At 39.4% G+C, this 72,089-nt stretch overlaps 2 protein-coding genes across 2 annotated transcripts in view; both read left to right on the top strand.

Annotated features, from left to right (window-relative positions):
- GAB1 (GRB2 associated binding protein 1) overlaps window positions 1–6,520 on the top strand; it is a 112,955-nt gene extending 106,435 nt beyond the window's left edge. Inside the window, 2 exon segments of the mRNA XM_079772077.1 lie at window positions 1,504–1,626; window positions 3,784–6,520. Of these exon segments, the coding sequence (XP_079628203.1) occupies window positions 1,504–1,626; window positions 3,784–3,942 (282 nt within the window). The 3' untranslated portion in view covers window positions 3,943–6,520.
- Window positions 6,521–21,586: 15,066 nt separating this feature from the next.
- Window positions 21,587–61,206, top strand: SMARCA5 (SNF2 related chromatin remodeling ATPase 5). The gene is made up of 24 exons (XM_079770712.1): window positions 21,587–22,229; window positions 26,729–26,803; window positions 29,537–29,703; window positions 31,490–31,590; window positions 35,790–35,890; window positions 36,624–36,803; window positions 37,931–38,086; window positions 38,174–38,305; window positions 39,176–39,244; window positions 40,935–41,044; window positions 43,294–43,520; window positions 45,086–45,207; window positions 45,288–45,440; window positions 46,771–46,903; window positions 50,128–50,276; window positions 50,483–50,602; window positions 51,135–51,245; window positions 51,794–51,907; window positions 53,081–53,203; window positions 55,301–55,433; window positions 56,013–56,131; window positions 56,521–56,733; window positions 58,773–58,880; window positions 59,966–61,206. Exons 1-24 carry the CDS (start codon window positions 22,041–22,043, stop codon window positions 60,029–60,031), a joined length of 3,171 nt encoding a protein of 1,056 aa, XP_079626838.1. The 5' UTR covers window positions 21,587–22,040; the 3' UTR covers window positions 60,032–61,206.
- The last annotated feature ends 10,883 nt before the right edge of the window (window positions 61,207–72,089 follow it).

The raw sequence follows: 72,089 nt of genomic DNA, 5'->3' as shown, positions 1-72,089 counted from the left end.
AACTTACTGAGATTAAACGTGTACATCAGATGAACTCATGGGTTCCTTTCATAGCCTTGTGATACTGTGAATTCTAGGTGTTTCCAATTAGGGAAATTCCAGGTACAGGTTCTTCCACTGGTCACATTTGAATACAAAAATATTTTCACACATACACACTCCTGCTTGATTTTTTATGTTAGAATGAAATACCACCTCATTTAGAGGGAAAAAATCAGTTTCTTTATGAATTAGGGGGAAAAGGCAGGAGGAAAATGGCTCTTTGTACTGAGTACCAAAACTTGCTTGTTTTTTGTCCGCTGCATGTTACTGTCAATATTGTATTAGGAATAGTTGACAAATTTGGTTTAAAAATCTGTTTCTACTAACAGAGCCATCACATTCGGTGGTGCAGATTGGTTACTGCATAATCACCCTGCCTACCATGTGTAGTATGTACAACAGGCCGCACTCACGAGCTATCGAGCAACCCAGACTATGTCCCGTTCACCCGCAGCAGGGCCCTGCACAGAGCCGTGACACCCGAGAGGAAGGAGGGCATCTTTTTCTAATTCACAGAAACATTGCACACGGCCTGGCAGCGGCCCTGCTTGCAAATGAGGGATAAACTGTTTTCCTAGCAGTTGTCTTTGCCCTAACTCACAGCTTACTCTGTTTAACCTGAGCAAAAATTGCTGTCCACTTTCTCCCTTCTTTATCTTTTTTTTTTAGAGACTAGACCTACTATTGTACAAATCCTATTAGGGTGGAAGGGATAAGACCAAGAGAAGACAGGAAATGAAGTGGTAAAAATTCCAGATGGTTGGAATAAAATACCGTTTGCCAATAGGGTCATTATTCTAGAAGCTTTAATTAACATACTTGTTCTAAAACTAATTTCAGTGTGAAAGCCTTTAAATAAAATACAGAACTTTTAAAAAAAAATTAATTTGAAGGCAAGGTGCATAAGGATCCTGTAGTTTAAAAATATAATTGGGTCAGTGAATAGAGCGTTACCCTGAGGACTGAAGCGTCCTGGGTTCGATTCCAGTCAAGGGCAAATGCCTGGGTTACAGGCTCGATCCCCAGTAGGGGGCATTCAGGAGACAGCCAATCGATGATTCTCATTCATTGTTGATGTTTCTATCTCTCTCTCCCTCTTCCTCCCTGCCTAAAATCAATACAAATATATTTAAAAATAAATATGTAATTGAATACATATATCATTTTAATAATATTCAGGTTGAGCTATCAAAACTTATAGTAGCTTGACATCCCAGTCTTGGTTTGAACCAAGTTTGACATTTGATACTACTTTTAGCTTATTCTAAAGTAAGTTTTGATCAGTTTTTTAGACATTACTTATTTTCCCCCAATCCTAAAAAGTTATTTAATTTTCTAAGCAGACATTTCTCAAGCTGTGTCCTCTTGAAATAAATATTTAGGCTTTAGTAGATGGCAAGTGAGAAAAGCAATATGTCTCATGAGTGTTTGGCAGTTGATTTTGTTGTATTGTCCTTTCAGAACCTTTTTGGCAGTAGCAGTCTTGATGGAGGAAGCAGCCCTATGATCAAGCCCAAAGGAGACAAACAAGTGGAATACCTCGATCTGGATTTAGATTCTGGAAAGTCCACACCACCACGTAAAGTAAGTGAAAGCTCATTCTGTAAATACAGGGTTGGGGGAAATCGGTTACGGTTGTCAATACGTGAAACCTAGAGTTTATTCTTGTATTATTATTTATCAGTTACTGTATTATTTTCCATATGAAAAGCTATACCAATTCTCTTCTTTGAGGTTTCTGATTAGACATTAGTTAGAACTTCTCATTCTAACTTTTGTACCTCTTATCAATCTTTCATATTTTCTCTTTATTCTTTAAACTTCTTTGAGCATTTTACATATATATGTTTTATAATGTTTATGCAATAATTTCAATATCTGAAGTTCTTGGAGGTCTGAATCTGTGCTTATTGTTTTTGCTAACTCGCACTCCTGATGGCCTGTTCCCTTGTGTGTTTTATTTTTATTTATTTATTTTTTTAATCCTCACTAGAGGATGTTTTTTCATTGCTTTTTAGAGAGTGGAAGAGTGAGGGAAAGACTGAGAGAAACATGGATGTGAGAGAAACACATCGATTGTTTGCCTCCTTCACGAGCCCTGGCCAGGGCCCAGGCCTGGGAGGAGCCTGCAACTAAGGCAGGTGCCCTTAACCGGAATCGAACCTGGGACCCTTCGGTCCACAAGCCGATGCTCTATCCACTGAGCCAAACCGGCCAGGGCCCCTTGTATGTTTTACACATTGTTACTGTGAATTTATTTTGCCGAGGCCGTCTGTGGGAACCTCGCATCGGCCTCTGCTAGGGAAGCAGTGGTGCTCCCATGCTAGGACCAAGTCAGTTCCCTTCAAGGCTCCTGAGCTTAACAGAGTAGACCTGGTTCAGCATGCCCTCCCACCCAGCGCCTCCTAACCTTGCTGAGATGGACATTCATCCTAAAGACAGCACTGCCTTTACCATTTAGCAGATCGCTGCTGCCTCTGCTTCCCTCACACCTTGGGGATTTTCCTTATTGTCTAGCAAGCCCAACAATGCATTAATAATTATTTTTGGCCCTAACTGGTTTGGCTCAGTGGATAGACCATCAGCCTATGGACTGAAGGGTCCCGGGTTCGATTCCAGTCAAGGGCCCATGCCTAGGTTGCAGGCTCTGTCCCCAGTGAGGGGCATGCAGGAGGCAGCCCATCAATGATTCTCACTCAACATTGATGTTTCTATCTCTTTCTCTCACTCTCCCTTCCTCTCTGAAATCAATAAAAATATATAATATTATTATTTTTGTTTTAAGTTAGCCAATATTTAGTTGTATTTTAGGAGTAAGAGGGCCAACCCATCTGCCTGTGTAATTTGTCATTCTTGAAAATACTGCTTTTCAAAAAAACTGTTCTTCAACTCTGAAAGTAAGCACTGACACATGTTCTCAGGACTTGAAAAAGTTAAGCTTAAGGTAAAGGCTAAAGGTTCTAGAAGCAAGTTGTGTGTCTTAAGATGAACTAGGTGTCTGCTATCCCTACTTTATAAGAATTTCATCTGTGATGGGGAGCATTAGTTTGAATTCTTATTATATACTAGAGGCCCGATTCACGAAATTTGTGCAAGAGTAGGCCATCCTTCCCCTGGTTGCCAGCTTCCCTCAGGCACCTGGGACCCGGGCTTCCCTCTCAGCCCTGGCTTCGTCCAGAAGGTCGTCCGGAAGGACATCCAGTCTAATTAGCATATTATGCTTTAATTATTATAGATGATAATTTTAAATGTAAGGAAAAACAGTGTACAGTAAAGAGAGAGACAACATTGTTAAATTGAGGTGATGTTATTTTTATGTGTGTGACCAAATAGAATTTCAAGAGTTATGTATTCTGCATGTTTATCTGAGTTTAAAGACTGAATTTTTGGTTATTGTTGTTAATCCTCACCTGAGGATATCTTTCCATTGATTTTTAGAGAAAGTGGAAGGGAGGGAGGAAGGGAGAGAGAGACAGAGAGAGAGAGAGATTTCGATGTGACAGAGACACATTGATTGACTGCCTCCAACACACACCCAGACTGAGGCCGGGGATTGAACCTACAGCAGAGGTATGTGCCCTTGACTGGGAATGGAACCCACAACCTTTCAGTGCACAAGTCGACGCTCTAACCACTGAGCTCACCAGCCAGGGGGTAAGACCAAATTTCACTCAGAAGCACTCCTTTCTATGTGGAAATTTATGAGGTTTTTTTTTTTTTTTTTAATTTGCATTTTTCTAGCAAAAGATCAGCGGCTCAGGAAGCGGTGTAGCAGATGAGAGAGTAGATTATGTTGTGGTTGACCAACAGAAGACCCTAGCTCTGAAGAGCACCCGAGAAGCCTGGACAGACGGGAGACAGTCCACAGAATCCGAAACACCAACCAAGAGTGTGAAATGAACATATTGCTCTGCTGTGTCTGAACAAAAGAGAACAGAATTGCAAAGATAAATCCTGTTTGACTGAAGAAGACTTGACACTTAAACTCCAGGTAGATCCTGGAGTACACTCTAATTGAAGACAAAGGACCTTTCAGACATAATCAAGCAATTTACACTGTTACTGGTGCTTTATGGTATCTGAACAGTTCATGACCTGTAAAAACAAAAAAAAAACAAAAAAAACGTAGGGAAATAGTATTGTTTAGCTCCCAGGAAAAAATTGGTTCCGTAGTTAACACACTTGTAGTATTACTGTATTTATGCACTTTTTCATTTAAAACATTGGTTGGGGTATTCGCAAATGTACCTTACCATAATTCCTTTGGGAAGTGTTTGTTTTTCCTCACACTACTCTAGATAGCAATACTAAGTTAACTAAGCTACTTTTAGGTTTGTAAATTTCTCTTTCAACTTCAGTGTAACGTTAAGATGAGAAAGTAGATTCACAATTTACCGTTCTACCTGAAACTGCAGGTGGAAGTCATTCAACTACAGAGTACAGTTGGACTCATCATTCATTGCTTTCTCAAATGCTAAGAATAATATGTATACTGGTATTAGGACCTAGTTCTCTGGTTCATGTACAGTTAGTTCTCAGTGAAGAACTTTATTATATTTTGTTAATTACAGTGTTCTTAGTTCACTGAGTGAAGATTCTGCCGGGTGGGATCTTGTACCTCGGAAAGACTGAATAATTACACTACCAAGTAAGCCTACAGATCACTGATGGCATGAGGTGATGATGTGCTCTCACACGTGTTAACATGTATTAAACTTTATGTTATTTGCAAATCGTAGTTTATGTAAATAATCAGGTACGTACCAGGCACTGATGTGCTACTACACCAATCAGGTTTAGACAGTGAGCTTTAGTTTGTTCTTGTTAGTCCTGATTTCCAATTTGGAACTAATGACACAGTTGACATTCACTGTTAGTTATAGCAACATACTGTGATTTTTTTAATTAGACAGTAATTCAGATTTATTACTCTAAGAATGAAATTCTATCTTTTGACACCATAGTGCCCTTTCTATGATTTTTTAACTTTACTTAATATTCTTCTTAGCCTTATATTTAAATTCCTATGCAATTAATATTTTATACCTGCATTTAAAAAAAAGATGTTATCTAAGTGATTCTCATATGTAGCACCTATTGCTTTTCCAGTAAAAAAAATAAATAAATAAGGATTTTGTACTGTGATTTATATTCACTGTCCCAGTTCAGGAAATATTGGAGTCTTGCTCTAATGTGAAATCTTATAGTCATGGACCTCTTTCAACCAGATTTGTGAAACCACCACCAGAGGAATCATATAATTCTGTCTCACCTATAACATGATATCAAGACCACAAATTATAGTGAAGCTACAATTATATGTATCTGTCTTGGCTTTGCTATGTAATTTAGAAAGCAGATAGAAGTGTTTGTTTGTTTTTTAACTAAATGACATACAGTCTCTTACGTATTGATTTGAGATACACTAACAGTTGTTAGAGGGGGCATAGAGATCGCAGTGCCCATGGCTGAGGCAGGACCCCCTCCGTTCAGACCTCTGTTGCCTGAGTACACAGATGTGCCCTGATTCCTGGCCTCTGGCCATAGTTCTGTGCCTAATCAATGTAATGGGTTTGTTTCCCCGATCTCCAAACTAAAAATGTTCATAACAAGATGATGAATTGTAGATTAGTAACAGTTGATGCTTTTAAATGTTTGCTTCTTTTTCAAACAAAGGCTAAAACCCAGAAGTGAATTTTGAGGTGGATTTTTAAATAAAAAGATTGTTTGAGTTTGGCGTGCACAAGCTGTTTTCATAATGAAACCACGAAATAAAATCTAAAATCATTGAACTGTGCCTGAACACGATGCAGTTTGGTGTGTGATGATAGGAAATTGTGTTACGTGGAGGAGAGCCATATTTTGAGATTAAAACACAACACACATATTAATTCAAAAGTAGAAATCTCGTTTAAAGCTGCCTATCAAAAGAGTCGAAGCAACTATGAATTTTTTAGTGTAATTTCTTTATTACAAGTTACCGTTTTTGAAGGTCTGCAACGCTCTGATTTGTAGAAATGTTCCCATTGTGCAGAAGCATTTAAGAATTGAAATGTCTTAAGTTTGTCTCAGACGTTGAACGTTGTATTAACAAATCAAATTAAAAGGCAGTTTCTTGTAGAGCACTCTTTTCCAAACATTTTTAGCCTAGAACCTTTTTTAAATAAAATTTTGTGTACCCCCCAATACCAAAAGCCTGAAAAGTTTATTTCATCAGTATAAATGCGTTTGAAGTTCACATTTATGTTCATTTATTTTAGTCCATTTCTGAATAACACTGATATGAAATTGGGGTTATCGATAGCTGGTGAAAAGCTTCAGCTGTTTCTATCCCTTGTTTTATTTGCATGCTGTCAAGTAAATTTTGATTCACACAAATGTATGTAAGTGCAAATAACAACAGGTTTTAAGCACACATATCTGGATGTTCTTAAAGGTGTATTCCAAGGTTGATACCAAAATAAATTATCCTGGAAGGGGAAGTTAATACATAAGCAGTCTCCAGTAGGGTATGTAACAGATTAGGATGTACATTTTTATTACATTTTAAATATATATATATATATATATATATATATATATATATATATATATACCATATTTTCTGGCATATAAGATGACTTTTTAACCCAGGAAAATCTCCTCAAAAGTCGGGGGTCGTCTTATACGCCAGTGTCATCTTATAGGGTGGATATATCCCAAACTCTATATTTTAACTGGAAAAGTTTGGGGTCGTCTTATACGCCCAGTTGTGTTATACGACGGAAAATACGGTGTATATATAAAAGGCTTATATGCAAAGTGTCCCCTTGGGAGTTCAACTGGGAGTCCGATCGCTCACTATGATGTGTGCTGACCACCAGGGGTGGCATGGAACAAAGGAAGGCCCCAGCTAGCAGCTGGAAGGCCCTGATTGACCCTGATCACTGGCCAGGCCTAGGAACCCTACCCGTGCACAAATTTCATACACTGGGCCTCTAGTGTACTTATAAAAACAAAATTTGAGTCAAACCCTTTTAATACCCCTGATCACCTCCAGGAAGCTGAGTTTGGGCCAGGCCTTCGTTGAAAACCACTAGTTTAATCATGTGACAGTTGTAAGTCAGACGTCTTTTATCTCTTACATGTTTGATGTTGTCTACCTTTTATTTCTTATTTTGAAAAACTAAAATTTCATACAGATTTGAATACCAAAACAGTTCTGTTTTCAAAAATCAAAATTCAAACTTCAATACTGTAAGCTATTTAACCCACAGAGTGTATTGCTTAGTAAGCTATAAAAGATGGTTTTGGTCTACATTCTGGTTTATACATCTTCATCTTTATTTCTATCAGTACCATATAAGCTACTGTGAGCATTTTAGAGAATTCCATAAAGGTACTAGGAGTGTGTGTGTGTGTGTGTGTGTGTGTGTGTGTGAATATAGAGCATTGTATTTAATCATTGACTAAATTTAATTAGATATAAAAATACTTTTATACTTGTGCATTAAGATCATAAGTCAGAATTTGTTCTAGGTGCTTCATATTTAATTAATGGAAGTCACAATCTTCATAGATGCATTTAAACTGGACCACTAACCCTAGCTGGTTTGGCTCAGTGGATTGAGCGTCGGCCTGCGGACTGAAGGGTCCCAAGTTTGATTCTGGTCAAGGGCACATGCCCAGGTTGCAGGCTTGATCCCCAGTGGGGGGCATGCCACTGGAACATGAATTTTTTTTTCTACTAGTGGGAAGCTTTTGATTTCCCATTTAGTGAAATCTGTATTTTATTAAAATGCTCCCATTTTAAAAGAGGCACTTTTAGTGCCTCTTTATTTGGCCCATTAAAAGTACTGGTATTAGTATTTTGAATCTTTAGAATTTTAGAAACAGTGAGGTGGGCCCTCCTTCATATTCCTCCTATCTTTGGGTCATTCTGATAGGTCTTATCCTCCATTGTCAGATAAGCAATCAGGTCCATGACAGAGATGTACATCTGACCAAATCAAGTGGATACATAGACATATATACCAGGAGAAGAATTACTGTCTATAGCATCTGATATACGTAAATCTGCATATAATTTGAAATGCTGAAAGCTATGAGATGAAAAACCATGGTATAAGTGAATATGGTAGACATCATAGCCTTGATAGTATGAAAACTCAATTGTCAGGGTGTAGAGATAATTGGTTTTAGTCTGACTAAATATCCTATCTAACAAAAGAGTAATATGCAAATTGACCATACCTCTGACACATCCACAAAGCCACGCCCACCAGCCAATCAGGAGTGGGTATGCAAATTAACCCAACCAAGATGGCTGCGGCCACGAAGCTACAGGAGGCTTGGGTTTCCCCAGCAATGGAGGAAGCTAAGCTTCCCTGCTGCCCTGGCCGGCCCAGGCCTATACTCAAGGCTACAAAGTTTCAATTATAGAAGATAAATAAATCCCAACAAAAACGGCAGCAGGAGGCTTGGCTCCGCTCAAGGCTATAAAGTTTCAATTATAGAAGATAAATAAATCCCAGATACCAGGGCCTCCACTTGGGTTGCCGGAGGGCATGGCCAGCCTGCAAACCACCCAGGCCGCCCCACGCCCCAAGGGAACCCCCACCCTGATCTGGGACACCCTTCAGGGCAAACCAGCCGGCCCCCACCCGTGCACCAGGCCTCTATCCTATCTAATCCTATCTAATAAAAGAATAATGTGCAAATTGACCGTCACTCCAACACACAAGATGGCTGCCCCCATGTGGTCAAAGATGACTGCCCCTATGTGGACACAAGATGGCCGCCACAAGATGGCTGGCAGGGGAGGGCAGTTGGGAGGGACCAGGTCTACAAGGGAGGGCAGTTGTGGGTGATCAGGCCAGCAGGGGAGGGCAGTTGGGGGGACCAGGTCTGCAAGGGAGGGCAGTTGTGGGTGATCAGGCCAGCAAGGGAGGGCAGTTGGGAGGGACCAGGCCTGCAAGGGAAGGCAGTTGGGGGCGATCAAGCCTGCAGGGGAGGGCAGTTAAGGGTGACCAGGCCGGCAGAGGAGGGAAGTTGGGGGCGACCTGGCCTGCAGGGAAGGACAGTTTGGGGGGACCCAGGCCTGCAGGGGAGAGCAGTTGGGGGGGACCAGGCCTTCAGGGGAGGGCAGTTAGGGGCAAACAAGCTGAAAGAGGAGCAGTTAGGCATCAATCAGGCTGGCAGGGGAGTCGTTAGGGGGTGATCAGGCTGGCAGGCAGGTGAGCAGTTGGGAGCCAGCAGTCCTGGATTGTGAGGGGGATCCCAGATTGGAGAGGGTACAGGCTGGGCTGAGGGACACACACACACACACACACACACACACACACACACACACCCCGTGCATGAATTTCGTGCACCAGGCCTCTAGTAAATAAATAAGAGAACATTGACTTCTAGCTCACATCATAAACAAATGTCAATTCCCTGTAACTTGTAGACATTGTGGAAGGCAAAGAACACAACTAATATAGGATAATTTTATCATGATTTGGAGTAAGGGGAGATTTCTTAAAGAGTACCAAAAAAAGAATGAGTCAAAAAAGAAATGATTGATAGATTTGATTGGATTATATAGAATTAAGAATATCTATTCATCAATAGACACCATTAAGAGAGTCAAATCGAAACATGCTGGGTTATATTTGCAACCCATTTAACTGACAAAGGCCTATTGTAACATAAATATATCTAGAACTACTATAGATCAATTTTTTAAATGCAGTAATTCAAAAAGGAAAAGAGGAGACAGAAATGAACAGAATTTTCACCAAAAATCCATTTAAAAGGCTCCTATATGAAATGATTCCATATTCCTTATAATAGTGAAATGCAAATTAAAATCAATACTGTACATCCACCAAAGTGATTAAAATTAAAAAGAGTGCCAATACAAGCGTTGACAACAGGTATTTTCATATGATGCTAGTGGGAGTTCAAACTGATACAACTACTTTGACTAATTTTTTATGAAAGTTGCACATATGCATACCCTATGGTCCAATAATTATATTCCTGTATATTGGCCCAGCTGATATGCATGCTTATGTGTACAAAGAGACATACACAGAATGTCCATGGTAACACTGTTTATAAAAACCAAACATGCAAAGCCCAGCTGGCGTGTCTCAGTGGTTGAGCGTCAACCCATGAACAAGGAGGTCACGGTTCGATTCCCAGTCAGGGCACATGCCCGGGTTGCAGACTTGATTCCCAGTAGGGGGTATGTAGGAGGCAGCCGATTGATGATTCTCTCTCATCATTGATGTTTCTCTCTCTCCCTCTCCCTTTCTCTCTGAAATCAATAATAATAATAATAATAATAATAATACATGGGGAAGTCCTTGAGCTCATTAGAATGTTTTTAAAAAAACTAATATTATGCATTGGTAACCATTTTTGAATAATCTCTTTATATTTTGTATATGTTCTCCACATCCCTCTTATCAATTTTATATTAGTCTAAGCACAAAATAAATTTCATTATAAGGTGTGTTTTTTCTACATAACATTTTGAATAAATACAATCACATTTCTCAAAACATAAAAAGCATAAAATATTACATAACAAAAAGTATCCCTCTCATCCATGCCCATGTCATCTGTCCTTCCAGATCTTGTGCATTCATAAGCAAAATCATATATATAGATTTGTAAATGTCAATTTCGTGTGTGTGTGTGTGTGTGTGTGTGTGTTTTAATCCTCACCTGAGGATATTTCCCCATTGATTTTTAGAGAGAGTGGAAAGGAGAGGGAAAGAGAAACATCTATGTACATCGAATGGTTGCCTCCTCCAGGGCCCAGGCAGGGGAGGAGCCTGCAGCAGAGGTACATGACCAGAATCAAACCTGGGAACCTTTCGTCCTCAGGCTGACGCTCTATCCACTGAGCCAAACAGGCTAGGGCAATGTCAATTGTTCTTTACACTTCCCCCCCTGAGGTTATATTTGCATATTTCCAGCAGCTATGAACAAATTTGTTATTTGGTGGACATCGCCCTCTTGTGTATAAAACTGAATCTGCAAGTTTGTAAATCCTGGCAAAAAAAAAGTGGGATAAATTTATATGAATATTCTTTTTTTTAAATATATTTTATTGATTTTTTACAGAGAGGAAGAGAGAGGGATAGAGAGTTAGAAACATCGATCAGCTGCCTCCTGCACACCCCCTACTCGGGATGTGCCCGCAAGCAAGGTACATGCCCTTGACCGGAATAGAACCTGGGACCCTTGAGTCCGCAGGCTGATGCTCTATCCACTGAGCCAAACCGGTTTCGGCTATATGAATATTCTTTCATGAAATTACAGTCTACGTTTGTCTCTATAGATTTCCCTTTTCTAGAAATTTAATATAAATGGAATCATATAATATGAGGTTTTATCGTTTGTGACTCTTCTTTTCACTTAGCTTAATGTGTGCAGATTCATTTGTGTTGTAGCATGTTTCAGTATTTCATTCTTTTTTATAATTGAACTGGAGATCCAGTGCACGACATTCGTGCACTGAGGGTGGGGGGTCCCTCAGCCCAGTCTGCACCCTCTCCCAGTCCGGGACCCCTCCGGGGATGTCCCACTGCTGCGGAGGTAGGAGATGCTCCCGCCACCACTGCTGTGCTTGCCAGCCATGAGCCCGGCTTCCTGTGGGAGCACACTGACCACCAGGGGGCAGCTCCTGCATTGAACATCTGCCCCCTGGTGATCAGTGCGCATCATAGCGACTGGTCATTCCGCCATTAGGTCTATTTGCATATTAGGGTTTTATTATATAAGATAATATTCCACTGTAGGGATGCACCACATTTTGTCAGTTGGTAGACATTTCCACTCTTGGTATTATAAATAACACTGCCATAAACATGCAATTGTTTTCCTTTTACAGTTGCAAAGAGAGAAGCCTTCTGAACTGAATAACTCAAAGGCTCATAACAGGAGGTAGGAATTGTCCTACTCAGGATGTCACTTTGCCCATCACCAACAACACTGCAAACACAGTGGCAGCCACTGCACCTGAGGGCTCCTCACATCCCCAGTCACCCCAACCTTCACCTGAAGTCCTGTCATCTACCACTCCAGTTCACCAACTCCAAAAATGACCGTCCTGTCAGCTGCCAGTCTCCCACCCCTTTGCCTTTCCCAAACCTTTCTTCTGGTTCTCTGCACACTTTATTTTGACTTTATGCCAAATTTGCCTTGATGGAATGTGGGCTCCCCTGAGGATACCACTTCCCCAATTCTTTCATGTGGAGCCATTTCCTGTCACACTCCAGGCCCTGGGAGGAGGAAGTGAATCCCCTTCTTCTGCAACACTGCTTCAAATGAGTTCTCCTTTCTCCTCCCCAAACCCTGGGGATTTGGGAGCTTCAGGCACCACCCTTCTTGTCACTATAATCCAGTCACTCCTGGTCACTTGTTCTCATTCAGTGGTCACTCCCTCTCACTCCCCCACAGCTCACCATCCCTCGTCACCTCTTCTCCATTCCTTCCAACAGTCTGGATGATGTTAATTTCCTTTCTGACTTTTATACCCTCCTGAGCAGTTCTGACAGCACACTAGCTTCTCTCAGTTTCTGAATTCCACTTGCTCTAGCCATCCCCCACCAAGTGTCCACCTAGATCTTGCAGAATCAGGTCAATTCACAAAACAAAACAAAACAAAACAAAAACAATTGGCAGAATTTACTTAATTCTTGTTACTATTAATAAAATTAAGAATTCTCTTGCCGAAACCGGTTTGGCTCAGTGGATAGAGCGTCGGCCTGCGGACTGAAAGGTCCCAGGTTCGATTCTGGTCAAGGGCATGTACCTTGGTTGTGGGTACGTCCCTAGTGGGGGGTGTGCAGGAGGCAGCTGATCGATGTTTCTAGCTCTCTATCCCTCTACCTTCCTCTCTGTAAAAAATCAATAAAATATATATTTTTAAAAATAAATAAAAAGAATTATCTTCCCACCGGAAAGAAGAATAGTTCCTTATATCTGGACTGGAGATTTATTGTGTTGTTGTCTTTATGCTTGCTTGACCTGTGACTGAAATTTTAAAATTGAAACTATAAGTGTTCTCTATGTATGTAATGCAGAAAGACCTTTACTATTCACTGTGTCAGTGTATAAGGTGTTTCCATTTCAGGATGTGATTGATAGATTATACAGGGATTTTTTTAAATTTGTTTTTATTGTTGAGAGTATTACAAATGTCCCCTACTTTCTCCCCATTTGCTGCACTCCACCCGGTTCCCACCTCACCCCAGGCCTTCACCTCACTATTGTCTGTGCCCATGGACTATGCATATATGCATATACATCCTTTAGTTAATCTCTCCCCACCCACCCCTTAACCCCCATCCCTCTGAAATACATCAGTGTGTTTCATGCTTCCATGTCCATGGACCGATTTTGTTTGTCAGTTCATTTTGTTCCACGTGTGAGATTATGTGCTATTTGCCTTTCTCTGACTGGTTTATATCACTTAACATAATAATCTCCTGGTCCATCATGATGTCTCAAAGGGTAAAAGATCCTTCTCTTTTTTTACAACTGCAGAGTATTCCATTGCATAAATGTACCACAGCTTTCTTTAATCCACCCATCTACTGATGGGCACTTGGCTGTTTCCAGATCTTAGCTATTATAAATAATGCTGCTATGAACAGAGGGGTGCATACATTCTTTCTGATTGGTGTCTCGGGTTTCTTTGGATATATACCCAGAAGTAGGATCACTGAGTCAAGGGCAATTCCATTTTCAATTTTTTGAAGAAATTCCATACTGTTCTCCACAGTGGCTGCACCAATCTGCATTCCCACCAGCGGTGTACTGCTAGGGTTCCCTTTTCTCCACAGCCTCGCCAGCACTTGTAGGTTTATTGATTTGTTGATGGTAACCATTCTGGCAGGTATGAGGTGATTGATACCTCATTGTAGTTTTAATTTGCATCTGTCTGATTAATGACCTTAAGCATTTTTTCTTATGTCCCTTGGCCAGCTAAAAGTCCTCTGCAAAGGAACCCATTGCATGGGAGAACATATTCCTCAGTGATAATCTGATAATGGGTTAATTTCTAAAATATATAAAGAACTCATATAACTCATCAAGAGGAAGACAAACAATCCAATTTAAAAATGGACAAAGGACCTGAAAAGACACTTCTCCATAGTATATAGTTTTAAAGGATCCTGTTCTGATTGGCTGATAGGGGTAAATAAGCACCTGCCTGGGTTGGAAGTTCCTAAAATTCCCAGAAATGAACAAACTTGTAAAACTTCAAGTGTGCTAGAATCTAAAGGGAAATAAAAGCATTCTTAACAAAATTAACAAGTAATGTTTTAAGAAGCCAAGTTCACAAAATTTAGTGAATCTTTGGCAAACACGAATAGATTAATATTTGTTTTAATAAAACTATGTCTTCTCTGGCTTATCAGTTTTAACGTTAATGCAAGCCTATATTCTATTCTAGTTGGGAATGTTCTTCATAAATTTATATTGGTTTATTGATCAAATAAGCTAATATTACTGCCAGTTAATGTTTAAGATTATAAAAAATATAAATTAGTATTTATTTATTTATTTATTTATTTATTTATTTATTTATTTTTGTTAATCCTCACCTGAGGATATTTTCCCACTGATTTTTAGGGAGAGTGGAAGAGAGAGGGAAAGACAGAGAGAACCATAAACACATTGACTGGTTGCCTCCTGCATGAGCCCGGGCTGAGGAAGAGCCTGCAACCAAGGTACATGCCCTGGACCAGAATCGATCCCAGGACCGTTTGGTCTGCAGGCCGACACTCATCCACTGAACCAAACGAGCGAGGGCATAAATTAGTGTTTAGATAAATTGAATCATTATTCTGATTTTCAATAGTAGTTACATTTTATGACATGTGCTAACTTGATAATTTCTTTAGGTAATTTTGGACTTACATTATATTAATTCCCAGAAAGTCAGTGCATGCCTAAGTCATTTCTAAGTAAGAAATGACACTGAAACATTGATTAATAAATATAATTTTCAGTTTATATGCTTTTGTTTTGTATTCTAAATGCTACAAAGAGGCTATTTCTTTGGGTCTGTTAGTGAATGTGCTTAATTTGCCACTTTGAGACACCTTATTAAGGATGTGTACAGCTGTAGAAATTATGTGTATTCATGAGCTTTGCTAATCTGAAAAATGCCAGTGCATGACAGTTCATAATTATCCACCCTCTAGTGTTCTGTGAAATCAAGTTCCTTTGGTTAAAAGTTACTATTAATACAAATGATTGAGACCATACTTAGGAGCAACAGTTTCAGAAAAATACAACTCTGTGTGTGCTTTTGCTTTTCAGGAAGAATACTATTTTTTCCCCTAAAGCAGCCATTCTCAGGGTTTTGTGTTTTGTGTTTTTTTTAAATATATTTTTTATTGATTTCAGAGAGGAAGGGAGAAGAGGAGAGAGAGAGAGAGAGAGAGAGAGAGAGAGAGAGAGAGAGAGAAATATCAATGATGAGAAAGAATCATTGATTAGCTGCCTCCCCACACTGTGGATTGAGCCACAACCCTGGCATGTGCCCTTGACCAGAATCAAACCCGGGACCGTTCAGTCCCCAGGCTGACGCTCCATCCACTGTGCCAAACCAGCTAGGACTCTCAGGGTTTTTTGGTATACAAATTCCTTTGCACCACATCTCCATTAGCAATGTATGAGTGATTTAGTTTCTCTGTATCCTCACCAGCATTTGGTGTTGTCATTATTTTCTATTTTAGTCATTCTGTTAGGTATAAAGTGATATATCTCATTGTGGTTTTAATTTGCATTTCTTTTATGACTAATGAAGTTACACATTTTTTCATGTGTTATTTTCTGTCTACACTAATAAAAGAGAAACATGCAAATTCACCATCCCTCCGCTACCCCCACCAGCCAATCAGGAGCAAGCATGCAAATTAACCCAACAAAGATGGTGGTTATTTTGCATACACAGGCGCAGAGGGAAGATGGAAGACAGTGTAGCAGGAAGCCAAGCGCTGCAGAAGGGAGAGAAGCGGCGGAATAGGGAGCAGATTAGCAAAGCTCATGAATACAAATAATTTCTACAGCTGTACATATCCTTAATAAGGTGTCTCAAAGTGGCAAAATAAGCACATTCACTAACAGACCCTTCTCTGCTTTGCTCAGGCTGCAGGAAGCCCTATTCTTGCAGGAATAGGCCCGAGGAAGCCCTATTCTTTCAGGAATCTTCCTGCAACAGGCCTCTAGTCTGTATTTATTCTTCAGTGAAATGTCTATTTTTTTCCCCACATTCTAAGTAGACTGTTTTTCCTGTTGAATTTTTTATGTTCTAGATACTCATCCTTTCTCTGATATTTTGTAAGCATTTTCTCCCACTCTATAGTTTGTCTCTTTGCCTTCTTTACAGTCTCTCACAGAGAAAATAATTTTAATTTTGTGATATTGTTTACCAATTTTTTCCGTAATCATGTTTTTTATGTGTCAAAGGTCAATTCTATTATCTCGCCCTAGATCCTTAGCATTGTATCTCTTTTTTCTTCTAAAAGTTTTATAGTTTTCTGTTTTACATTAAATCTATTATTAATTTTGAGTTGCTTTTTGTACAAAGCATGAGACTTAGCAAGATTTTTGTTTGTTTGTTTACACATATGTTTCTCCAGGACCACTTGTTGAAAAGCCTATTTTTCATTGGATCCGCATGTTTATTGCTAGTTTTAAGAAATACAGTTGATTTTTCAATGTTTATCTTGTATATCCTGAAACCTTGCAGAACTCAGTTACAAGACCAAAGAGATTTCTTGGAATTTTCTACGTAAATAAGCATGCCATCTACAAATGAGTTTTTTCTTTCTGCACTGTGTTGAATATCAGTGGTGTGAGCAGAATCCTTGCCTGTTTCTGACCTTAGGGAAAAAGTAGTCTCATTAAGAATAATGTAGGACACCTGGCTGGTGTGGCTGTGGTTAAGCATCCACCTATGAACCAGGAGGTCACAGTTCGATTCCCAGCCAGGGCATATGTCCAGTTTGCAGGCTTGATCCCCAGTAGGGGGTGGGCAAGAGGCAGCTGATCAATAATTCTCTCTCATCATTGATGTTTCTAGCTCTCTCTTCCTCTCTGAAATCAATAATAATATATTTAAAATTGTTTTTTACCAAATACTTCTTCTACATCGATTAATAAAATCATGTGTTTTCTTCTCTAACCTGTTAACATGGCAAGTAAAGTTGATTTTCAAATATTGAATCAGTCTTGCATCTCTGGAATAAATCCTATTTGATCAAGATGCATAATTATTTTCACATACTGTGTAGTTGTATTTGATAATACTTTAAGAATTTTGCATCTATATTTTTCAAGAATATTGATCTGCCAATTTTTATAGTATCTTTGTTTGGTTTGATATCAGGATTATAGTAGCTTTATAAAATGAATTGGGAATAGTAACCTCTTCTATTTTCTAGAGGAGATTGTATATAATTGATGTAGAATTGTGCAGAGATAACTGGTAGAATTCTCCTGTGAAACCACCTGGGCCTAGGGATTTTTTTGGGGGGAGTTTTTAAGTGATGAATTTAACTTCCTAAGTAGTTATAGAGCTATTAAAATGATCTATATTACATTGTTTGAGTTATGGTGGTTTGTATTTTTCAAGGAAATGGTCTATTTCATTTGTCAAATTATTGTTTGTAGTATTCCTTTATCCTTTCAATATTTTGAGGTTCTGTAGTGATAGATCTGTTTCATTTTAATATTGGTGATTTGTGTCTTTTCTTTGTCAGTTTTCCCAGAAATTTGTCAATTTTATCTTTTCAAAGAGCTAGTTCTCTATTTTATTTTATTTTTTTCTATGTTCATTTGTTTTCAATTTCATTGATCTCAACTCTTACCTTTATTATTTCCTTCCTTCTGCTTACTTTAGGTTTATTGTTCTTCTTTTTCTAGGCTTCTGAGATGAAAGCTTAGATTGGAGATGATTCCTCCACCCCTTTTTTAAAATGTAAGTATTTTGTGCTATAATTTCCCTCTGAGCACTGTTTTAGTTTTGTTTCATACATTTTAATATATTGCATTTCCATTGAGTTCAATGTACTTTTGTCTTGAAACCTCCTCTTTGACCCACAGATTATTTAGAAGTGTCTTATTTAGTTTTAAGACATTCCTTGCAACTTTTAGTTATTAATTTCTAGTTTGATTCAACTGTGGTTGAAGGACACACTGTATTATTTTAATTCCTTTGTATTTGTCTAGGTTTGTTTTATGGTCTATCTTGGTATATTTTTGGTGGATTCTTCAAAAGAACATATATTCTTCTATTGTTTTGTGGAGTGTTCTATAAATGCCAATTAGATTCTGTTGGTTGGTGATGGTTGGTGAGTTCTTATACATCCTTGCTGAATTTCTGCCTAGTTATTCTACCAATTACTGAGAGATGCTGTAGTTTTCACCTATAATTGTAGATTTGTTGTTTCCTATTTCAGTCTGTCAGGTTTTTTAAAATATATTTTTACTGATTTCATAGAAGAAGGAAGAGGGAGAGATAGAAACATCAATGATGAGTGAGAATCATTGATCAGCTGCCTCCTGCGCACCTCACACTGGGGACTGAGTCCACAACCCAGGCATGTGCCCTGCCTGGAAATGGAACCAAGACCTCCTGGTTCCTAGGTCGAGGCTCAATCACTGAGCAACACCAGCTGGGCTGCCAGTTTTTGCTTCACATATTTTGCAACTCTGTTTTTTGGTGCATACACATTTTGAAATTTTATGTTTTCTGGGTGGATTGACACTTTCATCATTATAGAATGTTTCTCTTTTTAATTTTCTTTGCTCTGAAGTCTACTTTATCTGATAATGATGTAGCCACTCCTGCTTTCTTTTGAATAAGGTTTGAGGTATATCTTTTGCATCTTCTTAATTTCAATCAGTTGAACAAAGGCAAACCCAAATTTCTTAATCATAGCTTTGGCTATGGTTAGTTCTTTTGAAAATATTTCAGAGTTGGTGATAGTTAAAATTTAACTTTGGATCATATTTGGGTTCCTAGGAGTAGTTAGTCTAAGAACCAAAGAAGAAAATGTTTTTAAAAAGCAGGAAGGAAATGCACAGAGAACTTGAACTTTTAGGTTATAAAGAGTAAGGAAAGGCAACACTAAGTGTATACACACACACACACACACACACACACACACACACACACATTCAACAGATACTAACTCATCCACTGATGTCAGTTGGTGACCAATTATGAAGGGAATGTATTTAAGCCTTACTTATTTATTAAGAAAATGATGTTTTTCTTTAATTGAAATCCCCTTACATGGCAAATAACCTACCTAGAAGAATTCTGAAAAAGATACATAGATGTGATCATCGCTATCCAGGTTTGGACATTCCCATTCTTAGATGCAAATCAACACTGTTTTATTGTTGCAATGTAATAGCCAACCTTTATTTTCCTAGGCTTTCACAAAATAAAATAAGCATGCAATGAAGAGAGGCCCAGCATTCCTACTCTGTCCTTGATTAACTTCACTCCTTTCTGTTACCATTCAAGGACAAAATGCTGAGACAGTCCTGGCTCTTTGGCATCTTTTGTCCTCTGGCAATATCTCTTCCCCTCTCCCCATTTGTACTTATTCAGTACAGCACATGCTGTTTGTTCTAGCACACTAAATCTAACAAAAGGAATTCTAGGTATAAACATAAGTATTTGCATATTTGAGATAAAACACTAACATGGTTTTACATTGTAACATTCTATTTCTGAGATCATGCTTAAAACACTAATCCCTGGTAGTGTTGTCTTGACACTATTCCCCTTTACCCTTCCTCCTTATTAAAAAACCATTAGATTCCCCTTCCTCCAACTACTCTCTAACCTTTATGCTTATGATTCTTCATGACAAGAATATTTAACACTAGAATCCAGAGCTCACTATGTGTTGGGTGCCATAGTAAACACCCTACATGTACTATCTTATTTAATTCTTATGACATTATTATAATAATATTATCCAACATAAAGTTGGGATAATATACAGGCATATGTTTATTGCACTTCACTTTATTGTGCTTTACAGATACTGCAGGGTTTTTATTTTTAATTAAGAGTTTGTGGCAAGCCTGTGTGGAGCAAGTTTTTCAGTGCCATTTTTTCCAACACTTACTCACTTCAGGCCTCTGTGTCACAGTTTGGTATTTCTCACAGTATTTCACTTTTCACTATTATTACATTTATAATAATGAATATTACATGACTATTTCATAAACTTAGTTGATAAAACAGCAGCAGGGTTTGAGAAGATGGAAAGTTCTTTGAAAAAAGTTCTACTGTGGGTAAAATGTTATCAAAAAGCACCACATGCAATCATTCCTGAAAGGAAGAGTCAGTTGATGGGCAAACTTCATTGATGGCTTATTTTAAGAAATTACCAGAGCCACCCCAACCTTCAGTGTCACCCCTCCGACCAGTTAACAGCCATCACCATTGAGGCTAGACCCTCTGCTGGTAAAAAGATTATGACTTGCTTAAGGCTCAGACGATGGTTAGCATTTTTTTTTTTAACAAAAAAGTACTTCACAATTAAGGCATGTAAATTATTATTTAGACATAGTATTATTGCAGACTTAATAGACTACAGTACACTGTAAACATAACTTTTATATGCACTGGGAAAACCAAAAATTTGTGTGACTCATTTTATTGCAATAATCAATCTATGGTGGCTCTCTGGACCACCACAATATATTTGAGGTATGCTTGTAATAATAAAAGATGAGAAAACTGATTTCAAATAAGTTATATAACATCTGCATTCACACAGGTAATAAGTTCTGAAGTCTGCACTGGAATCTAGGATGCACAAGGTCCTTAGACTGTGTTGAAGGCGCCTAAGACTGTGCAAATAATTAATGCTGATTATCTGTTAACACTTCTTGAGAACAATGTAAATTTTTATTTAATATTTGATGGTTGAGGAAAAGATACAACCCATGGCCTCTCTTCCTTACCTATTGGTTATTCACGCACTTAAGGTAGCCTGCACTTAATTTGCTTACTTTTAGCTTATCAATTAAGAGGAAATATCATCTAAGTGTGTATCTAGGGGAAATAGAATGTATTTAGATATGACTGACATAAATAAGGTGAAAACTAAAAATAAAAAAATCACACTAATGGGTACTTTTTCCTCCACAACAAAAAACTGAACCGTCACTTGGGATAACCATAATGTCGTCACGCCGTGACGTCACACGGGTAGGAGGAGACAGTATAAGGGTGAAGGCCAGCGCAGTCATCCAAGTTTCATTAGGCGGCTCAAAAGCTGGGCAAGTTCTCAGCGAGCGCCGCGGGGACAAGAAGACACCGCGGCGGAAGACACTGGGCGGTTAAGAACCCGTGTGAGCCTGCGCTCGCGTCCAGTCCACGGATCCAGCACACAACCCTAAACCTAAGCCACCACGCTCCGCATCGAGGCCCCGCCCACTCACCCCGGAGGGGGCGGGGCCACGAGGAAGGCGTGGAGAACGCGCATGCGCATTCGAAACCCAGTCACTTCGCCAACTATCAATCTCGCGAGGGTTGAAAGTCAGTGGCGTAGGTAAGTGTTCTGGATCCCGGCGAGATCGATGATATCGACCAAAGGAGACGAAGCGGCGAGTCTGTTTCCTCGCCTCGGTCTTTCTTTGGCTTTCTTTTCCCTTTTCCTCAACTCCCCACCCTCCCGTAAACCAGCCCGCCTTTCCTGACCTCAGTGACCCGGTGGCCCCGCCCACACCCGTCGACGTGATTCCCGCCGTGAGGTAAGCAGCGGCCGAACCTCAGCCCGGCGGAAGCGGAGGACGGCGAGAGTGGTGCTCGGCTCGGGTTCCCCGCGGCTCCCGACGCACGGGGCATTCGGGTAGCCTGCTTGTCCCTCCCGGCAGTCCTTGGCGACGTCGCCACCCAGGCCTAGGCCTCCTCACCCCTGCGGCGCCTGGCCCCCAGCGGCTGCGGGTGACGCAGACGGAACATCATGTCGTCCGCGGCCGAGCCTCCGCCACCCCCGCCTCCCGAGAGCGCGCCTTCCAAGCCCGCAGCTTCGGCCGCTAGCAGCGGGAGCGGTAACAGCAACAAAGGCGGCCCCGAGGGCAACGCGGCCCCGGCGGCTCCCTCCGCGGCCGGCGCCGGCCCCGGCCCCGGCCCCGCGGACTCGGAGATGGAGGTGAGTGTGTGTGGCCCGGGGAGGGGGCGCCGTGGGAAAGAAGGAGCAGTGATCGGGACCCCTCTGCACCCAAACTCGGCCTCAGGCCTTTGGACCTGAAAGGATGCTTTCACCTCCTGTGCTTAACCTGCCGGGTTGACTGTGGCTTTTTTGGCACTTCACATTTTTTTTTTTTTTTTTTTTGGCGAACCTTACCAAATCTTCGAAGACTCTTGTGAAACAGATGTTCTTGGTTACTGAGGCGGAGAGGGACCTTCCCGTTTGTTGGCCCCAGACTCCCACAGTTCCCTCCCCACCTCGGAATCGAGGCTTTAGTTTCACTAAACTTGGGGGGAAGGGCGAGAGAGCGTCCCCTTCGAAGTGAGGGATAGAGGGGTGTGGGTGGGGGGAGCGGTGCCTTTAAACGCTGCGCATCGTCGGATTTGGGCCTCCTTCTCCTAATCCCGGTTCTTGCGGGGGCGGGATCTGTTCTGGGGAGAAAACAATGGCGAGAGCTGGAGGGCCGGGTGCGCCGTGGGGATGAGCGAGGCGCAGCTGCCCTGGTGGAGGGACTGGTGGCCCCTCCCAGGCACTGTTCCCTGAGGGAGGGAACCGACCCAGCAGTGGCAGCTGTCTTGGACCCCCCCCCCCCCCAGTCTAATGTGAGGGGGGAGTGGATGGGTGGGGGAATGAATTAGTAGGTCAGGGTCGGTTGGTTGGCTCTCAATCCAGCTCAGTTCCTCCTTTGGGGCCTTTAGCCTTTTTTTGGGCGGGTTGGGGGTGGGGTGGGGGGCGAGGGATTGGTACAGCTTGCTGAGCCTGTCTTCAGGGTTGGTGTTGGCCCGGGGATGGGGAGAGTCCTCCGGGGGAGGGGGAGGGTTGGGGGAGAGGGCTGGAAAGATTAGGGAGCGCCAGGCGGGTCTCTTGGGTGTGCTCCAAGGTTTTGCGATGTCTGGGAACAAAGTGCTTCTTCCAAATTTTATTCTTGGCCTTCTATGTGTTTAGGCTTTAAGCCCAAAGATTTCTGGGATTTTTCCATCCTGGGATAGACAGAAGGAAGGTAATGCTGCTCTTAAAATGGACCTTGCTGCAGAGTTGACACAGTAAGGAACCGGTAGCGCGATTTACCATTGAAGCATTTGGCGCAATAGTTCATTTGGTCACCAACGGCCCAGTTTGGGGTGAAGGAACATTGTGTTACTAGTTTTTGTTTGTTTTGTTAATCCTCACCCAGGATATTTTTTCTTTGATTTTTAGAGAGAGAGGAAGAGAAACACATCGATTGGTTGTCTCCTGCACGCGCCCTGACCGGGGCCCAGGCCAGGGCAGAGCCTGCAACCGAGTTGCGTGCCCTAAGCAAACCCCAACCCTTTGGTCCACAGGCGGACGCTCTATCCACTAAGTCAGACTGGCTAGGGCTGTGTTACTTTAAAAAGAACTTTTAGTGGTTTGGTAAGTTTTAGTGGAATAGGACACCTGATATTCTGCAGTTTTCAGTGATTTGAGATTTGCCTTTTTCCCCCCTTAAGGTTTTTAAATGGTTCTTTTGGATTACCAGGCCTGTTTAATCTGCTCCATGGCTTAAGGGGGGTTGAAAATCTGTGACCCTAAAATAGTGTCTGTCTAAATGAGCAATTCTTTACAAAGTGATGTTCATAGTCTTCATTAGCTTCTCAAGAGGATCTGTCATTCAAATTTTGGAATAACCAATGTCTCACTAGAGACCTTATTTAAACATCAGAAATAGTAATTTAAAGCCTAAACTAAATATTTTGTTCAGTTGCTGTTTTTAAAGTTGAGTTAAAGTTAGTATGAATATTGACCCGATAACAACTACCATATAAAGTCAGTGTTTTTTTTCTTTGCCCAATGGGAAAGTAGAACCTGTCATAAAACCTTGGTCTGGCTCTGAAACTAAACCTTTTCCAACATGTGTCCTGTCATATTCTTTTAATAAAGATAGTTAATTTTATTTACCGAAGAATGACTTAGTTATTTCTAACTTCTCAGTATAGGAATATTACTAATTTTATCTTTTGTTAGTCTTTCACTAATTGTTTTTTTCATAGTATAGTGTGATTTTTGTGTGTGTGTGTGTCTTTTAAAATAAATGTACCTTCAGTATTTTTTTTTTAACTGAATTTAGAAATCATTGAGGTTTACTGGTAAAAAACAGGTTTGAGCATAACTTTGTTATAATTCCTGACAATAATGTTTCACAGTTGAAAAAAAATTTAATGCCCTTTTCATTTTTGAATGTAGAATATAAAGCAGGTTGTTGTTGTTTTTTTCTGACAAAGCTGACTTTCCCAGAAATATATATTTTTTTATTTTTAAATATGCTTTTATTGAGTTTTAGAGAGAGAGGGGAGGGAGAACATCTATGAGAAACATCACATCTATCGACTGCCTATTGCACGGCGCCTGCTGGGGATTGAGCCCACAACTGGGGCTTGTGCTCTGACCCGGAATTCAGTTGTGGTTCATAGGTGGATGCTCAACCATTGAGCAACACGGGCTGGGCCTTGTGTTGTTGTTGTGTGTTTTTTAAATATATTTTATTGATTTTTTACAGAGAGGAAAGGAGAGGGATAGAGAGAAACATCGATGAGAGAGAAACATCGATCAAGTGCCTCCTGCACACTCCTTACTGGGGATGTGCCCGCAACCAAGGTACATGCCCTTGACCGGAATCGAACCTGGGACCCTTCAGTCCGCAGGCCAACGCTCTACCCACTGAGCCAAACCGGTTTGGGCTTGTGTTGTTTTTTAACCTTTTGCACTCGGATGTCGAGTGTCACTCGACACGGTTAGCATTAGAATAAAGGAATCGAGAAAAAAGCAAGTGAGTGCAAAGGGTTAAATAGATGATTGGAACTTTGCAGTGTAGAAGTTACTACTGTATTGTTTTTTATGTGGTTTGTGGCATTTTTAATATCAGGATGAATACATTTACAAGAGGAGCACATTTATTACCAATTTAGGAATCAGACTGTATTCAACTTAGGCAGTATGAAAATTTTTTTGCAATATTTTGAAAGATGGAGATCAGGGTGACTAAATAATAGCACTTCCTAGGTGTACATTTGTATAGTAGCATTGCTGATACTGCAATTTTGTGATTACAGTGGAACCTTGTTTCTTGGACTTAATTCGTTTCAGAAGGGTGTTCGAAAACAAGCATTTTTCCCCCATCTATCTATATAATAGAGGAATATGCAAATTAGCTGGGATGCTGTAACATCACCACCAAACAGCAGGGACCTGAGGCTGCATGGCGCTTGGCCAGGGCGAGAGATCTCAGGCCGTGCTCCCCACCCTGTGGGGCTTGACAGGGGACCTCAGACCATGCCCCTTTCCCGGTGGGGCTTGATGGGGACCTCAGGCCATGCCCCTCACCCCGGCGCCAGGCCAGGGGACCTCAGGCCACACCCCCGCCCGGCGGGACTTGATGGGGGACCTGAGACTGCGCCCCCTGCCCAGTGCCGGGTTGGGGACCTGAGGTTGTGCTCCTCACCCAGAGGGGCTTGACGGGGTGGGGCCAGCCGGGTCTTGGTCTCACCCAATTGCGGGGGCTGGCCAGGTCTGGGTCTCCTGTGTTTTCGAAGAGTGTGCAGGTAGTGGGCAGGGACTTGACTCTAGGTTCCATGGAGCACCCCAGACTCTGACAGGAGGGAGGTTTTCATATACATTTTACTAATTTTCTTTCATCTCTGACACTTCTATTATAGAGAAAGGGCGTTCTCTAATTAAGTCCTTTTTAATGTGTGTGAATTTCGTGCACCGGGCCACTAGTTAGAAATAATGTAAATTGAATTAATCCATTCCAGACCCCCAAATAATTCTCTTTTGTAACCTTTCTTATGTACAGCACATGTCTACTGTACTGTTTGATCTATAAATAACACTTTAAAACAAAAAGGACATGAAATGTAATTGAAAATTTAACAAAAGAAATATACAGTTAAAATGAAAATTTAATAAGCAGCAACAAAAGCAAAAAAACCACAAAAATATTCACAGCAATAAACTGACACATACTTGCGAATTCTCTTCTCTCTTTTTTTTTTTGCCTGAGAGATGTGTGACTGGTCATTCAGGTATAAGCATGAAAGGGTTGGCAAGTTGAGAAGGAATTGTTCAGGATGGGAGATGTTTGAGAATTGTAAAAGGAAACATTTTCTTCACTTTTTATACTGTTTAATTTGATTTCATAACTTTTTATTAGAAAAAGAAACATTTGCTGAAGATAATTTTGTTCTAGAATGTTGTCGATAATAATCTTTGTTTTATTTTTGTCAGTAGCCATGCTGTTTACATTTGTGGGTTAATATATAGGTTGTATCATTTTGGTGTTTCATCTTATCAAGGTTTCCTATAAGGGAAGTGATAGCCATTTAATTATCTAGGAAGTTTGGACAAGAATATATTACTTAAAATGTGTTTCAGGCAAAAATCAGTCTAATAATGGTGTGTTGACTATTCTTGAAAAACAATCCATGATTTTCTCCTCTTACCAGGAAGTATTTGATGATGCATCTCCTGGAAAGCAAAAAGAAATCCAAGAACCAGATCCAACCTATGAAGAAAAAATGGTATGTTCTAGGTTATATGAATGGAGTCTATAATAATAACTTTTTATTAGGTGATTAACTATACCCAACTTCTGTTCTATTTTTATAATTTAGGCATAGATAGCCAATTGAAATGTATAACGTGGGATTCTGTAACTTGTATCTTATTTGCCTATATAGAGCAAATACAGAAGTCTTACATGAATTCACATAATACTATATAATTATATGGATTGTGTTAAAACCCCTTTATTTTAAAATTTAGCATCAGTGACATGAGTTAAAGACCAGAGAAATTGTTATTAAATAGAATAATATAAGCTCCTTGCTCATAGTATTCAGTATGCATGGGATCTTTACAAAAGAGGACATGATGTTATAATTGAATCCTTGAAAGACCCAGCTCACATTTCATATTCTCTAGGAAACTTTTATTATATGTCACTTAATCAGTACTTACAAAAAGCTTTAAATTTAAATGTGTGTATACTTGTATCTGTCCCATCTCCTTTATTTGTTGTCAAACTTATTTAAAGAAAAAGAGATAGTTGCCAGCTCTACTTTTTCCATTCATTCCTTTAACTGTCACAATTTAGATTCTGCTATTAACGCCGTGTTAGTGATTCTAATTGCCAATTCTGTAGCTTAATTTTAGTTTCATTCTCCCTGATCTCACTTGACTTTGACATTATTGACCATGCCTCAGAAATTTTTACTTGCCTTGAGAGACCCTTTTTTCTTTGCTGCTATCCTATTTACTTGACTTTTCTTCATTACTTTCTGAACATTTCTTTCTAGACATTTTTGATTCTTATCATTGGTTTTCATCTGCCGTATTTATTTGTAGCCCAAATGCGTCCAACCATTTTACCTCTGAGCATTTAATACCTTCTGATAGTGTTAACATAATTTACCTTTTATGTTTGGTTTTGATATTAGACTATAATGAAAACTTAATAAAGAGACAAAGTACCTTTTCTGATAGACACACAAAAGTATTTGTTGAATTGAACAGCTACTTAAGATGATATGCGAAAGAAGTGAAGAATCTTATTAAGTGATTTGAATAATATAGAATAGTTTTTACCTTAAAATGGCTAGGTTTTAACCTATCTAAATTTATTTCCAGAGCATATTTCTCTTGATTCCAAACAATTGCAATAATTGAATAGTCTTTTTTTTAGACCCAGTATCTTCTAGTTGCATGTTCTTGGCTTTTCTTCGATTGTATATGAATTAAGAAGACTGTCATTTTTTGACTTAACGAAACATTCTCACCATGTGCCTTGCTGATAGGAAATTGGCCTTCAGTTTTTATATTGGTGTGATTTTTTAAAAATTACATAGCTTTTACAACGCAGTGGTATATGGATGCCTCTGGTGTTTGCTTGCTAGGTAAAATGTCTTTGTAATTCATTGTAAAACTGATATAAAAAAAAACTGGTTTCTCTATTTGTTGCTCTTGTTTCCCCTTTTTATTTATTTTTATTTTTAAAAAATGTGTTTTTATTGATTTCAGAGAAGGAAGGGAGAGGGAGATATATAGAAAGATCAGTGATAAGAGAGAATCATTGATCAGCTGCCTCCTGCATGCCCCCCAATGGGGATCGAGCCCACAACCTGGCCATGTGCCCTTGACAGGAATTGAACCCGGGACCCTTCAGTCCACAGGCGGACTCTACATCCACTGAGCCAAACCTGCTAGGGCTCTTGTATCTTATTTGCCTATATTCCCTTTTTAAAACCAGAATACTAGTGTGTCTATAAAGGGTCTGTTGCCTACTGACTCCAGATTTCATTGTTTATTTTTATAAAAACTTGATTTCAAGGATCTTAAATTTTTCTGTTCAAATTCTTTCATTCTCGGTGTGACACTAGGGACTGTTGAAAGTGACAGATGTTAGATATGAAAGGAAGAAATAGTATTAAGAACTGCATTGGGTTAATGAATAATTAATTAACTTAATAGGTGTTTTCCATGCTTGATACCTTTTTAACACTTTAAGTGCCCAGCCTGTTTTGTCTTCTGACAGAAAGTATAGTGTCAGTTACTGGTGACTGGGCACTTAACGTGTTAAAATTGACACAGCCTAACTCACTGATGGGCAACCTTTTGAGCTTGGTGTGTCAAACTTCGCCAAAAAACTGAGCATAACTCGGGTAGTGTGTCACTTTGAGGAAAAAAACATTATTTCGCGATATTTATAGTTTAAATAACATAAATGTTTCATCCTCCGCGTGTCATAGGTTCGCCATCACTGGAACTGATGAATGATGAATGCCTTTTTCTCCACGTCTGAATAAATTCACTTACATTATGTTATGTCTTTTAATTTTGCATTTGCTATTTTTGGTCAGCTCTGTTGAAGTATAATTTTACACAACAATTTTAAGTTCTTAATTCAGTAAGTTTTGGCACACATTTGTAGTCATTTAACCACTACTACAATTACGATGTAAAACAGTTCCATCATCTCAAAAAGGTTTGCTCCTGCTCTCTTCCCCTTGCTACTTCAGATCTTCGTTCTATCATTAGTTAGAATTTTATAAAAGTAGAGTCATACAGTATGTATAGTCATATGTGATTGGTTTCTTTTATATAGCATAAAGCTTCTGAAATGAATCTATGTTGTTGCATGTATCAGTAGTTTGTTCCTTTTTATTGCTGTGTTCATTGTATGGAGACATGTTAAAACTTTGATTTCTGAAGTTATATTAATATTCTGACAAAATGGGTCTTAACATTTTTTTCAGCAAACTGACAGAGCAAATAGATTTGAGTATTTATTAAAGCAGACAGAGCTGTTTGCACATTTCATTCAGCCTGCTGCTCAGAAGACTCCAACCTCACCTTTGAAGATGAAACCAGGGCGCCCACGAATAAAAAAGGATGAGAAACAGAATTTGCTATCAGTTGGCGAGTGAGTAATGGTTTATACTTCATAGTTAGACTCAGACTTTATTTTTTATAATCTTTATTAGAAGCTTAAAATCATTTCATTTAAAAAATTGTTATAGTTCTGTTATTTATTTGGCCCCCATTGGTTTGGGCAGGATGTAGTCATACATGTATAAATAAATAAAAATACCTTTATAATGCCTTATTTTTTATAGCATTATATAGTTTGAGGATTGCAACAACTATATTGAGTAGGGAATTCAAATTTTATGCCATTCTTTGGTGAGGAAACAAATGCAGAGGTTAAGTTTCTGCCAGTCTGTGGAATATTATGATTTTTGCCACAGCAATTTGTTTAAAATTTTTGTTACATGCTTAGTTGTCTTTACATAATTGATGTGTCAAGGTATTGTTCAAAGTGTGAAATAACGCTTTTATGTTGAATTTAATAATTCCGCTTTAGAATTTTTGTGCTAGTTGGATAACTAAGATGTTTAATTAGTAATAATTAATAGATATAGGGCAGTCTCAGCTCTCGAGATGGTTGTATGAAAAATGAAATGTGATAAGTAAGGAATGAAAATACTCAAGATTATCTAAAAGAGGAAATTACAAACTGTTATCAACCATCTTAAACTTACTACACAATTTACAGAAACATGGGAAGTATGATCTCTGTTTTGAAGGGATTATCATCAGAAACCATAAGCATAAGACCTAATTTTATCTGGATTTTCCACTCATCCAATATATTTTGTTCCTTATCCATTGTAAATAACCAGAATGCTATTGTTTTAATACTTCTAAAACTTCATAAGAGAGAACTTTATACTTCAGATGTGTTTAAATTGTTTCAGACTTAAGTTTGCAACTGGTTAAATGGCATCGGTCTCATCCTCTAGAAATATGAACTATAGTGGATATGTAATAGGGTAGTCAATATGGTGTCATGAAAAACACTTATATTAAGATGAGATCTAGATATTCTGTAGTAAATATAAAATTATTTACCTTGGTCTACTTGTTAGGGTTATTAGGGAAAAGGCACTTCAGTTAATAGATTTCTTCTCTTCCCTTGGTAGAAATTAAGCTATAAACTAGATTTAGAGGTCATAATAGTGGCATAATCTGCTATTTTTTAATTTAAGTGAAAACATTTGGAAGTATAAAGGTGTAAAATTGTATGCTTCAGAATTGGGGAATAACTAGTTTTGCTAACCTAAAATTTACTTAATTTCTTAAGCCCTAAAAGGAATTTGGCAATATTATGACTTAAGAAAATTAGTTTGAAAAGGGATGTATCTGACTCTTGGGATATTGAATCTGGGATTGTGCATTCAAAAAGCTTTGAGTAATTCTGATGAATCTGTGGTTAAGAGTCATTGCTTAAGCTTCTATGTGTCTATTCTGCATATTCTACAGCTTTTGGTGAAAATTATAGTTTTAAAAATGTGATTTCTGGAACTATTTTTTTCTGACAAAAATACATAAAAAGGTAACTTTGAAATACAAATTATGAGGTTTAACTGACTGCATATTTTCTTGAAAATAAATTATTACATTTAAGTTTATCGGTTCTGGTTAACTCAAGGTACTACTTTGTTTGAACAGTTCCATATTTTAGAAAACAGTGTAAAACATTTACAGTTTAAATTTACTAAATATTTCTATTGTTCACTTAAATACTATTCTTAATTACTGTTATGGGGTCTTGGTCAGCCAACTTAATTGTTAACGTTGAAATAGTTGCAACTAGTTAAAATTACAGCCAAAACTCATAACACTTGGTTTTATTTTAAACTTAACAGCTATCGACACCGTAGAACCGAGCAAGAGGAGGATGAAGAACTATTAACAGAAAGCTCCAAAGCAACTAATGTTTGTACTCGATTTGAAGACTCTCCTTCATGTATGTATCACGAACTTAATTATTTGATTTTTAGGACCCCCCCCCTTTTTTTTTTGTTTTGTTAATTCTCACCCCAGAATATTTTTCCATTGATTTTTAGAGAGAGTGGAAAGGAGGGGGAAGAGAGAGAGAAAGATCGATGTGAGAGACACATAGATTATGTTGCCTACTGCATGTGCCCTGGCCAGGGCCAAGGTACATACCCTTGACCTGATTCAAACCTAGGACCCTTTAGTCCTCTGGCCAATGCTCTATCCACAGAGCCAATCTGGCTAGGGCGAAAAAACCCCTTTTGAGACATTCTTTGGTTAATGTTTTGGATTTGTCTTGGCTATCCTACATAATAAAATGGTAATATGTAAATTACCATCACTCCGCTACGCCCACGATTGGGCCAGCAGGAGGCGCAGGGGGCGGGACTCAGGGTGGCCGGGGTAGCTGATTGGGCCAGCAGGATGCTGAGCTCGCGGCGCCAGTGGCGCCGCGAGCTCAGCGTCTGTGTCATGGCTGCGTCGGAGGCTTTCGGAAGGCCTGGGGCACCGGCGGACAGACAGACAGCCGGCTCCCCCGCGATCAAAAGCCAAAGCGGGGAAGCTGTCTGTCTGTCTGCGCCGGCGCAAGGCCTTTCGAAAGCCTCCGCCGCGCTGGAGGCTTTCGGAAGGCCTGGGGCACCGGCGGACAGACAGACAGCCGGCTCCCCCGCGATCAAAAGCCAAAGCGGGGGAGCTGTCTGTCTGTCTGCGCCGGCGCAAGGCCTTTCGAAAGCCTCCGCCGCGCTGGAGGCTTTCGGAAGGCCTGGGGCACCGGCGGACAGACAGCCAGCTGGTGCACCAGGTGCATGATTAAATCATGCACTGGGCCTCTAGTAATTAATAAAGGGAATGTTTAGTAGTCTTTTGAAATTTATCCGTGAAATAAACTTCAGATTTTTTTTTAATGGAAATGACAGTATATTGTAGTAGAGGTGCTAATATCAAAGGGTCATAAAATGCCATTGTGTTAATTGTTGCCTGAATGAATATGTAACACTAGAAATAGTTTTTGCCTTATAATTGTCCCAGATAAGAAAACTAACATGTAAAAGAAGGCACTTGAAGACCTTTGCTTATTCGTCTTTTGGTTTTGTATTGATTTGTTTTAAATTTTTTTCTTAAATAAGTTATTAATGGTTTTCCAAAAGAAAACACGGTTAACCAGCTTTTAAATTTTACTGGTTTATAATCTTGATTTGTTCAGTGGTGTAGAAACTTCAATTTGCCTAGTATTCTCCCCTCCCCCCCGCCTTCCTTTGTCTTGTTTGTATGATCACAGTAGTTGTAGCAAAAAAATAATAATTTTATAAGTATCCTACCTAATAATACCTAATAATAGACAAATATGCAAATTGACCATACCTCCAACACACCCAAAGCCACACCCACCATCCAATCAGAGCGAGCATGCAAATTAACCCAAACCAAGATGGCTACAGCCACAGAGAGCAAGGTTTCCTAGGTAACAGAGGAAGCCAAGCTTTCCGCCTGCCCTTGCCAGGCCTAAGCCTCCACTCAAGCTACAAAGTTTCAATTATAGAAGGTAAACAAATTCAAACAAATGGCGGCAGAATGGAGCTTGAGAGAGCAGTCCAGGGGTGCCGCTGGCAACAGGGGAAGCAAAGCTTTCCGCACACCCTGGCCGGGCCCACCTGCTTAAGGCTACAAAGTTTCCATTATAACCCCAACAGAAATGGCTGCCAGCCTCGGAGGGAGCCCCAGGCTTGGCTCCGCTCCAGGCTACAAAGTTTCAATTGTAGAAGGAAAATAAATTCCAGATACCAGGGCCTCTGCTTGGGTTGCCAGGGGGCGTGGCCGGCCTGCAACCCACCACAGGCCCCTCGCTCAGGCTGCCCCACGCCCCAAGGGAACCCCCACCTGATCCGGGACACCCTTCAGGGCAAACCAGCTGGCCCCCACCCGTGCACCAGGCCTCTATCCTATCTAATAAAAGAGTACTATGCAGATTGATCATCACTGCAACACACAATATAGCTGCCCCCATGTGGTCAAAGATCCTGCCCCCATGTGGACACAAGATGGCCACCACAAGATGGCCAGCAGGAGAGGGCAGTTGGGAGGCACCCGGCCTGCAAGGGAGGGCAGTTGAGAAGGACCAGGCCTGCAAGGGAGGGCAGTTGAGAGGGACCAGGCCTGCAAGGGAGGGCAGTTGGAGGTGATCAACCCTGTAGGAGAGGGCAGTTAGGGGTGACCAGGCCGGCAGAGGAGGGAAGTTGGGGGCATACAGGCTGTCAGGGGAGTGGTTAGGGGGTGATCAGGCTGGCAGGCAGAAGCGGTTAGGGGCAATCAGGAAGGCAGGCCGGCAAGCAGTTGGGAGCCAGCAGTCCTGGATTGTGAGAGGGATGTCCGACTGCTCGTTTCCGGGATCGGGCCTAAACGGGCAGTCAGACATCCCTTGAGGGGTCCCATATTGGAGAGGGTACAGGCTGGGCTGAGGGACAACCCCCCTCCGTGCACGAATTTCGTGCACCGGGCCTCTAGTTTTCATATAAATATATATATAGGTCAATATAGGACATGCTGTTTGGATTTGTTTTTTTATTGCTGTTAACTTGAATTCTTTGGAAATTGAACTTGAGGTAAGACAAGATCTGGTTAGAAATTCAGCCCTAACTGGTTTGCCTCAGTGGATAGAGCATCGGCCTGCAGACTCAAGGGTCCCAGGTTCAATTCTGGTCAAGGCATGTACCTTGGTTGCAGGCACATCCCCAGTAGGGGGTGTGCAGGAGGCAGCTGATTGATGTTTCTCTCTCATCCATGTTTCTCTCTCCATTCTTCTCTGTAAAAAATCAATAAAATATATTAAATTGCTGAATTTCTTTCTTTTCTTTATGTAGTGTGTACTTTCACTTGTTAAGAGGGGTTTATAGAGTACCCAGTTTTCTTTCTTTTTTTTTTTTTAAGATATATTTTATTGATTTTTTACAGAGAGGAAGGGAGAGGGATAGAGAGTTAGAAACATCGATGAGAGAGAAACATCGATAAGCTGCCTCCCGCACACCCCCCACTGGGGATGCACCCAAAACCAAGGCACATGCCCTTGACCGGAATCGAACCCGGGACCCTTCAGTCCGCAGGCCGACGCTCTATCCACTGAGCCAAACCGGTTTCGGCCAGTTTTCATTTCTTTTCATGAAGCTAGAGGCCAGAGACAGTTGTATGGTACAAGGGAGGAGGAAATTGAATTATTTGGGTTATTTCTTTCTCACATTCCTACATTGAACATTGGTGAGCTTTTCATCCTGAAATAGTGTTTTTTGAAAGAGGATGGGGGTACTGAATGTACTAATTTTTAAAAAATCAGGTGATTGGTGTATGTGTGTATATATATATATATATATATATATATATATATATATATATATACACACACACACACACACACATATACACAGTACTTGGTAATAGGGGAGGGATATGTAGTAAACCCTGAAAGAGAGATTGTCTCTTCTTTTTTTTATCCTCACCTGAGGATATGTTTATTGATTTTAGAGTGAGAGGAAGGTGGGGGAGGGGGAAAAAGAAAGACATTTCATCGATGTGAGAGAGAAACATTGATCAATTACCTCCCATATGTGCCCTGACCGGGGATTGAACCTGCAACATTTTGGTGTGTGAGATGACATTCCAAACAGCTGAGCCACCCAGCCAGGGTGATAGTATCTCTTTGTAGGAACTATTGAAAAAGTAACTTAAAAAGGTAAAGGAAAAGCAGTCTCTTTATTTCCTATTTTCCCTTAGTTAGGAAAATAAAATCCTCTGAGAACCTCTATTTGGATCATCATGAAAGGTAAAAACACTTGGTGAGAAACATTTGTGATGACATTAAAAAAGGAAATAAGAGCCTCCAGGACCAAATACATGGGTAGCGCAGGAACCGAGTGATTGGGGTGGGTATTGTGTCTACTACAGTCATGTTTCCTACAACTGGTTATCTTGCCTATCCATCTATTCCTACTTCACTCAAGAGCACAGCCACTGCCTCCAGGGACTTGCAAAATTGGAACTTTCCCATTCTAAAATCTCGTAAAGAAAGAGTAAAGACTTGTAGGCTTAAGTTAAATCTCTGAGTATCAGATGAAGGGTACTGCCTACCTATATTTCTTGTCTTTAAAATGTGCATTGTGTTTTTTCTTTTGTTTTTAGATGTAAAGTGGGGTAAACTGAGAGATTATCAAGTCCGGGGATTAAATTGGCTCATTTCTTTGTATGAGAATGGAATCAATGGTATCCTTGCAGATGAAATGGTATGTGTTTGGTAGTTTTTTAGAAGGTTTTATTTTGTAGTTTTAAATTTATACCATTATGTTTGTAAAAGTGAAGACAGTATAACATAGTTTTTTTTTATTACAATCTAGAACTGTTAGCAAACTAATTCTCCGACAAACTGATACAAGCAGCTTCCTTTTGTTGCATAAAGTGGGATCTATGTTTCAGTTGTGAAGAATTATTTATTATTATCTATGAAAGTACTACATTTAAAAAATACATTTCGAGAAACATGCTTTTGGTTGACTTTTGTAATGTAATATTTTGCCATTTCTCCCCACTTCTGTAGAAAACAGGTGAGGTCATTGAATGTTTAATTTATCATCAATAAATATTTTTTCCAAGGGGGCAGGTGGTGCAGTTCTGTCTCATAAAACATTTGATCTCTTGTTTACTTACTAGTTATGTAGTGAATGTTTAAAAACATTTCCATATACCTATAGTAATAAAACTTTTAATTATTTGGAGAAAGTATGGAGTCAAAAGAAATGGCTTTCCATAGCTCTGTTTGGTGACCTCCTTCATAGGTTTGTAAAGATGAAATGACATAACAATCATAAACTTGACACATATCAAGCCTTTGCCATTTTTTAGCTATTAAAAATACATAGCTTTTCTTCTTTTAAATGTATATGTCAGAAAGTATAAATATGGAAGTCTGTTTTTTGTTCTTGTTTTTAATTACTTTGTGGTTATTCTGAAATCTTTCAGGGCTTGGGAAAGACTCTTCAAACAATTTCTCTTCTTGGATACATGAAACACTATAGAAACATTCCTGGCCCTCACATGGTTTTGGTTCCTAAGTCTACATTACACAACTGGATGAGTGAATTCAAGAGATGGGTACCAACACTTAGATCTGTTTGTTTAATAGGAGATAAAGAACAAAGAGTAAGTTTCTAGTATTTTTGATATTAAAAGAATTTGAATTTAGATTTGGTACAGAGGGAATAGCTAGAGGAGGGATAAAAGAGCAGAGGTCCATAATAAACTTGGTCTTTACAAATATTAGTAACTTACAAATGTAGTATTGCCTTGGGGGTTAAGAATCATATTGGGGGAAAAGATTTATAGATTATAGAGAGCTATGAGAATATACTTAGTTTTTCCTGCTTTTGGGGGTGATTGTATGAAATCAAAGGTTGTATTCTCATTCTAGAAGCATTTTCTTGTTTTTTAAAGAAGATAAGTGTGTGAGGTGGTTGGAAATGTAAGGAGTCAGTTGTTTGGATTGGAGCATATAATGTTAATAGTTATAAAATAGTAATTTTTTAAAATGGACTAAGTCAATTATAGTAATTTGGTGAGTTATGATAGCTATCGAAATAAAGTTAAAATGTTTTATCAATTGACACATTCTTTTAGAAGAAGAAGTGGAAATAATACTGTTAAAAATACAAACCTTAGATTTAAAAATTCACTCAACCTGTACTGAAAGATTATATACTTAATTTTGTTTTCCCTTTATTTGGTTATCAGTGATGATTATTGATTTTTTCCTCTCCCTTTATAGATACTTTGAGTATTTTAAGTTACCAAATTGGTTTTTATGGTTTGGAGCCCAGTTGTTTAACTACTCTTTGCTTTACTTTCCTTACTTGTAAAATGAGAATACCGGTAGTAATAACAGTGTCTTACTACATTCCATAAACATGAAAGCATGAAAATGCTTACTGCAAACTATCCTTTAGTCCACTGTCTTTCTGTATGTCAGACCCATCCCCCTGTCTCCTAAGAATTTCAGGACCTAGTGGAATCTAAGAAAGAAAACATTTTAAGAGTTAGTCTGTTGAATTTTGCACTGATTAGTATTGTCAGTTACTTTTTACTAAATGGCTTCGACACTTAACTGATTAATGAAGTTAACTTTAGTGATAAGAAAGCTGGTTCTAGAAGCTTGCATAATTAGCCCTTTTTAATATTCCCACGACTTTTGTGTCTTAGATTACTAGTCACCAACAAATTTGATGTGTAGTTTATTTCTGCATGACTTTTTTTTTTTTTTTCTTGCTACACAGGCTGCTTTTGTCAGAGATGTTTTATTACCGGGAGAATGGGATGTATGTGTAACATCTTATGAAATGCTTATTAAAGAGAAGTCTGTTTTCAAAAAATTTAATTGGAGGTACTTAGTTATAGATGAAGCTCACAGGATCAAAAATGAAAAATCTAAGGTAATTTGATATTTAGATGTGAAAATTATTTGTGCTATTATGTGATCAACATGCAGAATATACTAATGATGATCTTGGTTCTTTTAGTTGTCAGAAATAGTGAGGGAATTCAAGACTACAAATCGACTATTACTAACTGGAACACCTCTTCAAAACAACTTGCATGAGCTCTGGTCACTTCTTAATTTTTTGTTGCCAGATGTCTTTAATTCAGCTGATGTAAGTATTTATAATTGTTCTCTGGTTGGACTAATAATGCATTTATTTAAATGTGTTATACATTTTCTTGTAATAGAATTAGCCTGCTTTTCAGCACTCCTAAGGGTTTTAGGGGAGGTGACAGGGGAAGAGCTCAATAGAATGAATATTCAGCAGCTTTCCAAGGCTGTCCTTTCAGGGTAGGCACCAGGGCAGGGGGTCATTATTCAATGCAGCTGTTCCTCAGGTCATCCTTGGCCATGATGTTGCTTCTCTGGTTTTGCTGCTTTTCTGTGCCTGAAGCTGAAATACAACTGAGGCCTAGATGTTATCTCTAGGGAGAAAAAGTCAGAGTGCCAATCCCATGACCAGGGATATGCTAGGGGAAGAAAGATCACCCTGGGGATGAGGTCCCACCCTATAATTGCCCTTTGCTAGGCACTCAGGGCTTTTACCCTGGTGACCTTTTGTACCTGGCCCATCATCCTTGCTCTGATCCTCTAACTGCCTAACCACACACAGTCTTTGTGGTCTTAGAGAACAAACTGTAAAGCGATTTTAATTTTTAAGCTTTTCTGAAATGGAGGATATATTTCAAGAATGTTAATTTTCTAGTTATTTTTATAAAACGTGCTTTCCAACTATTTTCACTGAAAATTGTCATCTTGATTTTTTTTTTAAATGTTTGGAAATAATATGATTTTCAAATTAGTTATAACCTTATTTGCTAACAATATTGCACCTATGAAAAATAGGGGATTAAAACTGAATGGTTTTTGTGGTTCACAACTCAAATATTAAACAGTTTCAGAAATCAGGGCTATAGCTAGCATAATAGGATATTTGTAACATTGTCTCTGATTTTAGTATATGTTTTGTTTGTTAATCTAGGACTTTGATTCCTGGTTTGATACAAACAATTGCCTTGGGGATCAAAAGCTAGTTGAGAGGCTTCACATGGTAAGTATTTACAGTATGATTAAAGCACATTTCTAATGGGAATAATGATAGAGATTTAAATTAGTGGGTTACTTTTCTGTTAACAAAATATAGTGGCTTTAGAATCTGGTCTGTTTGAATCCTGCTACTTGATGATTTGATCTTAACAATGGGGGAGGAGTGATATATGGCGGTTTTCGTGTTAGGACCTGGGATGCAATCCTGGATTAGGGATTGGAAAAAGTAAACCCTTAGGGTTAAAAAAAAAGGACAGTGGGGGAAAAGAAGAGTTGCATAAAGATTAACATAAACAAGTTTTCAAAGATTAATGCCGTTTACATTCTGTAGAAGAATCTATATCAAGTTTCTTCTTGAAAGGCTTAAAGCTCCATCTGTTCAGTTCTTAAATCCAATGACTATGTATAAGCAATTGCTAATGGTGCATTATGAGCAGCGTTTTCCTTGCTATGAAGATTTACAAGTGAAAGCTGGTAGGTAGAAAAATTTATCTAATAGACCCCCAGATAAAGAAATCCTGGCCAACAGGATAAAGCCAGACCTTGTAAGCAAGGTATAAAATCAGCTTATTGACATTTCAGTCGGGATAATTCTTTGGGGGAGGAGGGAGCTTGTCTTTCTGTGTAATGACATCCTGACACTTCTACCAGAGGTACCAGTAAGCAAGCCCCCATTTGTGACAAGCAAAAATGTCTATATGCATTACATATGTTCCCTTAGAGGGACGTAATCTCCCTCACCCCTCTTTACATGATCTAACATTTCTCCAACTTCTATTTCACTTCTTTAAAAATTTTTTTAAAATTACAGTTGAATTGGTATACAGCATAATGGTTAGGCATTTATGTATCTTACTAGGTGATATATGCCATCCCCCCTTGCCAAGTCTAGTTATTTCATTTCTTATGTCAAGCTTTAATTTGCTAGAATTGCTGAACCCAGTGTCAGTTTTCTGTAAACATTGTGCTAATTCCAGTCTTTCTGTCTGCTTATTTTCCTGTTACATCTGGTATCCCCTTTCCTGCCTTCTTGATTAGTACCTAGCCTAAGACTCCTTGATTAAGTCGCCTCTGTTATGAATACCAGAGCTGAGGCCAGCCAAGAGACTCCTATGTATTCCATCTTTGATAACCTCGGCATTCTAACATTGTAGGACTTCGCACAGGGTATTGAAATGACTAATTTACAAGTGTTTTCCCTGATGCATTGTAAACAAAACGGCAGACAACATGTCATATTTGTCTTTCTTTTATATACATACTAGTGACCTGGTGCATGAAATTCATGCGTGGGGGGAAGTGTTCCCTCAGCCCAGCCTGCACCCTCTCCAATCGGGGAACCCCTTGCGGGAAGTCTTAAGTAATATTAGACAATCTGTATGCAAGTAACTAGTTCTAACCTGAAATGCAGTGAATGTTGAAAACACCATCTTTAAAACTTAATATTTTTAGTAATTTATGACAGTATAACAAGATATACTCATTACATATATTGAATAAATAATGATATTACCCTGCAGGAACTCACTAATAAATTATTATATATTTGGATGGAAGGGAGAAGTCCTAAAACTCACTTGATATTTAAACAGATAAGTTTCTTTTCCATGTACTTAATAGGCAATTTTGAGATCCTGAAATTAAATACTTTGGTTACAGATAAGGTCATTGTTGTTGTTTTTTATTCTTCAAAGGTTTTGCGTCCATTCCTCCTTCGTCGAATTAAGGCTGATGTTGAAAAGAGTTTGCCCCCCAAAAAGGAAGTAAAAATCTATGTGGGTCTCAGCAAAATGCAAAGGGAATGGTATGTGATATCACTATTGATTTTTCACTAATTTTTATTTGTATTTTGTTTTCCTAATTTATGACTTCCAGGTATTTATGTTGGCTGGATTGAACTCATCATGAAGAGTTTTCTGGTCATCTAACACAGGGCTTGCCAATCAAATGTATGATGCAAAGTCTTAAAACTATTGGATGATGGAATCAGGATGGGAAGTTTATGAATCTGAAAATTAAACTTGGGATTTATTAAACAGGGATACAATATAAAGTCCTTTACTTGATTTTTTTTAAAGAGGAAGTTTTGGTTGCACAGACATGAGACACATAATTAACTTAGTAGGTTATAGATTCTGGGTCATGGATTGGTGCTAGTCTCTGATGAAATCTCGAAGCTGCTTCTCCCTCCCCAAAGTTTTATAGGTGTATGAAATCCAAAAAGCTAGAAACCTTTAACTTGGTATTAATTTGTGTGTGTGTGAGTGAGTGATAGAAAGCTCAGCTTGAACCAACAATGTGAGTTAGCAGCACAAAAAGATACTGTAACCTTAACACATCATATATATATATATATATATATATATATATGTATATATATATATATATATATATATGTATACCTAATATGCTAAGTGTCCTGTGACCAGTCGACTTTTTAATCAAAGCGTAATATGCTAATGATATGCTAAGGCCGCTCAACCGCTCGCTATGACGTGCAATGACCACCAGGGGGCCAATGCTCTGACTGGTAGGTTAGCTTGCTGCTCGGGTCCAGCCGATGGGGACTGAGCGAGATGGGCTGGACATTCCCTGGAGCCCTCCTATGGTCCCCTCCCCCAGTTGTGCACTGGTGGGATCCCTTGACCTGGCCTGTGGCCTCTCGCAATCCAGGACCCCTCGGGGGATGTCAGAAAGCTGGTTTCGGCCTGATCCCACAGGCCACGCTCCTCGGGAGGGTGCCAGATACAGGGCTCATGGCTGGCGATCGCTGCTGTGGCAGCATGAGCCTCTCCCGATCGGAACTGATGGGCCCAATCCTGTGACAAGTGCAGTGGGGCTGGGATGAGCGGGAGCGGCAGGTAGGAGCTACAGGCAGCATTGGACTGCGGGTTTCGGGTGATGCCCGCAGGCCACCACAAGGGACCCCACCCGTGCACGAATTTGTGCACCAGGCCTCTAGTAGTAATATAAGTGGTAGTGTTTAAGGGCAGGGAATAATTAGCCACCCTGTTCTTTACTGGTTATACCACATCTCAGGTATATTCAATTCTGTACTTAATATTGATAAGTATTTACAAGGGGCTGGAGTAGTTGGGAAACATAATGAAAGGCTGTCATTTAAAGAAATGAGTGTGTTAATGGTGAAGAACCATCATAGAAGGTAGGCCACCTTAAATATCCTCAAAACTTTTGAAAGGCCTTTATAAGGTAGCAAAGGTACTAGGCTTATCTTGTATGACTCTAAAGCACAGAACTAAAACATGAGTCAGTGCTAAGGGACGACAGATCTTTTTTAGCTAAGCATACTGATAAACTATATTAGAACTGTGATGGCAAGGACTGCCTTTAATAATATTTTGTGCCCCATAATTGGAGTTGTTAAGCATAGATTGCGTAGGTTATTTAGACAGATTGCTCTGTCCTGCGGGATAATATCTAAATAGTGTATATTCAAGGCTTTTTACTAGTACAATCTGGCCTATGGCTATAGCTTGTATGACCTCTCCCATGTACTTTTATTTATATTTAAATCACGTATTCCTCTATGCTCATTGTCATGTTTTACCTCTCATGATTCTTCATCCCTCCTCAGATTAGTGTTCGTACCCAAATGTACTAGCTACAATGGATATTACACTCTTCTCTTAGAAAAGACTGAAAATTAAAACCACGTTTAACCTTAGTTTGTTAGTTACGCTTATTAATTATTTTTAAAATGTGATATTATACTGTTTTAATTTATCCCAAGGAGATGAATTTATACTATTTTGGGTCTCGGTGCCCAAAGCACAAGTGTGGACATAAGAACACTGAGGGCAATAGAGAAAAACAGGAAAAAAGAAAGAGATTGTGTATGGTAAATTCCTAACCTCACTTTAGAAGTTGATGGGTTGTTTTTTACAGGTTTTTTTTTTTTGTTGTTTTATTATTATTATTATTATTATTATTATTATTATTATTATTAAGGTAGGGAAGGTGATTTAGTGTGTAAAGTGGCAGGAACTGATCAGGGAACATTTGAGCCCTCTCAATGTATTTTTCTCCCAATAGGTATACTCGGATATTAATGAAGGATATAGACATTCTGAATTCTGCAGGGAAAATGGACAAAATGAGGTTACTGAACATCCTCATGCAGTTGAGGAAGTGCTGTAATCACCCATACCTCTTTGATGGAGCGGAGCCTGGTCCACCTTATACAACAGATATGCATTTGGTCACCAACAGTGGCAAGATGGTAGTGCTAGACAAGCTGCTTCCTAAACTAAAAGAACAAGGTATCTGTGTTACCTGTATCATAATAAGAAGTAATAAGCCCTGCCCTGGCTGGTGTGGCTCAGTTGGTTGGGCGTCATCCAGTTCGATTCCAGGTTAGGACATATGCTTGGGTTGCCACTTCGATCCCCGGTAGGTGGCATGCAGGAGGCAGCCGATCAATGTTTCACTTCATATCAATGTTTCTTTCTCTCCTCCCTTCCTTTCTCTAAAAATCAGTTTGTTTTTCAAAAAAGAAGTAATGGAAACTTTTTTAAAATTCAAATGTTAAAATAAGGAGCGCTACATGAAAAGATGGCATTTCCTAAAGTTGAAGTGTAGAATATTGAAAAACTTCTGTTCATTTTCTGAGCTCCACCTTCTTCCAAATTATAGGCTTCGAGTTGTTTAGAAAGTATCAGGAGTTAGGGCAACCATACTTCCTGGATTTGGGGGGAAGAGTTCTCAAATTTTATATATGCTTTCCCAGAAATACCCACTTTTTGTTATAAAATGCAAGAATGATCTCCCTACCTATTCACAGCTCCTATATATTCAGGTAGATAGTGGTGGTGTGTTTGTGGTATTGTTTTTCAATTACTTAAATATTATGTATATGGATCCGGTTTTACTTAAAACATCAAAATGAGTATATGGTATGTGTACAGGTATATTTAAATTACATGAATTTAGAGCAAACTTAGTATGGATCCAGCTTTAACAATTATAAACTCATGGCAAAACTTGTTTTTGTCTATATTGTACCTGCTTGTCTCCTGTCAGATTTCTCCATTTGTTTTTATTTTTTTAAATATATGTTTTTATTGGTTTTAGAGAGAGGAAGGGACAGGGGGAGATTGAAACATCTATGAGAGAAACATCATCCAACAGCTGTCTCCTGCACGCACAACCCGGGCATGTGCCCTGACTGGGAATCAAATCAGCCACCTCTTGGTACATGTCATGATGTTCAAACAGCTGAGCCACACTGGCTGGGCTTTCTCTGTATTTTGATAAGAATGACAGTTACACCAATAGATGACTACTATATGATATTGACTATTAAAAACCAGTCAATTGCTGTTTCACTCGCACATCAATGTTTCTCTCCTCCCTTCCTCTCTCTCTCAAAATCAGTTTAAAAAATAAAAAGTAATGAAAACTTTTTTTAAAGTTTGAATGTTAAAATAAGGAGCACTACACGAAAATATGATTCTGGCATTTCCTAAAGAAATGTAGAATATTTAAAAACCAATCACTAACAACTTAACAACTTTTGTCCCACCCTATATGTTTGATTAAAAGGTAATGATTCAGCCTTTGGGATGGCAAGACCTTTCAGGGCAGACACATATACCCTTTTCTATTTACCTTGGTGTGCTGTACAAATGTTACCCTTTTTATGTCATAATGGGAAAAATGTGAGGAGTGACTGACTCGGATAATAAATACTGTGTCGTTTTTCTTGTAACCAAGTAGGTAACTTAGAATTAAGGAGTAATTGGCTACCTTTAAATTTTAAAAGAGGTATTTTTGTTGTGTGTGTGTGTGTTTTTTTTTTACAATAATATGCTATTATATTCAATAGGTTCACGTGTACTAATCTTCAGTCAGATGACAAGGGTATTGGACATTTTGGAAGATTACTGCATGTGGAGAAATTATGAGTACTGCAGATTGGATGGGCAGACACCCCATGATGAGAGACAAGTGAGTCCAGGAAGGGGAGATAAAAAATAAATATCAGATAAAACAATTGTCTGACATTTGTTTTTATTTTATGTGTATAGGATTCCATCAATGCATATAATGAACCAAACAGCACAAAGTTTGTTTTCATGTTAAGCACACGTGCTGGTGGTCTTGGCATCAATCTTGCTACTGCTGATGTAGTAATTTTGTATGATTCAGATTGGAATCCCCAAGTAGATCTCCAAGCCATGGTAAGAAATAAATAAATTTATTATTTTGTACTTACAGGTTTTTTAGTTAGAGCAATCTAATCTACAAATGCCAGTGATTTAACCAAGTAGAATGTTATTTTCCTCTAGTGATACTTCACAATTCCTCTTCCATCTATATTAGTATACACATACTCTTCGACTTACAATGGAATTATGTTCTTGGGACATAATCTAATCAAGTTTAAAATACTGTAAGTTGAAAATGCATTTAACCTGCCAAACATAATAGTTTAACCTACCTGGTTTCTACTGTTGAGAATATTACTTTCACACCATTGTAAAGTCGGAAAATCATCAAACCATTGTAAGTCTGGGACCATCTGCATTTCCATCCTTAGCTTTGCCATATCTTAGGACCTTGGAGTCCTGCTCTGTGCTCTGCATTCTGATGATAGAAGGGGGAAGAGAGAGAGAGCTGAGGGAAATTTTTTATGGGTCAGACCTGAAAGTGCCCTAATATTCCTTGGCCAGAACAAGTCACATAGCATAATTGACTGCAAGGGGATCGCTAAACGATCATATAGTTGTGCTCTAGAAGGACAGGAAATGGGTTTTGTGAACTACAAACTTCCTGCCACATTAGATGCTTAAAATTTAGGCCCATGTGTGGGAATACCTTGGCCAGATCAGGAAGATCATTCTTTTTTGTACAAGTTTATGATCTGTAGATTAAATAGAAAACTTGACAAATTCTTAAGACTGATATTGCTAAAGACTTGACCCATGATATTGGTGAACATAGACCCAATTGTTAAATCTCTGGTGTTAGTCACTTTCATCCTATATTCTTCGTAAGGGTGGCTGGGAAGATTAAACAATAAGATGGGGATATTTGAGAGGAATGTGGTTTGTTCAACTTATCAGACTGGGATTTTTACATTGTTTGTAGAGTTCATAGCAGTGAAAATTCATATTTGATTTAGGTAGAAAAACATTTTGAAAAAGATTTTTAAACTATCAAACATAGAAACTATAGTTACTTATTGCCTTGAGACATTATGTGTATTTTATCTCAGTATAATCTAGTAAAATTAATGTGATAGTTCTCACAGATTCAGCAGCTAGGATGTGTTCCATACCTCCTAAAAGTTTTCCTTGTGAGATAACCAATTAATTTGATTAAAACTAAGAAAATGAGAATTTAAGAAATGTAACATACTATGAATCTATTTTTAATGTAGTTTTTTGTTACTAATTTTTAAAAGTTTTTGCTTGAATATTTAAATTTTGTTTCTTAGTATACACACATGTTTCAAATGTTATTTATGTGAATTTTTACCTTATTCAAAATATACGGTAATTTGCCTAGGACCGAGCACATAGAATTGGACAAACCAAGACCGTCAGAGTGTTCCGCTTTATAACTGATAACACTGTAGAAGAAAGAATAGTGGAACGTGCTGAGATGAAACTCAGGCTGGATTCAATAGTCATTCAACAAGGTGAGCCTTAGAACCTTAAAAAAATTTACCAAGTTGTATTGATGGATGTTTTTCCCCCTGGATTTTGAAGGAGATTCCTGTTATTAAACATCTATTGACTCAAGCTAGCAGCCAGAGATAGTAAGCTTTAGTTTTGCTTAAGGGATACATTCAGGCTCTGAATATTGACTGCCAGTTAGTAGTTCTTTTATACCATCTGAGCCTGCTTTTTCATCTAATAAATCAGGATAAAGTTAACTACTATTTAGTATTTTTAAGGATTAAGGGGGATAATGTACATAAATAAAAATGAAACTCAAACTAATTATTAATACTTTTTGTCTAGTCTGCAACTATTTATTGAGCTCCCAGCAGATGCCAGGCACTGTTCTTAGCGCTGACAGTAAGTACACTGGTGAATGAAACTGACCAGTGTTCTTACTTTCAAGGAGTTTATAGTTTAGTGAGAGGGAGATATGGAATAAACATTTATGGAAATAGGACTAGAGGAAAGTGAAGTTTTTATTTTGAATTGAAGGAAATTTCAAGTTCTTATTGCAGATCAGCTTTTAAGGAAGAGATTTTTGTTTTCACGAAGCTATTGATGATGATGAGACATGTAAAATGCCAAAATAAAAGCCCGACAGGCGTGGCTCAGTGGTTAAGCGTCGACCTACGAACCAAAATGGAAAAAAAGAATTCTCCATAACTTTAAACTGACAGTAGTTATTTTCCTTCTCATAATGCATCATGAGCATATTTTTTATTTCTGTCTGAAAAACTGAGGTACACTGTTAACATGTTCACTGATAATGTATGTGTCTTGGTTTTGTCAACCAGTCTCTAATTTCCATATAAATGTCACATGTCTTTGCTGTCTCATAATGCCAGCCATAATGTTGGTCACACGTCTGAAGACAATAAATGATTGCTTGTTTCTAGTTGTTTTTGTTAATAATAGTTTTAACATTGAGTCTTGCTTTGTGCCAACCAGTCTTTACATCCGTTATCTCCTTTAGTCTTTATGCCAGACTGAGGTTGGCATCAGGTAGGATCGAGTCACTTGTCCACCATTTTATACAGCTAGGAAGTGACTCAGACATGGGTTCAGGAACTATATTAACTATTAGAGTGAAGTGTATAATTAGGAAAATCTCTGGGAACTTCTGGGACTTGCTAAAAAAGAGTGAAGTTTCTCATGGGTGATGTAATGATTAGTTGGTTTTTTTTTTTCCTTCACAGTTATCCATGTGTTTAGAAAACACCTGTCATGTGGCTCTTGTTCTCAATTATTCTCACCTATGAAATGTGTTTGTTTGTTTTATATTAATATGAATTTCTTTACAGTCAACTTAGAAAATCTGTTTGAGTTTTTCGGCTTATTTTTTAAAGTTATTTACTGGGGCAGATTTTGTGCCAGTAACTTTGTTAATTGGGTGCATACCTCTGCTACTGTCTTGTGGACTTAGGGACATAATCAAAAATAGGAGAACCCCCGGAAGACCTTTATGTCTGAAAAGCTCCCTCACAACGAAGTAGTTTCCATAAGCCTAAGGACATTTTTGACAGCAGTGTGATAGGTTTTAATCCAAAGAGAAATGCTCTGTGGATAAAATAGTTCCCCTCTTATCCACGGTTTTGCTTTGTGTGGTTTTGTTATCCATAGTCAACCACAGTCTGAAAATGCTTAAGGGCTATTTCCAGAAAAAAAGCAGTTCATAACTTTTAAATTGTGTGCTGTTCATAATGTAGCATAATGAAATCTCCCGCTTCCGTCCCACTTGGGATATGAATGATCTCTTTGTCCACTGTATTTATGCTGTATAGCAAGCATGTCATAAACTCTTCGTGGGCCACATACCTCATTTATTTGGTCTGTGTTAGCCTTTGAGTTTGACATGCTTGCTGTATAGGCTACCTTCCTGTTAGTCACTTGGTAGCTGTTTTGGTTATCAGAGAGAGACCACATTCATATAACTTTTATTAGAAATATATTCTAGTCCTTTATTAATAGCTATTGTTAATTTCTTACTGTGCCTTATTTATAAAGTAAACTTTATCATAGGTTTGTATGTATAGGAAAAAATATAGTATATGGAGGATTCGGTACTATCTGTGATTTCAGGCCTCCATTGGGGGACTTGGAACAAATTCCCTCCCGAGTAAGGGGAGACTACTATCTAGTATATTCTAACTTTAAAAGTCCAGATATTTGGTTGTGCATTCTGTTAGGGAATTAAAACCATGATACAGGTAGTTAATGAACTTGCAGAAAACAACTTGGATCTTTATCTACTTATTAAAATTTGGTTGGAGTACAAATACTAATTTGTATAAATATATGTGAGTTGCCCTTGAGGTTGAAAACAATTCTATGAAGTATTTTGTTTTGCAAATACTATATTTTTGAAAACACAAATTATATAGTTGGCAAAATTCTTGCCAGTTGGAGATCTTAATTACTTTTTAAATTTATTTATATTTTATTGATTTTCCACAGAGAAGAAGGGAGAGGGATAGAGAGCTAGAAACATCGATGAGAGAGAGACATCGATCAGCTGCCTCCACACCCCCCACTGGGGATGTGCTCCCAACCAAGACACATGCCCCAACCAGAATCGAACCTGGGACCCCTCAGTCCACAGGCCAACACTCTTATCTACTGAGCCAAACCTGTCAGGGCTTAATTACTCTTCTGATGTTTATTTTTTTCTGTGATCAAGATAAACTTTCAACAGTTTCAGTTCTGAAGATTAGGGAGTTTTCAGAAATTGATGTTGTATATTTTGATCCTTATATAAAATTTGGAGATTTGAAGGTTTTTTTGTATTCCACCATTCTGAATAGAAAAAGCTGATTTGGGAGTTTTAGTATTAACATCTTTCTGCTTTCAGAAACTTCTTGTGTTTATAATGTTCTCATCTGTTGATACTTTTTAAAAAAAATCTTGCTAATAACTTCAATTTTACATATCCCTAATTACTATTATTCACCCAATAAAAGAATATATTTTATTGAATATAAAACAGCCTTCATTGCATAATACATAAATAGGTTTAGAAACATTTCAAAGCTTTACAACTGAAAATTTGGCTTTAAATTTTATATAAAAATGAAAAGTATATGTGACATATGAAATGATTGATATTTGAAGCAAATGACACAGTATTAGATCTGACATTTAAAATTTCAGGTTTTCAGTAAAATAAAGTTCAGTTAACATACAACATAATTTTTTTTTTCAGGAAGACTTGTGGATCAGAATCTGAACAAAATTGGGAAAGATGAAATGCTTCAAATGATTAGACATGGGGCAACACATGTTTTTGCTTCAAAGGAAAGTGAAATTACTGATGAGGATATTGATGGTATTTTGGAAAGAGGTGCAAAGAAGGTGAGATATAGATTAAATGATAATGTTTTTCATACGTGAAATATTTTAAATCCAAACTGAGGAAATAATTGTTCTGTGAATTTTAGATAATGTTATTTCCATAAAAGCTTTTATGTACTGTAAAGCATAATCCACTTTGACCATAGTTCTGCTTTTTAAATTCTTAATCTAAGAGATTAAGAACAAAAGTTTCTTTTGTTCCCTAGACTGCAGAGATGAATGAAAAACTCTCCAAGATGGGTGAAAGCTCACTTAGAAACTTTACAATGGATACAGAGTCCAGTGTTTATAACTTCGAAGGGGAAGATTATAGAGAAAAACAAAAGGTAATTTAGAAAGAGGCTTTGCTGACTTTAAGGCTTTATTTTACTTGAAACTTGGAATTTTCAGTGTTAGTTGTAAATTTATTAACATTTAGACATAATATCCTCTGAATATTGTCTAGGCTAAATATATATCTACATTTTTCTCCTAATTTGAGTTGTAGCATACATTTTGTGGCTTCCTCCCCCCCCCCCAACAGAATTATTAATCTGGTCAAAAAAAATACTTACTGAATAGCCTGTGCTCTTCACTAGACATTATCCTATGTGTTAATTACAGTGTTGGACAAAGTATCACAGTCCCTGTTCTTATAGAGCTTGTAGTCCAGAATTTTATGAATGTCTTTCCATTTGCAAGCAGTAGTCTAAATCACCAGTCGCCAACTGGTGGTCTGCGGTCTACTGGTGGTCTATGGGGTCCAAAAGGTTGATGACCGCTGGTCTAAATGATGTACACAATGTGGCTAGCATTTCTGTAAGATATGCAACTAGATATAATAAAAGTTTGTGATTTGAATTGTTTCTCATCTGCTAGATTGCATTCACAGAGTGGATTGAGCCACCTAAACGAGAAAGAAAAGCCAACTACGCCGTTGATGCCTATTTCAGGGAAGCTCTTCGTGTGAGTGAACCTAAAGCACCCAAGGTGAGTTGACAGCAAAAAAACTTTGAAAGATATTCGAAATGTGAATCATTTTTTTCTCCTCTTCTTTTTTTAATATGTTTTTACTGCTTTCGGAGAGAAAGGGAAAGGGAGAGAGAGAGATAGAAGCATCAATGATGGGAGAGAATCATGGATCAGCTGCCTGCTGGGAACCGAGCCTGCAACCCAGGCATGTGCTCTGACTGGGAATCGAACCCTCACTTCTTGGTTCATGGGTCAAGGCTCAACCACTGAGCCACCCTGGCTGGGCTCTTCTTTTATTCTTACCAAAAAAAGCGAATTGGGAATTTACATTTTGTGTGATTTCTTATAGGTGTGCCTCAGTCAGTTTTTAATTGTTAAAAAGTTTTCTGAAAATTGATTTTGAATCTGTGCATTTAAATTTGATTGTTATTTCAGTTGTATTGAAATACGAATTCTCTTGATTAAAAGAATGGTTGCCATGGTTTATGGAATAAAGATGATTAGAGATAGATTTAAAGCAAAATAGTTTATTCTTTATGGACAATACAATTTTCTTTTTCTTTAAGGCTCCTCGACCTCCAAAACAACCCAATGTTCAGGATTTCCAGTTCTTTCCTCCACGTTTATTTGAATTATTGGAAAAAGAAATTCTGTATTACAGAAAAACAATTGGGTACAAGGTAATAACAAATAACACTTTGTTCATAACTAATCGGGTTTGTTTTTAACTTAATCCTAACATATAAAAACGCTGGGTCCATCACATCCGCAATGACCAGGAGGCTCGACGAATCAGAAGTCAGTCCTGCACTCAGCGCTGAGTTGCCGTGGAGACCCTGCACTGACTGCTATGGCTGCAGGCACAGTGACCCAGCACTGACTGCTGAGGGAGCTGCGAATCATGCCTAGAGAGAGGCCTAAAGAGAGAAACAGGGTCTGATCCATAGCCTCTGTGGCAGCTGTTGATCAGCACTTGCCTCTTTTTAGCTCTGGGCCTGGTCAGCAGCCAAGCTTCCATTTCTCTCCAGGCCTCCACTGGGGCTGCTGACCAGCCCTGCCTTTCTGATCAGGCCCTGTTGATAGGCCCAGAGACCCTGACTGGCCTAGAAACTGACCAATCAGAACCAAATCTGGGTCAACTGTGTGGAGCCAATGACTGCCAAGGAGGTGAAGCTTTTGACACTCACTGGCATAGAAACCAACCAGTCAGAACCAAATTGGCCGGCAGAGGAGGGCAGTTGGGGGCAAGATCAGGCCTGCAGGGGAGGGCAGTTGGGGGTTAGATCAGGCCCTCAGGGGAGGGCAATTAGGGGTGATCAGGCAGGCAGAGGCAGTTGGGGCAAACAGGCCAGCAGGGAAGGGCAGTTGAGGGTGAGATCAGGCCGGAAGAGGAGGGTAGTTGGGGGTGATCAGGCCAGCAAGGGAGGGCCGTTGCGGGGGACCAGGCCTGCAGGGTAGGGCATTTGGGGGTGATATCAGGCTTGCAGGGGAGGACAATTGGGGGCCATCAGGCTGGCAGGGGAGGGGAGTTGGGGGTGATCGGGCTGGCAGGCTGAAATGGTTAGAGGTAATCAGGCAGGCAGGCAGGCGAGCAGTTAGGAACCAGCAGTCCAAGATTGTGAGAGGGATGTCCCAGATTGGAGTGGGTGCAGGCTGGACTGAGGGACACCCTCCCCTGCCGCCCAGTGCACAAATTTTGTGTGTGCACCGGATCTCTAGTAAATATATATAAGCTCTTGGTACGTTTTCTTTCATGGTTGGATTAAAATTTGTGAAATGTCATTTAGTTTAAGACTTTGTTAGTCCACATTTTTTGTAAAATTTGGTGACATAGAAAAATACATTTTTTTTAGGTACCTCGAAATCCTGACCTACCAAATGCAGCACAGGCACAAAAAGAAGAACAGCTTAAAATTGATGAAGCTGAACCCCTTAATGATGAAGAGTTAGAAGAAAAAGAGAAGCTTCTAACACAGGTACAGTCTTCAGTCAATACAAAATTTAATAACTTGTTTTCTAAGGTACTGTTTTCGGGTATACAAAGGAGTACAAGATTTGGGGATTAAAAATGGCAGTGGAGTAAGTGGACTCTGCATGGACAGGCACCTAGGACTAAACTGTAATTGCAACTAAAATACAGAAAAACTTCCTGAACAAAAGAGTATAAGTTTTGTTTCAAAGTGGAGCAATTGGAGATGATAAAACATGGGCATATGCATTAAGGCTATATTTTGATTGTCACTAGTTAAGGTAGTTGAGAAGAATATAGATTTGCACCACCCTTGGTTAAGTGTGTGTTCTTTTGATTACCTTTCTTCTAGTGTTCTCATCTTTCCTTTCTTGTGAATCTTCCACATTGCTACTAAGTCATAATTGTCAGTTATACATCACTAGGGGCCCAGTGCACAAATTTGTGCACCATGAAAGGAACTGTGGGCTGCAAGGCTATGGTGGGGCACAGGGATAGGTCTCAGCCCATCCTCTGTGGCCCCTCCCGCCACAGCCCCCAGTCCCCTGCCTGCCAGCAGCCCTGCTCCAGCCACGGCTGCTCCCACGCACTGATGGCGCCAGCCCCACTTGCACCTGCACTGATGGTGCTGGCCCCTCTAGCACCCACTGATGGCACAGAGTGGTTGGGGCTGGCGCCAGCATTGTGTGCGAGCAGGACTGGCACCGTCAGTAGGTACAGGCAGCAGTTGCTGCCCCAATCACCCTTCAGGAGCAGGGGGAGGTGGAGAAGCCCTCAGGGGCGATTGGGGCTGGCAGTCACCCCTCACACTGGCTGATGGTGCCAAGCAATCGGGACTGGCGCTGGGTGCAAGTGGCAGCTCTGGCGCTGGCTGCAGGTGACAGCAGGCCTGATGCCAGTAGTTGGTGCAAGCAGCGGCTTTGGCGCTGGCAGCAGATACGAGCTCTGGGTGGAACTGCTGCAGTGCGTGGGAGCAGAGGATTTTCAGTAACCACCAGAGGCTCACCCCAGTGACAGCGACTGGTGCCCTGCCTTGGTCTGGCGCCCCCACTCACCTGCTCCACCATTGCGCTTTGGCCGATGCCCGCCATGTTCTGCACTCTGCCACCTGCTGCCAGTGCCCACCATGTTCCATGCGTGCCCCCTGGTGGTCAGTGCATGTTATAGCGATTGGTTGTTCAGTTGTTTGGTTGTTATACCGTTCAGTCTATTTGAATATTAGGGTTTTATACATATATAGACTAGAGGCCCAATGCATGAAGATTCGTACAAGAATAGGCCTTCCTTCCCCTGGCTGCTGGCACTGCCTTTGCTTCGGCCAGAGCCGCCTTCCGCCTCTTGCCTTGTCACGTCAATTTACATATTCCCTCCTTATTGGGTTTGGGCACCTCCATCTTTGTCACGGAGTTACGGTCAATTTCCCGTCTTTATTAGATGGGATTGCTTGGTACCTTTTTGCTTATCGTCCTTTACTTTAGAGTTCAGTAGAAGTCTTTCAGAATCTGGCCTTAATCTAACATTAAAGCTTCATTTTCCCTTTTCTTATGTCTGCTCTTTAAGCTATGTTCACTCTTCCCGGCAAACTCCTAATCTGTCAGAGCTCAGCGAAAATGTCACCTTTACATGCAGCATTTCTTCCTCTCTTCCAGTTAGATTGGGTATTTGTGCAATATATGTGTATATGAAAAGTTACCACTTTAAAACATTTAATTTAATTAAAAAAGAAAAGATAAACTAGAGCACAGGGCGGGGGTGGGGCTGAGTGGCTAGAGCATCCACTCTTGGCACCAAGGTGTCACAGGCTAGATTCCTGGTCAAGGGCACATACCTGGGTTGCAGGTTAGATCCCCAGCCTGGTCAGTGTATGCATGCAGGAAGCAACCAATCAATGTGTCTCTCTCACATGGATGTTTCACTCTTCCCCTCCCTCCCATTCTCTCTAAAAAGCAATGGGAAAAATACCCTCTGGTGAGGATTAATAACAAAAAGATGAACAAGCAAAAATTAATATTTTCTGTAATACTTACAAGCATTGATAAAATATAATAGCATCTTTTCTAAGTTCATTGTTCTGTGATTAAATATTGTTTCTGTTGCTTTGAAGGGATTTACCAATTGGAATAAGAGAGATTTTAACCAGTTTATCAAAGCTAATGAGAAGTGGGGTCGTGATGATATTGAAAATATAGCAAGAGAAGTAGAAGGAAAAACTCCAGAAGAAGTTATTGAGTATTCAGGTAACTCTTACTTTAATATGTATAAGAATGTTCTCAGGCTTTTGGAGAGCTGCTGGAAAGTTCAGGTTTTCTTACTCTGAATTACTGTGTTTTGATAAGCTAAATTTTGCCTCAACTTAAAAACTGAGTTAGAAAATGTTCCCTTTTTTAAAATGACACAATTGTTTATTTTTTTTACCCTAGCTAAATAGCTATAGCCAAGAAAGTAAGAATAGGTTGCTGAAAAGTATGCTGTCATTTATACTTTATCTCTCTCCATAACTTCTCAAGTGGTAAACACCTGTTTCCTAAAGTCAGTTGGATTGTCCAGTGAATATGTGTAGTTGGGCTGTGATGAGTCTGCTTAGAATTTCAGAGTAGCAGAAATTGAAGAGTTGGGAGATAGTTAAATTATCCAATTTATCTCTTTATTTTTACAGTTAAGGAAACTGAGAAATTATAAATACCTATTTACTTTCCAGTATTATATGTGTGAACTGGAAACATTTCTTAGCAAATAAAATAAAAGCATTTATACTAACAAGTTATATTTCTCTCCCTCCCACCCATCTCATCCATCCAACTTTTATTCTTTTACAGCTGTGTTTTGGGAAAGATGCAATGAGCTCCAGGACATAGAAAAAATTATGGCTCAGATTGAAAGGGGAGAGGCAAGAATTCAAAGAAGAATTAGTATCAAAAAAGCACTAGATACAAAGGTACTTTGCACATTAATAAATGTAGTAGTAACTCCTCTATCTGTATGAAAATTAAAGTAACTTTTAACAAAGAAAAGAGTGATGATTTAAAATAAGAGTTTTCTTCAGAGAAAAACATTCAAATGTTACAACTGAATTTACCTCAGATTTCAGTTGCTGTATCTGGGTCAGAGGCAATCAGCTCTTTCCTATGTAGTATCAGAGTCTGTTTCTCTTTAAAACAGTAAAGACTAAAATTGTTTTAGGACAAAGGATATAATGCAATTGAGGTGTTATGGGTAGAAAATTCTGATTTGAAATACAGTACAGCTACTTTTACTAAAGCTGAGTTTGAAATACAGATTACATAGGATTTAGATTTCATATAATGTAAAATCTGACTTTGCTAGATTGGACGGTACAAAGCACCTTTTCATCAGCTGAGAATATCATATGGTACTAACAAAGGAAAAAACTATACTGAAGAAGAGGATCGTTTTCTGATCTGCATGCTTCATAAGCTTGGATTCGACAAAGAAAATGTTTATGATGAACTGCGACAGTGTATTCGCAACTCTCCTCAGTTCAGATTTGACTGGTTTCTTAAATCCAGAACTGCAATGGTGAGTGCTTGGGTCTTGTGTAATGTGCCAACGGTTACTATTCTCTAAGATAAGTTCTTGTCTTAGTAACAGAAAATTGTGGTTCTGCATCTTTGAGGTAAATTTTGTTAAAATATTGTTGGTATCATAGGTTAAATCAGTTAAAAACCCAGGACCATCAGTAACTTAACGTTTATTGATCCTATCCTTTACTATTATATATCTTTTAACATCATTATATATGATAGGACTAACTTTAAAAAAAAAATTTTTTTTAAATATATTTTTATTGATTTCGGAGAGGGAAAGAGAGAAGAAACATCATTGATGAGAGAATCATTGATTGGCTGCCTCCTGTCAATGATTATGGCTCAGATTGAAAGGGGAGAGGGATCAAGCCCGAAACCAAGTGCCCTTGACCGGAATCCAACCTGGGACCTTTCAGTCCACAGGCCCGAGCTCTATCCACTAATCCAAACCGGCTAGGGCAGGACTAACTTTTGATATTTATTGTAATCATGTTCTAAGTAGGAGGAAATGTCACTGTCAGTTTCAACTTCTGAATGTGATTATTCCAGTTTAAAATTTGCACTGTTCTGACTTTGGTTTTGTAGATGACATCTGCTCCTAGAAAACCGAATCTGCGTTATTTTAAAATAGCTTAATGTAGTGAAATACTCTTTTGTACTGATTTAATGCTAGGTTTTGTTTTTATTCCCAGTATCTGGCTGTTTCTGTTGGAAGTTCTGTTTCTAATCACTTAAAAATTAGAATTCCGAAAAGTTTAGCTTTGATGAATTGGTCTTTTTCTTACATATTTTAGACTTTTAACTTTATTGTGTTCTGCACTTTGATGATAATGCCCAAAAGTTGTATAGTTTTAAGTTTGGGAAAGATTGGGATAAACGAAGTTTAAACATCTTTTTGTTTATAATACGATTTCCTTCAGTATATTTAAAATATACTATCACTCTTCAAGATGTGGGATAGTGTGCAATCTTTTCATGTTTGTCAACCGAAGAATTCCCCCCCCCCCCCCCCCCAGTAAACATACAGAGGGGCTGCTGTTTTGTGAAACCCTAATTTGGGAAATCCTGAGGTACAAATACATTATAAATGTAGTTACAGGATATAGATTCAGTTGCTAACGGCTCTACCTTATAACCTTTCAAGAAGGAACCATTTATATAGTTCATAAGGAAGCACGGTTTTGGCTGAGTAAAACAAGACATAGGGCCACATTGATTTACCATTACAATGCCATGGTCTGAAACTGTGTATTAACTTTCTATCATGTTTTATGTTAAGGCACACATAAAAATTAATAATATGTATAGCCCTTTATGATAAACAGTTGAGGTGTAATCCTTTCCTAAGAGCCAAGAGAATTCATACTGTAGCACATCTGTAACACATCCTGGCATAGGTGTCTCAGTGCCCGGGACCCTTCAATCCACAGGCCGACACTATCCACTGAGCCAAACCGGCTAGGGCTCTAGTTGATTTTTTGATCCTCAAATATGCACACCATCGCCCTCGCTGGTTTGGCTCAGTGGATAGAACACTGGCCTGTGGACTGAAGGGTCCTGGGTTTGATTCCAGTCAAGAGCACATGCCTGGGTTGCTGGCTCAATCCCTGGTAGGGGATGTGCAAATGGTGGCTGGTCAATGATTCTCACCATTGATGTTTCTCTCTCCCTCTCCCTTCCTTTCTGAAATCAAAGTATATATTTTAAAAATTAAAAAAAAAAATGCACACTATTACCTAAGTTTGGATATAAATGACAGTTCTCAGACATAGGCTCTTAGTAGCGGTGTTGCATATATTATGAGATAATTCATTTTCACTGTTAATTCTTAAGTGAATGAAGGGTTTATGAAGAATCATAGTAGTATGGCTTTAAATAATGAAATAAAAATATTTACAAACACATTTTTATCCTTATATTTATTGTGAGTGTGTGATTTTATATTACTCTATTAAAACATACTTTAACTATAATCATGAAACGTATAAATGAAAAATACAAATACCATGTAAATTTATGTTTGCAACTCAGGAGCTCCAGAGGAGGTGTAACACCTTAATAACCTTGATTGAAAGAGAAAACATGGAACTAGAAGAGAAGGAGAAGGCAGAGAAAAAGAAAAGAGGACCAAAGCCTTCAGTAAGTAGTCACAGATATGTAAATACTAGAGGCCCATTGCATAAAATTGATGCATGGGTAGGGTCCCTAGGCCTGGCAGATGATGAGGGCCAATTGGGGCCTTCTGGCTGCCAGCTGCTGGCTGGGGCATCCCTTCATTCCATGCCGCCCCCTGGTGGTCAGCACACATCATAGTGAACGATAGAACTCCAGGTTGAACTCCCATGGGGAAACTGCGTATTAGCCGTTTGTGTATATATAGATTTGAGCACTTAACTTTTTTCTTTTTAAGAATTTGCACACTACTTGGCCATCACTGATGTTAGGTTCCTTTGTTTTGGTTTTGGTAAATTATATAGTTTTGGGTCACTTAAAGTATAAATTAAACTTGATTGCATTGTGGGGGAAATTACATTATGATGATAGTTCATAAATATGGGGGATTTGTTGAAATCTGGAAAGTATGAATGCCAAGAGTGTACCCTTGACCTTGGGGAATACAAGTTATAATTTAGAGTATCTAAAGAAATATTAGGATTAATTTAAGATGGCTAAAGCACTGATATTATATATTTGCTGTAAAGAGAATTATAAGCGTTTTATTTTTCTGATATTAAAAGTTACTTAAAGATGTTTCCATTAACTTTAAAAAAAAAAGAAATATTAGGAAAGCAGTGTCTTTTCAATTTCACTATTAACTTGATTTTTTATCCTAATGATTGATATCTTAGCAATGTGAAAGCAAAACTTTTAAGGTAAAGAAGCCATCTTGTTATTTAATAGTTTATAAAATCATGAATAAATAAATGTTTCTGGATAATATCTGATATATATGTAATCTCACAGAATACTTTTTATTACTGCTATTTTTTTGGTAAGAGGGTATTTTAGATATTTGGTGTATTGATTTACCTGCTTGTGAGTTATTTATTTCATTAGCATTAAAATTTTTTTATTTGTAAAATTAGTAGATAAGATTCTGGATAAGAGCATCTAATACCTATTACTATGTAGCACTTATTAGTAAAGTGCTATGATGTGTCTGTCAATGCACTTCACATTAACATTAGTCTTGTGATGAAAAGTAATCCTTCTGTTTGTTTTAGACACAGAAACGTAAAATGGATGGAGCACCTGATGGTCGAGGAAGAAAAAAGAAGCTGAAACTATGAATACACATTTGTTTCATAATCACTAACTTTAAACCAGTAGTTCTTTAATTTACGGGTCTTCATAAGATGTACTGTACAATGCTCAATTGTTATGTCATTCAAAGACATCAGGTTCATCTGTTTACTGAGCTAGAAATATAGTATGTAGTTTCACTTTTTTAAATGCAACAGCTGTGCTGAAATTTTTTTTATCATTAACACTTGAAATAATAAAATAGGCTTCATTTATTAATAAATGTTTCATTTGATTTATTTTTCTATTATAGTTCCATATGTGAAGATTGTGCCTATTTGTTTACCAGCTATAGTTTCTATACTCATAGGGCTTTAAAAAAGCAAACAAAAAAAAGTTGCAAATGACATTTGTCCTTCAGTTTTCACTTCTGTATTATTTTAATTCACTTTGCCTTTGCAGAAATTTGGGTATCATCTTTGTAGTGCTATTTAGTCTCATCTGGAAAGATTGTATAAATTACATTCTCCTTGCTTATTATATGGGTAGAATAGGAGAAAAAGGCAAGAAAAATTATCATTATATTCTATGCATATTTCTGTTCTGCTTTCTGTTTCTGTAATTGGTTGTGAGGTGAATATGCCCCATTCTTTTGGGAAATGGCCTTTTAGTTGTATAGCCAAAGACATTTAGTATCTTCTGGTTCCTTAAAGTGTTATTGTACCATTTTATAAGAGGAATATTATTTTTTTTAATTGTTTGGTGAAATTTTGACAAATTACCTTCTAAAGCAGCCACAACTTAGAAATAATGTCAAAACTAAGGTGATTATTTTCCCAGTCAAAATAAGGTTGTGAATTTGTCAAGCTGTTAAACTGAAATTGGTAACAAAATGTATCCCCTTCCAGTTTACCTTTTTTGAGTTTTAGAGAATTGAAAATTTTATTTTATTATATTTTAAAAATAATTTCTACATTTGAGCAGCAAGACTGACTGTAATTCCAGTTTTTAATTTTCTATGGACAGACTTGATAAACTGGAGACCCTGCAGCAGGATTACCCAAATTGTAGTGTCAGGATTTTAGCTGTACCAGAAGCCTTTATGTGCTACACATAATTTGTATAAAGTTTTATATGTACAAATTGGGTACATAAACAGTTCTCCATTTTTCTAAGGGAATGCAATAAATGTAGCATCGTGAATAAATATAACTTTTATAATCCTTAATGGTCTTTTCTTTCCATTCCTTTATCTTTCTTTTCTCAGTTGATTTTTATTCACTTATTTCCTTAGGACATTATCTTTTCCCTTTACTTCTTCCTTTAAAATTTCTGTGTGTTGAACAAAACAATGTTTATGGCAAATATAATTTGAATTTACTTTGTGCTCCCCCCAAAGTGATTTCTATACTACCTTGGATTCTTAAAATAATAATTACAGATTTAATTTCTGCAAAATTTGAGGAAAGCTTCCTCTTTTTCATGGAAGGAGCTACTAAGAGTGGTGACCTCATTTTGGAAGAAATAGTAGGAAAAATATAAGCCTAAGGAAATGTTACAGGGAATACACAAGTGATGTTTTCTAAAGGAAGAGAAGTGGTCTAAAGCTGGGTGGGGGTGGGAGAATAGACAGTAGAAATGCAAAATGAATCAAGTATATAGTGCCAGCCCCTAAGAACATGGGGGCTCAAATACAAAAGAAAGGGAAACACTTGAAAAAAGTGGGGAAGAAACAATACTCAATTTAGTATATCAGTTTAGCTAATTTGTGAGACTGGTGTTTCGCAAATCAATTTGGCTATTGCTACTGCGTATTTACCTAGAATAAAGTAAAGCCATGTTTTTTATTTATATTGTTAAAGGAAGGAAGCATGGCTAAGACCATGATTTAAAGAGGAAGATAGACTAAAAGTTGAAAGTATATTTCCAATTTTTTTTCAATTTCCATTGAGGAAGAAGAAGCTTTAAACGTAGAATGGTGCCTGAGGCCAACCTAGAAGAAGCTGGTGTTTACATAGGTGAACAGGGTTACAGTAGTTTGTTATCCAGAATGTTTCATTTAATAATTGAGTAAGGCTATGTCTATATTGTTAGGAAGATTATATTTTATTGAGATCCAGATAAAACTGATAAAACAATCATTATTTTCAATGTTAGTATTTTAAATATTAACATTAAAACCTTGAAAAAAAGATAATGGAGATTTTTCTGTGGTAGGCAGACAAGATCAGAGCAAGGAGGAAAGGCAAGGTACAAAAGGTTATCAGCATGGAAAGCTGCAGGTGCCTAGCAACGGGCAAAACTGGGAAATCAAGGACCTCACCCCCAGGGTAACCTTCCCTTCCCTAATATATCTTTTGTCATACAGTTTTGATCCCTTGACATTTCATAGCGCTGGTCATGTGTTTTGAATTCTTCCCTGCTTTTTCCAACTCTCATGTTCCTAGTCATGGGTTAGATCCCCTTAGAGGGGGAACAAACAAGGGAGCTGGGGAATAGCCTTTAAGCATTAAGCCCCCAGGACATTGAGGTTCAGACTGCATCAAATACATCTAGGCCTCAGTTGTGTGTCAGCTCCAGGCCCAGGAAAGCAGCAAAACCAGACAAGCAACAACACTAGCTACCTCAGGACCAGCTGCATTGAATAATCACCTCACCCCCACCCCAAAGGACTCATCTGGAAAGCTAATGAATATTATATTGAGACCAGAGGCCCAGTGCATGAAATTGGTGCACTGAGGTATGTGGGGGTGGTCCCTCTCAGCCTGGCCTATGCCCTTTTGCAGTTTCAGTCCAGGAGCAGGCCTAAGCCTGCAGTTAGACATCCTTAGCACTGCCGCAGAGGTGGGAGAGGTTCCTGCCACTGCCGCTGCACTCACCAGCCATGAGCCCAGCTTCTGGCTGAGCAGCGCTCCCCACTGTGGGAGTGCACTGACCACCAGGGAACAGCTCTTACATTCAGTGTCTGCCCCCTGATGGTCAGTGTGCATCATAGTGATCAGTCAGTCTGCTGTTTGGTTAATTTGCATATTAGCCTTTTATTATATAGGACTAGAGGCCCGGTGCACGAAATTCGTGGGGGGGAGGGTGTGTCCTTCAGCCCAGCCTGCACCCTCTCCAATCTGGGACTCCTCGAGGGATGTCCGACTCACAATCCAGGACTGCGGGCTCCCAACTGCTCGCCTGCCTGCCTTCCTGATTGCTCCTAAGCGATTCTGCCTGTCATCCTGATCACCCCCTAACCACTCCCCTGCCAGCCTGATTGATTCTTAACTGCTCCCCTGCCAGCCTGATTGCCCCTAACTGCCCTCCCCTGTGGGCCTGGTCACCCCTAACTGCCCTCCCCTGACGGCCTGGTCACCCCTAACTGCCCTCCCCTGACGGCCTGGTCACCCCTAACTGCCCTCCCCTGCAGGCCTGTGTTCCCCCCAACTGCCCTTACCTGCAGGCCTGGTCACCCCAAACTTCCCTCCTCTGCCAGCCTGGTCACCCCTAACTGCCCTCCCCTGCAGGCTTGATTGCCCCCAACTGCCTTCCCTTGTAGGTCTGGTCCCTCCCAGCTGCCCTCCCTTGCTGGCCTGATCACCCAAAACTGCCCTCCCTTGCGGGCCTGGTCCCTCCCAACTGCCCTCCCTTGCCAGCCATCTTGTTTCCACATGCAGGCAGGATCTTTGACCACATGTGGTCAGCCATCTTGTGTGTTGGAGTGATGGTCAATCTGCATATTACTCTTATTAGATAGGATAGAGGCCTGGTGCATGGGTGGGGGCCAGCTAGTTTGCCCTGAAGGGTGTCCCGGATCAGGGTGGGGGTTCCCTTGGGGCATAGGGCGCCCTGGGCGAGGGGCCTGTGGTGGTTTGCAGGCCAGCCATGCTCCCCGGCGACCCAAGCAGAGGCCCTGGTATCTGGGATTTATTTATCTTCTACAATTGAAACTTTGTAGCCTGGAGCGGAGCCAAGCCTTCTGCTCGCTCTGTGGCAGTAGCCATTTCTGTTGGGATTTATTTATCTTCTATAATTGAAACTTTGTAGCCTTAAGCAGAGGCCTGGGCCAGCCAGTGTGTGCGGAAAGCTTGGCTTCCTCCATCGCCAGGGGCAACCCAAGCCTCCCTCCTGCTCTCTCTGTGGCCATAGCCATCTTGGTTGGGTTAGTTTGCATACTCGCTCCTGATTGGCTGGTGGGCGTGATTTGTGGCGTGGCTTGTGGGTGTAGTGGCAATATGGTCAATTTGCATATTACTCTTTTATTAGATAGGATTCTCCTCTAGGACCTCCCCTAAAATACCCTGCCCTTAAAAGCCCTTAGGATGTTCCCGAACCTTTCCCTTCCCCATTGTTCCCCCTACTTCCAGGCACCTTAACTTTATCTTTCTCCTATGCTCCAAAGGCCCCTTTTGCCTCTGTAACTTGTTTCCTGAGACTGCTTCTATTTCTCCATTCTACTTCTGTGACTTTTTTGTTGTTTTTAAATTTTAGTCAGCTTTTTTTTCTTTTTTCCCCTATACTCTCTTTCACCTCTGCCCACCGCCCTCTGCCTGTGATTTTCTAAATAAACATCCTCTTATAGTTTGTTTGAGTCTTGGCTCTGAATTCTTTCCTAGGCAGAATTCAAGTACTGAGGTTCTGAACTGAGGTCCCATCTGATCCCCTTGGTCTAATACCTGGCGCCGTTCTCGCTGCTGCCAACATTTCCAATAGCAAATTTATTTATTTAGGGTGCTTAACATATAGTAGGTAAAGTGTGCCTAATCTTATAGCAGTGCTTACTTATGCTTATTACAACGTATTTAAAGTTATATTAATTTACCTCGGAAATCTGAATGAAACAGTCCTAATTTAGGGTAATTGCATTTATATGCACCTCTAAATGTTGGTCTTCCTTAAAGGAGATACAATATCTTGTTACATGTGGTAGATATATCATAGCAAAAAAGTAAACTGGTCAATATTTTAGTACTTAACACTTTTGCTAATTAGCCTACCAATTTGTTGGTAGGTTTTAAATACTTTTCTCAAATAGAACTATGCTTTATAATATTGTGTTTATGTAATCTTAAAAATGTTAATTCAGCCCAGCCAGTGTGGCTCAGTGGTTGAGCATCGATCCATGAACCAGGAGTTCACGGTTCAATTCCCAGTCAGGATACATGCCTGGGTTGTGGGCTCAATTCCCTGTAGGAGGCATGCAGAAGGCAGCCGATCAATGTTTCTCTCTCATCATTGATGTTTCTCCCTCTCCCTCTCTCTAAAATCAATAAAAACATATCTTTTTAAAAAAAGGTTAGTTCAGTGAACAATCTTGAGACAGGCTAGTAAGCCAAGACAAGCAGAATAGGGAAACGGACAGATTGTTAAACAGCAGTTTGCAGCCATCTAGAAAATCTAGATGCCAAGCAGTTTGCAGCCATCTAGTAAATCCTCTCTTCCCTAAACCAGGGGCATGTAAGAGTAAGTGAGGGTAAATATTAGCTTAACTCACCCTACTCAGGGAGACAGCAGAAATCTAGCTAGTGCCATTTGCCAACCCTACCCAAGGACAGATGGAAGTTCAAGAGAATAAACCTCATTTTGGTACATAAGCATAAAGGTGGTGAATATTCTATTGAAATCCCCCCCTAAACACCCAGCTTTTAAAACCCCTCAAAACAAAGCACCCCTCTTACTTCCTGCCAGGAGCACACTGGAGCCTTCTCCCCAATCCCCCTCCCCCCCCACCCCCCAGGCACACATCTCCTCAATTCTAAGGGACCCCAGGAGGCTTGCAACCAGGACAGCAATGGGCAGTGGCAGCTCATCCCCGGCAAACCACTTGAACCTGTTCCCAAGGCCCCCTTTTTCCTGACTTCTTAGTGAGCCAAAGCAGCTAGCCTAGGCTCCTTTCCCCAGCCCTTCCTTGTTTCACTGCCTCCAGCTTCAATAAACGTCCTCTAAAATTCTCTTGGACTTGTGTAATCATTTCTGCACGAAGTCTAGAACTCACACACTACCTGCTGGCCCTAGGCAGACTCGTTCAGGACCAGGTCCCCTTTCCAGTAATAATCTCACGTTGAAAAAGTACAAGAAAGTTGAATCAAGTTCAAAATATTGCACTTGCTCCAGGCATAGAACACATTCCTATTGCCATTTTAAAGAAAAGGGCAGGCAGCTCTTATAAATATAATAATGATGTAACCTATTTCAATGTATCTATCCAAAACAGTGCATAGGCCCCACATTTAGATTTATGCAGCCAAGGTTGAGAATCTTCTCAAGGATAGACAGTCACCCATCACTGGTGAACCTCAACAGCATAAGTGCGGTGGTAGACAGTTAGACATGAGCAGAGGCAAGGACGATTGGCCAGGTACAAAAGATCACCAGAGTGAAAAGCCCTCTGTGCCTAGCAATGGACAATTGCAGGCTAGGACGTCATCCCCAGGGTGACCTTTCCTTCCCTAGCACATCGCTGGTCTTGCCTTTTGGACCATCCTACCTTTCACATTGCTGATCATGACCCCCTGACCTTTCATCCCTAGAGATAACATCTAGGTAGGCCTCAGTTGTATTTCAGCTTCTGGCTATTCTATTGAGACCTTCGCCAGTGACCTCCCTGAAAAACTCCACCCTTAAGACCCTTAGGAAAGGGGACATAGCTCACTCTTCCTCCTGGGAGCCCACATCTTTCCCTTCCTCCTCCCTTCCCCATCTCCCCAGGCTCATCACCTTTACCTTTCTCACTTCTAAACTATAAAGGCCCTTCTTTTGCCTTTGTAACTTGTTTCCTAAACCCATTTTTTTTCCCACCACGTACTTCTTCCACCTCTGTGATTTTCTAAATAAATGTTCTCTTATAGTTTGAGTCTTGGCTCTGAATTCTTTCCTAACCAGAACTCAAGTACCGAGGTTGCTGAACCCAGGTCTGGTCTGACCCCACCAGTCTAACACCTGGTGCCGTTCCCAACAGAAACATTCTAATGTCCTCACCATGGACACTCAGGTCTCTTACTCTTGCCTGAAACCACTTTCTTTCTGCTGTCTCGAATCACTGAGCCCTGCATGTTTTTCTTGAAAAACCTGTTCCCCTAAGCCTGATGAAGTCTGAAAATTGAGATCACAGTAAACTCCAGGCCTTCAGCTATAAGCTCAAAACCTTCACCTGGAAGCGAGTTAGAAAAAGCAGAATCTAAGGTCTCCTCCCAGAACTGCTGAATTAGAATCTGCATTTTAATAAGATCCTCAAAGGTGCTTCATATGCATAAAAAAATGTGAAAAGCACTGTTTTAAAACATTTTGCCAAAGCAAAGTAAAATTAAACTTTAACAGCTATTTTAACATATCTTCAGATTAAGATGACCTCCCAGTAACATGGATTTTATTTTAAGAGTAGGGTTAGGAAGATTATTCTATAGTATTTCAGAGAAAATGTTTTTATCTTGAATATTGGATATGCAGATAGCTTACCAGGAGTTACTCTGGTTGAAACTGGATAACCAATGGGTATGGACTGCTGTCATCACTTGAGCCAAATCAGCAGAGACAGTGTTGAATCATATATGAGCGTTTATTCCAATACTGCCGGCAGTATGGGAGAGCAGCAGGTCATCCACAAAAATCTGCTCAGCAACCTCATAAACCAGCGGTTTATATAGCATAAGACAAAGATTACTTGGGGAAGTAGGGATTATAGGCGTGGGGAAATATGCAATGCAGATTCGGGTGGGACCCCATTGTTTGGTCAACCAGCTTGTTAATCTTTCCATGATAATAGGCAGTTCTTAAATGAGAATGGACCGCATTCCAAGGTTGATTCCCAGGTCCCCGGGGGCATACAACTCCCAGCCAGGTTAGAGAGTCCTTTCTTTAACCAGAACAAGATAATCATGGTTAAGAGGGCATGATTAATATTTCCCATTACCATAGCTAGTCCCCAATGTTCTATTTTTGCCCCTAACATGGTGAGTTTTAAGTCCTCCCTTAACTTCATGGATAGGTTCTGCGACTTATATGAAACCAATTTTACCATCTGCTAATTGATAAAAACAAGAGTTAAGTTCCCAAGGCAGTGATGGGGAACCTAGACACGCGTAGCCATTTCTGATGACACTCGGCCGCTGAGGCGGCCGCATGCCGAGGATAAAACATTTGCGACTAGAGTCTTGAAGTAGTCACAAATGTTTCATCCTCCCCTATTAGACACTCTGTGCCGGAGGTCTGTAGGCCAAAACAACAGAAGTCTGGCACAGAGTGTCTAGTTCTGGGACTTCCGTTTAAGCCGGGATCTTTGCCCTCACTTCCGCCGGCAGAGCAGGGAGCAGCGGAACGCAGCGGGGGATGCATCTCTGGGGGCCCTGCCATTACCAGTAACCAAATAACAGTTAACCACAGCAACCATTATCTACTGTTCTGGGGTGTCATGGATCTCTAATCCATCATTACTGAGATAAGTGAGGGGGAGGCTGGGAGAGGTGAGGGTTTGTGGCGTGCTATGGGTGCCATTTCCCGCCATTAGAAATAGCGGCAGCCATTTTAATTCACATAAGGAACACCATCTTGCTCCATAGTGCAGACCATTTCACCACTATTACTGTTGTGCATCCTTATTAACCCCTATTTCTGCTTATTAACCCTGCCCTTTCCTAAAAGACAGTTATATGCACCATTTTGTGGTTAGTTAGGCTAGTTAACCCCTAATTGCCTGCAGGCCTAACAAGCTATCTATAATTCTATCTTCTGTCACTGCCCCCCTGATGGAGAACCCAAAAAATAAAAAACTAAGGTTAAGCAAAGGAAGTGGTAGTAGCAGTGGCCGACCCTTTCAAGAGACATGGACCGAGATGTATGGCTTTATAGAAAAAAATGGCAGATCATTTTGCGTTCTATGTACTGAAACGGTAGTAAGCAGAATGTGGAATATAAATAGACATTTTGAAACTAATTATTCCCAGCTCTTAGAAAAAAGTGAGGATGAAAGGAAGGAATAAATTTCTAGGCAGCTACACCTTTATAAGAGCCAAACTAATTCCATCCTAAAATTTATGAAAGGCTCTACAAATTTAACATCTGCAAGTTTGAGCATTGTTCACTCTATAGCTCAGCATGGAAAAGCGCTCAGTGAGGGAGAATTTATTAAAGAAACTCTCCTAAGATGTGCACCAGTTCTATTTCACAATATGCAGAATAAAGATGCAATTATTAAGAGAATATCTGAGTTACCACTCAGTAGAAATATCATAAAAGACCGAATAATGAGACTGAACACAAACGTACAACATCAATTAAAGAGAGACATAAGAAAGTGTAAATATTTTTCAATCTCTCTTGATGAAACTAATGATGTCACATCACACGCTCAGTTGGCCATTATTGGTCGATATTCTGATGGTCTCACAATGAGACAAGAGTTGATAAAGTTAGTATCAGTGTCAACAAGTAAATCAGGAAGCGAAATATGTAAGGTTGTTATACAAACATTTCGTGACCTAAGCATTGATATCTCTAAAGTTGTGTCAGTGACGACAAATGGGGCACCAAATATGGTGGGGAAAAAAGTCGGATTTGTCAAATTGTTTACAGAAGCTATTGGACATCCGATTGTGCCTTTTCATTGTATTATCCATCAGGAGGCTTTATGTGCCAAGGCAGGATTCACCGACTTCAACGACTTAATGTCAGTTGTTACAAAAATAGTTAATTTAATAGCTGCTCGCCCCCTTCACAAGCGAGAATTTTCGGCACTTTTACTGGAGGTTGATTCCACCTACAGTGGACTGCTGATGTACAATAATGTAAGATGGCTGAGCTGAGGCAAAGTTCTTGAGCGCTTTGTGGAGTGCTTTGAAGAAATTAAGGTATTTCTTGACGATAAGGATCTGGGAAACTTTCCTCAGCTTAATGATGATAAGTGGGTCAACACCCTGATGTTTTTTACAGATCTCTCTGTTCATATTAATGAACGGAACTTAAAGTTACAAGGTTTTGGCAAAAGTATTGACGTTATGTTTGGGTACATAAAAGCTTTTGAAAGTAAAGTTAAAATTTTCAAGCGAGATGTAGAAACTAAAACTTATAAGTATTTTCCTCAAGTAACAAAGTATTTTGAGAAGGCCAGTGCAGCTGTACAAAATGAAGTGGAACTCTTGCTTATGAAGTACCAGCATGTTTTAGACTTGTTACTTGACCAGTTTAGTGATAGATTTAGTCAATTTAGAAGTCTAGAACAGACCATGAAAATAATTAAGTATCCTGATGTAGTAGTCTACAGTAGTTTAGAATTAAATGGTTTCCAATGGTTGCAAATTGATGATTTGGAGATGCAACTTGCAGAATTTCAAGACAGTATCTGGGCTCAGGTGTTTGTCGACTTGAGGTCAAAACTTGAGAATCTGGAAAGGTGCCGCTTGGAGAATCAAGAGGAGTGCCACTACGAACAGGAAATTTGGAGTGCCTGGAACTGACTACCAGACACTTTTAGCACCCTGAAAAATATAGCAATGGCTTTACTCACAATTTTTCCCTCTACATACTTTGGTGAGGCCTTATTCTCAGCGTTAAATAATATCAGAACCAACAAAAGAAACAGATTGACAGATGAAGTTAGTAGCGCTTGCTTGGGCCTGAAGTGTACAAAATACCAACCTTCAATTGAAGATTTAGCCAATGAAATTCAGCAACAAAAAAGTCACTATTAGGCAGGTTAGTTAAAGAATTCCCCCTCCTCCTCACTTATCTTAGTTCACGGCACCCCAAACAAGCTAAATAATATCAAGACCAACAAAAGAAACCGACTGACGGATGAACAAAGAAGTCACTAAGCAGGTAAGTTAAATATTTAGTTTTTGGTTTATTAAATACAATTACATATAACAATTATACATTTATGTTATTTAAACTATAAATATTGCGAAATAATGTTTTTTTCCTCAAAGTGACACACTCCCCGAGTTATGCTCAGTTTTTTGGCGAAGTTTGACACACCAAGCTCAAAAGGTTGCCCATCACTGTCCTAAGGCATCCCTTCAACATTGTCAACACAAGAAACATTCAAACCTTTAAAGAATTTTTGTGAGTTTATTTGAGCCAAACTGTCGACTATTATTGCCAGGAAGCAAAATCTTAATGTATTGAGATAATGCTCCAAAGAACTGCAATTTTGTAACCAGACAACCAAAGGGTCTGGGCTGCCTGTCACCACTTGAGCCAATTAAGCAGAGACAGCGTGGAATCATATATGAGCGTTTATTCCAATACTGCCAGAAGTATGGGAGAGCAGTTGGTCACCCACAAAAATCGGCTCTGACCTCCCTTGCCAGTTGGCTGGTTATATACATGGTATAGCCCTGCACATGAATTCGTGCATGAGTAGCTTGCTGCCACTTGCCTCAGCTGGCCACCTGCCCACTGCCGCTGGTAGCTCTCCGATGTAGCTCGCTGCCCCGCCCTCCTGGAGCTCCCCCCGCACTCCTCCCACCTCCCCCTCCTGTAGCTCTGTGATCTGGTCGTTATTCGGTTGTTCATTACGCCTCAAGGTGTAACGGATAATTAGCATATTCCTCGCTTATTATATAGAACGAGGGAGAAGATAGCTACGCACAGCTGCAAACTACAAATGTAACATGGAAAGGCGAGGGTAGAGTCTGCAGTCCGGCCTGCAGAAGCTCAAACTCTGATAACAAGGTGGCTAATCTATGATGTTACAAACAGCTCAGCTCGTTCTGGGACTGGAGAATGGTCAGCGTTCCTGAGAAAAACTCCTGGAGGGGGTCAGGGTCCAGGTGCAGCAACCAAATCAAAGTGTTTCCTGTCCTTGGTCTGTTCTCAAAATGTATTTCTTTTCTGAGTAATGGACCCATCTGGGCTCTGAGGTGTCTTACCTTTTGTAGGCCTGTTTCATCCTCCAGTTTCCCAGGGTCTGTAAGAAAACTTCTTATCTATAGTTAGTAAGGTGCATAATTATTAGATAACTGTGGCTCTATTCTCATTACATGTCCTTCCCCACTCTCAATTTTCACTATTATAATCAAAAGAGAAGACTCAAGTGGTTTACATGAAATCCACTGGTGATAGATTCGGAAGGTGGGAATTGGAAAACCTCCGGAATTGGATGAAAAGTAAAATGGCCCTGGCTGG

This window comes from Cnephaeus nilssonii (assembly GCF_951640355.1).
Source record: "Cnephaeus nilssonii genome assembly, chromosome: 5".
NCBI classification, from domain to species: Eukaryota; Metazoa; Chordata; class Mammalia; order Chiroptera; family Vespertilionidae; genus Cnephaeus; species Cnephaeus nilssonii.
Note: the sequence above shows the minus strand (reverse complement) of the source record. Positions and strands in the feature narration are given on the sequence as shown.

Coding starts and splice junctions, on each gene's coding strand:
- SMARCA5 (XM_079770712.1), top strand. CDS start 22,041: ATGTCGTCCGCGGCCGAGCCTCCGCCACCCCCGCCTCCCGAGAGCGCG. Junction 36,804..37,930: donor TAGGAGATAAAGAACAAAGA/GTAAGTTTCTAG, acceptor CTTGCTACACAG/GCTGCTTTTGTCAGAGATGT. Junction 58,881..59,965: donor AAAGAGGACCAAAGCCTTCA/GTAAGTAGTCAC, acceptor TGTTTGTTTTAG/ACACAGAAACGTAAAATGGA.